This window comes from Lissotriton vulgaris, chromosome 8 (genome assembly GCF_964263255.1).
Source record: "Lissotriton vulgaris chromosome 8, aLisVul1.2, whole genome shotgun sequence".
NCBI lineage: Eukaryota > Metazoa > Chordata > Amphibia > Caudata > Salamandridae > Lissotriton > Lissotriton vulgaris.
Genome location: NC_141696.1, coordinates 1,103,378,132 through 1,103,450,220, shown reverse-complemented (window position 1 = coordinate 1,103,450,220; position 72,089 = coordinate 1,103,378,132).

Sequence of the window (72,089 nt, the reverse complement as noted above, 5' to 3'; positions counted from 1 at the left end):
TGCCAAGATTTTGTGTATAAATACTGACCTCTCCGTAGGAGGGGCTTGCTTTCTCAGCTCAGCTGGCTTCTTGCTCATTTTGGCTTAGGCTTTGCTTCATTCTATGTGTTAGGTACGAGATCGTCACGGGTGCAGCCTGGGGCGTCCAAGGAAAGTCAGGGGGAGGGTTCTTGCTTTCACATCATATTTTGGCACTGCAGGCCACATTCCTTTGAGGTCTGGTGAAGGAGGGGCTGTCTCGCTCCTTTTTGCTCTTTAGACACAGAGATGCACAGAGCAGCAACAGAGAGAAAGGCTTTTTAGATTTAGATGCTAAACTATAAGTTTATTCTTTGACTAATTAATTAGGTCTGAAAAGATTTATTTGACTTATGCATTTATTTCTCTTAATGGGAGATTTTTGCAAACTATTTGATTTTGGATTAGCCTTGCAAGACTATTTTTTCTTAGAAACTCTTTAAGAGTTTTGAATGACATTTTGCGCCACCTTTTCTTTCCTATATATAATGTTTATATGCAGACTGTAATATGTTCTGTATTAATGCTATTTTCCTGTTTTCCAAATTCTGTAACCTGATTGATATTTTACTAATGAATAAAGGGTCAGAGAAAAATTAACTTTTGACTAGAAAATAAAACCCTTTAAATACTCAACAATTCTCTTTATTGGCTTAAATAATAATTGCATTTTTGACTGTTCATCTTTATTTAAAGTCTTCTGAAGGTAATACATGGTGTGAAGGGCCCAACACCTTTTGAGCAGTAAATTAGAGGTAGCATGAAGGTTTTGCATTGAGAAACTACCAGAAGAAATTACCGCTCCATCCCTGGCATATAGAAGCCAATTGTGTGCCAGCACAGGGGAAAGCACATGGATGCATCGTATTATTGTAATAACAGTGCATCCCTGTGCTTTTAAGATGATGCAGCTTGGCGCAGCAAAATGGGTTGCAGCGCAGCACGTCGTCATTTTGTAGTAAATTAGGCCCCTAATGTGCATATGCTGTGCGACGTGACTGTCTATTGGCTACTGGCTCTAGCAGCAATGTCATTTTTAGGTCTCACCTACGCAGAAAAAGACCATTTGGAATTAACTCGCTTTTCGCCCTAAAAACGTGCACGTGTTTCATTGCTTTCAATCGCAGCACATGCATGTTTGGTGATTCCCTTGCTGGAGTGAGCTTGCCACCATATGTTTGTAATTAACTTTCAAACATATGGCGCCCCTGCTTGCTCCCACAAGGGAAATGCTCTGCTAGTCTTTTTTTTAAAACCTTTTTTTTTACTTTGTAACTGAGAGCAATGCCGCTTCACGGACACCGCACTCGGTTTATTGATATATTTTTTAACTTTAGCACTGAGTGCAGCGCCCACTTCAAGGACACCGCACTCAGTGCTGAAGTTAAGAAATATATAAAGAAACTGAGTGCGGTGTATGTGAAGCAGTGCCGCGCTCAGTTTTAAACTTAAGCATTTGCAATGCAATCGGACCAGATTACATTGCAAATGCTTGTTTTTCTTACTTACATGACAGTGGATTGTAATTTATGTTTATGTAACTCATTATAACATTGACTTTGTTTAGCAAATGCTACAGAGTATCGTGCATTAAATAAATTACACAGTGCCTCTGCAACAGGCACAGCGGGGGCGTCAGGGCTGCAAAACGATTCACTGCAATTTACTACTGTAACTTCTGGAATCAGTACAGAGTCTGCCCTTTCATCCAGTCCCACTTTTCACAGGACCGTTGAGTGGAAAGCAAGACTGGGGCAGAAACAACATACTGGATGACAACATGGTTCGTAAGCACAATCTCTACGATTCACCGCAAGACAAGGAATCAAACACATAACCATGACCGAGAGCAGAAATAACAACACTATGCATGTAAAAGGAACCCAGAACTTTACCTTTAAGCGCCTCCTGTTTCATCTCAACACTGGAGGGCGCCTCCTCGTTCTGCTCACAACTGTTGCGTGCCGGGATGACCAGGTCAATAATGTCTTCTGGCTCCGAATCAATCAACAATTGTTCCACCAGCAATCTTGGCACAGCGCTCCCATTCAAGGTCAGGTCAACTTGGAAGGATTTTAAGGTTTCCTCAAAAAACAAAAGGACGCTCTGTTCCTCGTGTGACAGGAATTTCAAGTGGAAATCCTTCTAAAGTGTGAAAAACACACATTTAGCACTGCATAGAAATGAAAAGGTAAACACTTACTTAACTCGCAGTGACTGACTCGCACCTGCTTCAGAACAAACATTGCTGGGAGCAGTGGCTGGGTGGAAAAGTACTGAAAACAAGAGGTCTACGCCTTGTTACATCGGGATGTGTTCTCCTCAGCACAGAAGAAAAATGTAGCAAAGGAGCAGCCAGGCATGACATTTTTTTATTAAGCGGCTGTGGGTGGAGCATTATTACACAATACCTTAGATACAGCTGCATGCCAGGAGCGCTGAGCAGCAGGTAAACGGCTTGAGCGGCCTTACATAATGCTGCTCTCCAGCATGACGATGCTTGGGTATGTAAGGTATGCAGAGGTACAGCACGTTCACAGGGACAGGTATATTGTACCTTGAAGTATGGCATGCGGCACACAGTCCTTACATCCAAAACTGGTTCTGTACATTACTCATTTAGGGGCCGATTCCGATTCGGGAAAAAAAGCATCCATCCAAATCGTATCTGGAGCCCTCTCCGTACGAATCATACACATCCGTCCGAATCGCGTAGTACGATTCGTATCTCGTCAATCCGTCTGAATTGTCATTAACCAAACGAATTGCAAGGGTGAAACCCTCATAGTGTACTGTACGATTTGTGAACATGTTGTATGACCCGGACCGGGGTATGAGTACGGGATTCGTACGGTCCACATCAAGTAAGGCCGATTCGTACAGACAACCACACAATCACATACACACCGTACGGTGCGTACACCCCATGATCGCAGGGGTACGCACCGTACCCCTGCGATCATGGGGTGTACACACCGTACCCCATGATCGCAGGGTGTACGCCCTGCGATCAAGGGATACGGTGCATACACCCCATGATCGCAGGTGTACGCACCGTACCCCTGCTGACATGGGGTGTACGCACCGTACCCGTACCCGGGGGGCGATCCGTACCTGTTTCGAGGCGAACTCTGCTTCTCTGGCCGTTTTGGGCTCACGTAAAAAAGCATCATATGGTGCATACCGGACACGAATAGTACTTGCTTAGTCAGGAAAACCTGCTTCGAACAGTAAGGATTTCAGGTACAGCGGGTTCCGAGGGAGAATCGTGTGGAGATTAGAGTCGTACGGTTTTTGTACGATTTGTACGGGGTCCTGCTCCTGGTACGAATCGTACTTTATCGTACGTACGGGGACGTTGCAGGGTACGATTCGTATTAGAAAAACGCTCCATACGGCTATTCGAAGTGGTTTTTCCCAAATAGGAATCGGCCCCTTAGTGTGTAAATATAACTAAGAGAGAATATTCCTCACAAGGTCCCTTGCAGTTTCCTCATACCAACATTGACTATAACATTCACATCTTCGTAAGAACTTGGCCCAGCACGCTCTACACCGCTCTACCCAGTGGGTGAATAAAAGGCCCATCATGAGAACGCAATCCATTATGAAAAAGCATCATAGGAATACGCAGGACCTGATTACAAGCTGCACGGGAGGTGTGCCCAATTTACAAGGTCTAGAATTGCTATTTCCAGCTGGTAATGATCGGAGCCCTGCTCCTTGCATTTAATCCTGCGTGATATGGGGAATGACACGTGGACCTGGATTTAGCACCAACAGCATGCATATTCCCTTTACAGGCTGGGCAGCCGTCCCTTTTCCTCTCTACTTTACTACCTTTCAGCAGGAAGGAAAAGAGAGAGGCAGGAATAGCAACTGGAGCCCTCTCCGTACGAATCATACACATCCGTCCGAATCACGTAGTACGATTCGTATCTCATCAATCCGTCTGAATTGTCATTAACCAAACGAATTGCAAGGGTGAAACCCTCATAGTGTACTGTACGATTCGTAAACATGTTGTATGACCCGGACCGGGGTATGAGGACGGGATTCGTACGGTCCACATCAAGTAAGGCCGATTCGTACAGACAACCACACAATCACATACACACCGTACGGTGTGTACACCCCATGATCGCAGGGGTACGCACCGTACCCCTGCGATCATGGGGTGTACACACCGTACCCCATGATCGCAGGGTGTACGCCCTGCGATCAAGGGATACGGTGCATACACCCCATGATCGCAGGTGTACGCACCGTACCCCTGCTGACATGGGGTGTACGCACTGTACCCGTACCCGGGGGGCGATCCGTACCTGTTTCGAGGCGAACTCTGCTTCTCTGGCCGTTTTGGGCTCACGTAAAAAAAGCGTCATACGGTGCATACCGGACACGAATAGTACTTGCTTAGTCAGGAAAACCTGCTTCGAACAGTAAGGATTTCAGGTACAGCGGGTTCCGAGGGAGAATCGTGTGGAGATTAGAGTCGTACGGTTTTTGTACGATTTGTACGGGGTCCTGCTCCTGGTACGAATCGTACTTTATCGTACGTACGGGGACGTTGCAGGGTACGATTCGTATTAGAAAAACGCTCCATACGGCTATTCGAAGTGGTTTTTCCCAAATAGGAATCGGCCCCTTAGTGTGTAAATATAACTAAGAGAGAATATTCCTCACAAGGTCCCTTGCAGTTTCGTCATACCAACATTGACTATAACATTCACATCTTCGTAAGAACTTGGCCCAGCACGCTCTACACCGGTCTACCCAGTGGTTGAATAAAAGGCCCATCATGAGAACGCAATCCATTATGAAAAAGCATCATAGGAATACGCAGGACCTGATTACAAGCTGCACAGGAGGTGTGCCCAATTTACAAGGTCTAGAATTGCTATTTCCAGCTGGTAATGATCGCACCCCTGCTCCTTGCATTTAATCCTGCGTGATATGGGGAATGACACGTGGACCTGGATTTAGCACCAACAGCATGCATATTCCCTTTACAGGCTGGGCAGCCGTCCCTTTTCCTCTCTACTTTACTACCTTTCAGCAGGAAGGAAAAGAGAGAGGCAGGAATAGCAACTGGTCCGAAGGCAGGCAGAAAACCACTGGGATGGTGGTGACAGTCGCAGGGGATGTGGGGGAGCCTTCCATGCCCCCACATGCGAGAACGGAGCCAAGGATATCTCTTCACCATCCTGTAATCGTGACTTTAGTGTTAGTATCTCACATCTTTTCCGAGAAGCATTCCTTGGGTCATGAGGTATCTAATTACTGCAGACACCCTTTCTCTCCCAAAAAGAAAGCTATTTTCCTTCTTAGAAGGCCACACCTAAAAGCCCATTACGAGTTTTTTAATCTAATTTTTAAGAACTGGATAAACGCTGTTCTTTGCCCTCATCAAACCTTTTTAGGGCTCTTAAATCTTTTTGTATATCAGGCTCTTACATTTTTATTGTCTTTTTTTATTTTTTTGATGAAGGCTGAAGTTGTTGGTTGTGTGGTGGGGGACGGGGAACCATTTACTAGGGAGGTCCATTTTATTACTTCCTGCCCTGCACTCAATATCGCTACTCAATTTTGAGCCTAGCGCCTTTGCAGTGGGAACTAGGCGGGGCTACTAGCACTTCCCGGACCATTAAATACAAAGAGCATCGCAGATGTGCCACTGGCGCGCCTAAGGCAAGCCCATTTGCGCTCGTCCGCGCCCGGAACGCAGCCAGCAATGCCGCCAATTTTGCCCCAGCCCAGTCACAGAAACTAGTCTATGGTAAAGAAGCTCTATTTTCCCCGACGTCTAACGTTTTGCAGTGATACACTGCTATGCTCCGTCTAGGCTAGTTCCAGGACACAATGTTTGAAATGTAAATTTAAATGGCACTCCCTGCTTGACATTTCAGGAGAAATTCTGTGTGCCCATAAGCAGCCCCAATCCAAGAGCTGTAAGGGGTATCTACTGCACGGTCTTAGGTAGTTAAAAGCTGGTTAAAATCAGGTCAGATCGTTTTCCAAACTTAAAACAATATCCTTGGTGCAACAACATCAACTGTTGCATGGCTAAGCACCTATAAGGCCCCGAAGGCAAAATCTATTGGCTATGCCAAAGCTTGTTTTTTATTACTGGTGACTAGAAATATCACTGCTCAACTGTAATAAGGAAATTAGTGATGGGCTTTTTCACAGGGATTGCAGGTATTATTCTATGGTAATAATACATTTGGAGAAAATCCATCAAAAAAATCACTGAGTTCATGTAAACTGAGATTTTCAGAAATAAGAAGACAGATTTAACAGATCAAACTGATTGACCGACCCTCCGTTTATGTCTGTCCTCAGGGGCGGCCTTAGGCATGTGAAAGCTGTGCACCTGCACAGGGCCACCATGAGCCTAGAGCCGCCCCAGCTGTCCTAGTTCATCCAGATATCTGAGGTGGTTAACAAAACTTGCTCAAAAATCAGAGTTTCTTTTTACCCTCATAAATCATTGACACCCTGCTTTGATACTGTCTAGATATTATTAAAACTGCAAGAATTTGATATTCTCTGACTTCTACACTACTTCGGGTACCAAATACTTATGCAGGTCTTCGTTTACTGTTTATAGCTCTAACGATGTAGATCAACTCATTCTGTATTTAACATCTTCCGATTATCTGGATGCTTGTGTTATATTCTGAAAAAATGGGGTTCGTTATTTGACTTTCTATTGAGTTTACCATTCAAATGTAGCTGTTATAAATGTATTTTACAATTATTTTACATCAACCGCTGCACTAATGGCAGTTTTAAAGTCCTCTTCACAAAGTATGCATGCTCGGCGGAATTATAGGTTACAACATCAGATTTATATTTTTAGTCGAAATGCTTATCCAATTTTACACCATCCTTTTCTTCTCACAATCGTGACACAGACAATACGTCTAAATAACTTCCCAAAGATCGGCTGCTAAAAGAAGCTTCAAGGAAAAGATGTAAGCGCTAAACACATACATGGCAATTTGCCTCCATCCTGAACACATTTCAGGCACCATTCCGTTACCGACTTTGCCATCTTGCTCATTGTTGAGTCGAATAAAAGAACTCATTCTAAACTAAAAAACGGTGGTAATTATAATTGGCTGGATAGAGTGTTAAGTCAGCCAAAGTGGTTGCTTTGTGCCTCGATAAGCCATTTAAATTCTAAGCTTTCTATTTTAGCAGTACTTCATTTAAGCCAGACTGGAATATCTTTAAAGAAGTAACGGTACTACTATTTGGCAATCTCCTTCCTTTTAAGAGCACGAGCAATTTGCCCAGTGAAGGGCCTTGATGAGTTCGGTAAATGTGGTTGTATTTTGCACACACACCTACCGAATACATTTGTATTTTGCGATGCGACCTATGAACTAATAGGTTGGTTCACAAAATACTGGAATGCAGTGGGTCGAAATTTGAACCATCTCATGAATATTAACTAGGTAGGTCACAATTGCATCCCCTCTAATTTGCTGCCATCACATGGATGGTGGTTTGCTGGAGCCATGTCTGTGATTAATTTAAATAAAGCAATCCATTTTTTTTTAAATGCGGCCTGTTGCTTTTAAAAACAGAAAAGAAACCTTTCCCAAAACTTTTCTAGGAATTTGAATTAATTTATTTAGTTTCATAAGTTATTTAAAACCACTGCAATACAATGATGAAGATAGTGAACATTAAAAGCATTACAAAATGGGAAAGCCATAGTCCTGAACATGCCCAAATGCAAGGATTACAAATGCTAATAAAGTGCAAATATTAAGTGCCTTGGTATAACTCAGTGCTTATTTTCGTGTTTACGTTTGTCTTGAGCTCTGCGACCGGCCCCAGTCGCCCAACTGCCTCTCATACTGCCTGATTCATCATTCTCCCGTTTTGCAAGCCCCTAATAGCGATTCATAGCGAATCCTAATTAAGGACTCGCAAAACGGGATTCATGTAGAAATTGCATGAAAAATTTGCGATTAGCTAATCGCAAATAAGGAATAACTCGCCATTCATTCCTATGGGCCAAAAGGCAACTCAGAAAAATGCATTTAAAAGCATTTTTCTGAGTTTTCGCAATTTACCACGAGGTTTGAACTCGCGGTAAATTGCGGCCAGAAATTGCGAATTTGCAAAACAAAATTGGATGATGAATTGCATTTAAGGAATCTCAAATAGAGATTCCCTAAATGTAATTCCTCGCAAAATTGCGAGATCGCAATTAGCGATTTTTGCATTTGGGATGATGAATCCCAAATGCAAAAATCGCACTTGCAAAGGGCCAGATTCTCAGAATCCGGCCCTTTGCGAGCCGATTTCGGCTTCATGAATAAGGCTGTAAGTTCCTTGTCTAAGGCCCACATGCATCATTGTGACATTTTGCACTTCCTAATTTGCGAAAAATAAGGAATCGCAAATTAAGAAGTTCAAAATGCTATGCATCATTATTTTCGGTATTCATTTGTGATTCGGTAAAAATCGCAATTTTTACCGAATCCCAAATGAATACCGAATTCTTAAGTTAATTTTCGCAATTCCTATTGATTCCTATGGGCCAAAAGGCCCATAGGAGTCAATGGGAATTGCGAGTGGCACTTAGAAAATTTCATGGGTGCAGGGGGGGGGGTCCAAAGGACCCCCCCATGCACCCCTGAAATGTATTTTTCGCATCATGTTTCACACACACATGTCCTAAGGACATGTGTGTGTGAAACATGAATGTTGAAAAAAAAACATTTTAAGCATTTTAAACACTTTTTCCAAATTTACCGAGTTGTTCAACCACTCGGTAAATTTGGAACCCTAATTGCGAATTTCCACTTGTCAAAGTAATGATGCATTGCTTTTAAGAAGTCGCACATCTGCGACTTCTTAAAAGCACCCGCAATTTTAGAACTCGCAACAATGTTACGAATTCTAAAATTGCTTCATGCATCCCAAAAAGCACTTTTGCATTCGCAAACGGCCGATTTTAAGTAATCGCACCGTTTGCGACTACAAAAATGCTTGATGCATGTGGGCCTTACTTTCCTTCAATTCCCCTTGAGTTCCACATGATTGATCTTTGGAACAAAATCCCAGGTAAAGTGCTTATGCGTTACGATTTAGACCAAATTTGAGGAACCTTTTGGTGAGTAGTATTTGTTGTAAGACTCCAGTCTCAGTTCCTTCCTCCGGGACAGGGACAGAAAATCTAGTGTAATGCTGAGTGCTCCGACTGCTATTGTGTCGTTGAGAAGGTGAGTAAGAGTGTTCCTGTGATCTGGTCTTGTCCAGGGTTCATGCTGGCTTCCCTTTAAACTAATCCAGGATCACCTTTTGAACTATTCGAGGGCGAAGTCGGAGCAACATTGGCGAGCATCCATGATTGTTTCTATATATCGCCCGCAGCGAGCAAGGATGTAGGGGTCCTTTTGAGTAAAGCATATTGAAGAAGCTTCTAGGCAGGTACTTGCTTTTTCGCTTAGGAATAGTTCCCTAAGAAGGGTTCTTCTTTCATTTGCTATAGCTGGACAACAGCACAGAAGGTCCAACCATGATTCTCGTTTGTAGGCACATAGACAGCATGCTCCCCTGTTTTTTGGTTCGCCAAAACCGTGCTAAATTCCGCTATAGGCAAGGTCAGCAGTCAAATCTATAGGATCTCTCTTCTAGTTTTTGGGCTGCGAGACGCAAGTAGGTAAGACCGAAGTTTGGATACCAGTTATGATGCATTGAGCGAGCCAGGAATGGAGATGTTTTTATTGTTTCCTGGTCTTGCCGGAATGAAATAAATTGCACTTGCTTATTAATACCCTTTTTCCAGGTGGCATTTGCTTATTAACACCCTTTTTTTCAGGTGGCATATGAGATAAGAGGCAAGGCAAGAGCTGTTTTATTTATTTCTGTAACAGCGAGGGCTCTCGCTAGCTGAGTGTGTCATGGGGATCCAGCTTTTTCAAATGTATCTTTGAGACAACTCTTTAGAGATTGCTCCGGGGCTTTCAGAATTCAAAAGTAAAAAGTAATCTCATGGACCACAGTAAGCAGTGGTCTCATGGACCATTGTCTAGTCTTAAAAACATTTTTTTTTAACACTCACAGTAGAAGGGGTTCCTTGACCACCCTGTCCTGTTTTGTGACTGCAATCGTGATCACACTCCATAGATACATACCTTAGGAAATCATAAATTGGAAAGGATGACCTAAACACGCCCCTTCCATTTTGCGTTCAATATGTATTCAGAACCCTATTTTATGAATCAGTAAGAAGTTACACAATCACAATTTAGATTTTGTAGAGACCCAAAAGCTATTTTGAAACTGGAAAGGCTTGGCTTTTGTGTTATAGAAATTCACTGAAAAAAACAAAGGTTAAAGTGATGTTATATTTAGATATGTTAAAAAAATGTAACTTCACTAAAAAAAGCTAAAGATAAAGTGACGTTACATTTAGGTGTTGAAAAGAGAGTAAAACTAATGTTGAAAAAACAATAAACCCTTGAAATACACCGCCAAACTCTGCTTATGATTATGACCTCACATATTTCATCACTTGTGACATTATTGATGACATCACTGACAATATTCCAAATGACATCAATGATGACATCACTGATAACACCATAGTCATCAATCAACTATAATTTAAATCAAGGAATTAACTACACTTTAAACACTAAACAGACAAAATCAAAAAGTCCAACTCCTAACATAAAATATTTTACTAGGGTGTGAAGTAGTAAACTAAAAAATAAATATTTCTACTCCAAATGTAAATCAATTCTAAAGAAGTGCTGGATATTAAACCCCAAAAAACTATTACCCCTCCAATACAAATGAACTCTACTAAATTAATAACACTAAGCAAGAAACTTTACATTTTATAACTAAAGCACAACATAACTTAAATAAAAAAATACACAATTCATAAATATATAAACGTATAATTAAAATAATAAAATATAAATAATTTAAGAAACATATTTCAATTTAAATAATTATTAAATAACTTAAAATGTATTTCTAAAAAACACCTTTTATATTTTTAGAGAAATGTGTAGTATATTATATAGATGGGTCACTCACCTTAGTAACACAAAAGTAAAACATATTTTAATAATGTAGCTTAATCATAACTTTAAAAAGGTATTAAATAAATAATAAAACATATTTCATAATAATCACCTAAATATTACAAATAAATCACATATAACTACATGAACAAAATAAAATGCAATACATTTCGAAAGACATATAAGTAAAGTAGCAAACTACATTTTAAATATTTGAAAGATCTTACTTTATACAGGGCAAATACACCAGATAAAACAATAATAATACAACAAAATAAATAAATAAAAGTAGACTAATTAAATGAAAATACACAATAATATTAATAAATATTAAACATCAACAAGAACCCTATTTATTTAACATTTCTTTTTTTAATCTTTAATTTTTTCAAATATTTACATTAAAAATTACATTTAATACCATTTTAAAAATGAATTAAAATTGCCAACTAATATTACCTATACACATAACACCCACATAAAAAAACTGTACTTCATTTTTTTTCACAAATTAAATTGTATTGCAAAATAAAAAGAACTGCACATAATATACCAAATAAATTCTTAAATATGTTTAAAAAAAATATTTTAAAAATAAGTAAAAATTCATAACAACATTTAAAATAACTTTACACCTATATTCTCTTGTAACCCAACATCCTACCCATATATTTATACAATTTAATTAATTTAAGAAAATCTATAATTTGTTTTTTAAATGTATCCACATTTTTTTTACAATTTTAAATTATTACACACCATTATCACCTATAGCACCAACATACCACTCCTAAATTACTTCAAACATTTTTCAAATAATACTCATTTTATAAAGTTTAATACATTTTTTTATAAATTAAAAAATCCATTCTCACCACTATCCACTAAAAGTCCTACACCCCATACATATTTATCCACAAATTCAATATAATTTTAATACATTCTTTAAAATAAATTAATATTATTACCCACATTTTTATATAACTCCGCACCCTTATGCTTTATTAACCAAACATCTTGCTCCTAAATCGTTACAAATTCTATAATTATATAATAATAATAAACAAACAAAAAATACTAATGTACTTTTTTTAAACATGTTTTAATTACTCCCCTCCCCATTCTCTACAAACCCAACATTCAGCTCCAAAAAAGATATCAATAAACACCAAACAAAACAATTCTATGATTTAAAATAATTAACACATTTAAAAATACGCACAAAAATGAATACATATTTGTATTATTTTACTATTAATACCAAATTCATAAAAATTATTAGAAACTATTTTGAATTTGATATAACATACTGTGATATTTTAAAATCCAAATATTTGTGTCACACCATTTTTTCCTATATATTTTCTCTGAATACCTTCACTCATCCCTCCTAGATACTTGTCCCTTTCATTGCTTCCACATTTTCTACCATTTTTCCTGGTGAATTGCTCATTATAACTCCCCTCTTCGGCTTGTTGATACCAAATCTTCCTCTTTAAATGTGTGTCTCTCCTCATAACACCCACCCACTCTGCTCTTTTTCCCATTCTGTTTCCTTTGATGCTCTGGCAGTTTCTCATCGGTACTGTCATGTATATTTTTGCTGAGTGTGACCAAAACAACATGATGCCCACCTGGCAAAGTGTCCTGACTTTAGCTCAACCACCACATTAGTGGTTGTTCTGAATACAGCGAGACGTCTGCCATGCAGGGGGTATTTTAAGAATACAGTGGGTGTTCCTCTGCTTGGGTGAATGGAGGTAATTTCCTATGCTGACCTACCGAGCTAAATGGTAAAAGAAGCCTACAAGGGATTTGATTCACAACAGTCTTTAAGTTGTTCAGAGATAAATCAGGGGGTTAGTCCTAATGGAACAAATGCCAAAGTGTCATTAGACAACGTCAAGTGAAAAGAAATCTTAATATCAAAAACACGGGAGAACCTAGTAGTTTGAAAAGTATATCTTATTTTATATATTTCTTGTTGAAAAATGGAGTACAAGTAAATTAAATCATTCAGCACAAAGTCATGGAGAGAAGTAAAATCAAATTGACCTAACAATACATGGCTGAACAACTATTCCAATTAAATTATAAGCAACAAATCTCTTGATGAAAATATGTATTGCTCCAGAATGACAACATTTCTTAGGAATAGAGGATGAGGTCGACGTTTCCGTCTGTTCGGCTTTAGTCCATCAGACCATCTTCAGGACGAGAGAAATTATGGCTGACAGAAAGACTCCTATATAAACTTAATACAAAATGTTACCTTAAGGTTGTAAACAAAATGACTACAGCAAGTGCGCATTAAACAAACTTTCTCTACAGAGGTTATGCCTTTATAGATTAGGTGGTTTGGCATTTTCGAGCTTTCTGTGAATTATTAACTTTCTATTGTGAACGCCTCGTAATTCTATTTAAACAGTTCCTCTTCAGCAAGCGCGCATTAAATAAGCTTCCTATACAGAGGATACACCTTAGTAGACTTTGTGTTTTGGCACATTCGAGCTTTTTGGAAAGTATCTTCTATTTTTAAGGAATGTACATTTGCACAGAGCGTTCTCTGTGAACCTGACGGTGTTTTGTTGCTTTTTCTATATCACAAAAGGGAGGTTTTGCACTAGTATGTATGTATGTATGTATGTATAACAGTTTTATATAGCGCGGCACTGTCACCCAAAGGGTATCTTGGCGCTTGACAGTACATACCTAGCACACACTCACAGCGATCACACTACTCTTGGGAATAAATACGTTTTCAGATTTCTATTAAAGGATGGAAGTTCGCTTTGGCTCCTCAATGGAAGCAGAAGAGAGTTCCAGAGACTAGCAGCGGAAAAACTGAAAGAGCGACCTCCCATTCTTGACCTCTGAAACCTGGGAACCGTTACCAGGCATGCAGAGGAAGAGCACAAGGTTCGAGGAGCAGAATACCAGGAAAACAGATTCTGCAGCAGAACAGGTCCCTGTCCATGCAAAGTTTTAAAAAGCAAACATGATGCCTTAAAAAGAATCCGTTGCTGGACAGGCAGCCAATGGAGATCAAGCAGCGCTGAAGTAGAGGAGGCAGTGCGTGGACGAGAGAGAGACAACTTGGCTGCCATGTCTAGTATATTTTTAACAGCCACTGTGCAGTTAGTTCATGTGATATATCCAGTGAGACATGAGCACGTCTGTTAAAGTCATCTTTACACCTCCAATATGCGGCTTCTATTTTGAATATGCCACCATTAAGGCCAGTCATCTTGAATTTTGTGTTTGAGTCTTTATTAAATTTGGTTGTTAAAGAATTGGGTCCTAGTGGCCGTAAGCTACCAGTAATAGCCGCTTTAGTTTGCCACACAGCACGCTAATCTATAGGTGTGTCTATGTTATGCAATACACAGATATCACATTGAGATTTGCTCCATTATGCCCTGATATAACTCGAAGTATTCGTGGCATTCTATTACATATTGTGTAAATACACACAGCGTTCTACAGCCATTCATCTGTATTCAGACAGACCTGATAGCAATACATCTGCAGCAGTAACCATAGATCCTGTGCATGGTATTAGGCAGGTGCTCACTACTATCAAAAAGTTAGTGGTACACATGTTACCACGTTAGTATAAAAAGGTGGTGGTGGCATCATTTGATTTCTTCTGGGTTGTGCATGAATTGGATATCTGCACTTTTTGACTTGTAAATCACATTTCTGTTCTATACACGGGTTCCTTAGTTCTTTGATGTTCCTTGATGTTCCTAATGCATTTTGTTTACAACCTTAAGGTAACATTATGTATTGTGTTTATACAGGAGTCTTTCTGTTAGCCATAATTTCTCTCGTCCTGAAGATGGTCTGATGGACTGCAGCCGAACATACCAAAACGTCGACCTCATCCTCTATTCCTGAGAAATGTTGTCATTCTGGAGCAATACATATCGTTGTCAAGATTTGTTGCTTATGATTTAATTGGAATAGTTGTTCAGTCATGTATTGTTAGGTCAATTTGATTTTACTTCTCTCCATGACTTTGTGCTGAATGATTTTATTTACTTGCACTCCATTTTTCAACAAGAAATATATAAAATAAGATACACTTTTCAAACTACTAGGTTCTCCCGCTTTTTTGATGTTAAGATTTCTTTTCACTTGATGTTGTCTAATGACACTTTGGCGTTTGTTCCGTTAGGACTAACCCTTTGAAATATCTCTGAACAACTTAAAGACTGTTGTGAATCAAATCTCTTGTAGGCTTCTTGTACCATGTGTATCGTTGCCCAAGCCTCCACGGGTATATTGGGTTCCCCAAACTATTGATTGACCTACCGAGCTGGCAATGTGTTTGACCATAGCATTTGAGACACCACTTTTTTGTAATCATACCGTACTTAGACAGATGATAAGTCACAACAGGATTCTGTAATAAAGTCCATGGATCGAGACATAAAAATACCTACAGAATGAGTAATACATGTTTCATAAATATTGTTCAATGAACACCTCTGGCATAAAATGCTCCATAAACCATCTGGGTGATCAGCACAGAGAAGCATTTTGCATTAGAAGAGCATTTAAAAGCACCAACAAACTTCAAACTACCCCTAAGTCTTCACAACCTGTAACCATATACCCTCAAGACCAGGATACCAATACTGACTTACACCTATTTTCCTTAAATTGAGTGGGAAAAGATAACACCTAACAGAACATAATCAATGCTCACACACTCCTACACTTTTCTCATATAAGATGTTCAGCCATTAGATTGTCCTTTAAACCCTTTTAAATATCATGTATGCACCATATGTCCATGTCCAACCTCTTGGCCAATAAATGTTAGTGTTGAGGTGTGCTCTGTCAAACTCTCTTGTTCTAGGAAAGTTCTCATGTTCCTCTATCTGTCATAAAGTTCCTGGTATTTTGAGCAAAAATAATCTTAATTAAGGTAATTTTTAATAGACTGACAATCTTAAATAAAAAAATAGAACTTATTTTTAAAGTTCTATGCAAGGCTAACCTATACGAAACAAATCATAAACAAACATGTCATGGTAAATTTAGACAACCAGGTAGCCAGGACATACATAAATCATGAAAGAGGAACAATATCAGATTCTCAGAATTAGGTAGGAGAGGAAATTACAAGTTGAGTAGATATGTTATTTCTGTCTCTATAAGCCAACAGTTTATCTTCTGCAAATGCAGAATGATCCTGCAACCTAGTAATTCACCAGTTTACATCATTTACCACTTTTTTCTTCATCAATTAATTTTACTTCAGATTTTCAAAAGGTGGGGAACCTCACTAATAAAACTCTGTCCTTCTCCAAAATACACTCTACTCTCTATGGGGCATATTATCAAGGGGGTTTATCTCCGCTTTTTTGGCTTTAAAAGCCAAGAAAGCGGAGATACAATTATCTCCCTATTACCTAGCTGTCGCTAACACCAGTTAGCGACAGCTAGTAGGAGATAGCGACCATCTTGGGCCCCACTTTGCATGTCAGTGATATTTATCACTAATGACATGCAAAGTGGGCGTGCTAAGATGTTAGCGACTGGAAACAGTCACTAACATCGCTATCTCCTATTACCAACTTTTGGAGATATTCGCGCTAAGCGCGAATATCACCAAAAGCTAACACCTGCCCTGAGCAGTTCTTAGCCATGCTATCCAATGGGAGGTTGATAACATGGCTAAGAGCATTAGCTCGGTAATGCATGAATATCGCTGACTTTTCAGTGATATTCATGCATTGCGGACGATTTTTACCGCATTTGCGATAAACCTTGGTAATACCAAGGTTTATCTGCGATAAAAATCGCCGCAGGTCGGCGATAAATTTTTGTCTCTAACCAAGCAATAGCGATAATTATCGCTATTGCTTGGTAATATGCCCCTATGTTTTGTTCAGCAGTCCCATCTCTCCATTGGTCTCAAGTTCTACTATATGCATTCACTCTGAATCTTCAGTTTGAGCATGCAGAGCTTATACTGAAACTACCAATTTGACTCAAAAGAGCATAGTTTCTGGTTTTTACTTCCTCCGGCCTAATAAGCAAAAGTTTAATTAAATTCTGTCTCTAGGGACTCTCCACTGACTTTTTCTAGGGGTTTGTAAGTAGAGTGGAGCAGCTTGGTTGTTCTAGAGCATTTGCCTTAAGATAAATGCTTGAAATCTTATTAAAATTATTGTCAACATTTTTATTTTTGATGTGCTTCAAAGGATTTGAGCCCAGTGATCCTTTTTCCATTTGCGATTTTTTACATTATGGCCCTCATTAAGATGTTGGGGTGACTTGCATCTGCATGACACCATAGCAGATTCGGGACCAACCGAGCTCTGGTCAACAGTCCTGACCTCATTATTAGGATGCCACTGCGCATGGTGCAGTCAAGCACTCCCAATTCTCTATGGGAGCTTGTATTGTGGTCGTAAATCAGCCATAGCACAAGCTCAGATAAAGAATAGATGTATTTGTTAATCCCTGCACCATGTGGCAGGTACCCGCATGCGGTGCAGGGATTAACAGGGGTCACCATAGGTGGCCCCAGGCCTCCAACTGGAAGCCAATGTGTCAAGGGGGCCCTGCTAGGGGCCCTCACAGTTGCTTCTGACAGGCATTTCATGTCAGAAAGACTGGCATGAGAAGTCTGTCGGAAACCGACATCATAAACCCCACAGCATAAATGCCATAGATAGGGAATTATGAGCGGCCTCCAACTAAGGAGCCCGTCGGAAGCCAATCGGTCCAACTGGCCAGTTTCAAATCAGTCAGCCTTCATCGTAATAAGGGTTCTGGATTTGAAACCAACAATGTACGTTGGAAAGGCCTCTAACTGCGGTCGGAAGGTTTCCGATGTACATCGTAAAGAGGGTCAATTTTTTTTCTGAATTTGTACACTAGGGATACACTGGTCTGCTTTGAAAGATTTTATATATCCTCTCTGAGATCCATCTACTATTGTGCATATAACATCTAGACTATTGCATAGTTTTTCCAACCGCAAACCTGTAATTCACTCTATGGTTCCCCTTGGGACCTTCTCTCTGTTTCAAATGTTTTAGAAAGATATCCACTTAAACCTCTGTCATCAGTTTGTTTGCATTTATTTTTTCTTCAAATGTTCTGTTTTTAGTGGCAGCCACCTTAAGAAGTACAGGTGGAGAACTGCAGACTCTTTTGAAGCAAAATCCTAATTTTAATTTTTTCCTGAACATATGCATGTTTTGTACTAGTCCATTTCATCCTAAGGTTCCTTCTAATTTCTATTTGTTGCAGTTGTTAGTATTCTCAGTTTTCTGTTCATATCTGGTTTTGAGGTTCTACGATTTCGGATTTCGGCCCGTATCTAGCTGCCATTTTGTGTCCTGTCGCCATTTTGTGTTGCCTTCACTCATGCAGCACGGCGAACGATGTGCTTTTGCTTTTCCAACTGCTACGTGTCCTTTCAGTTAAAAAGTAACTCCATTGTCCTTGTTCATGAAACCCAATGTCAGGGTCTGGCTGATTTTGTTAATCCATGCCTGGTTCGATTGATCCCTGTCTCGGCCGACTATTTGCCTTCTCCTATTTTTTCCTTATACTATCTTATCCGATTGGCCTTCGCTATTCTCTCCTTGTATGCTCCTATTACACAACCATCCTTTGAGACAGACGAATATGTCCTGCCACCTGCAAGAGGGGATTGTGGACACCATCACTGATTAATTTGTCGGGAGGGGTAGCACACTGGGTCCGAGAAAGGGGCGTATTTGAGACACCTGATAGCTTGTTTTTCAACTTTTCTCATTGGTTCGTTTTGTATGTGCAAAGAGTGGGAAATTTTAAATGTGTTTTCCATTAAAAAATTGTGTGCCACGGATTGAAGTGGCAGTCTCCTTAGAATCCACCCTGTGTGTAACTTCTGGGACAACTGTGCTTAGCTGCAGCTAATAAATCTGGCTTCCACGCTCAACGGAGTGTCTCGTGTCTCTGTTAGTTACAAGGCAGGTGAATCCGGGGATTTAGGCGTGCCCTGCGCCACCCGACCCATAAGGCCCGGTTCTCCAACTGGCGCCCACGTGGGGCGCTTTCAGTGGTAGTGGTTCAGCCCAAGGGTCGTGAGAAGCCCCGCAAGAAAATTCCGGAGGATTTGCGAGCCACGTCAAGCGACCCCTGTATGTCGAAGTGGACCGAAGGTCTTTTACACCGTGGCTACTCCTTTCCAACGGCTGCTGAAGACTGCTGCCCTGACTACCGCCCTGCCTTGGACCCTCTGGTGATGATTGGTATCGCGAGACGTTAGACGGACCTCCGTTGGCATGAGAAGACCATTTAGTTAAGTATTTGTGGGTAGCGCCCACTTCTTTGTTTTGTTTTTGATTTTTGTTATTCGTCTGTTGCAATAGTCGAATCCGAGGGGTGAGTACTTTTGTACTGCGTATTTTGCTTTCACTCCTTGAAGTTAGTAAACGGATCAGTGTGCTTAAAATGCCTGGTCTGAGTGGATTTAGGAAATTGTGTTGTTTTTGTTTTACTAGGGATTCCCGGCTTGAGGAGTCATGTCCGATTCCTCCGGTTGGAACTCCCACTTATGAGCTTTATTCTAAGCATTGGGTTGGTCCCATTGCCTGAAACGACGCATGGATCCGATACGCGAAGAAAGATGGTTCTTGCGGTGGCCACAAAATGGTAGCTTTGAGCCTGACATATTAGATAATTTAGAAGCAATTCTGTTTAAAAGAAAAGCCCGGCAGGCAATGTTTGACTCTTTCCACCTTTGGCATAAGGAAGCCAGAGAGAAATTAAACAGGCAAAAAGAGATAGGAAAATGAAAGATATGACGGTTATACAGGCTGCCCAACAATTTAAAGACGACGAGACTGATCGTGTGATTGAGGTCTCGGATAGACAGCATTGGATGGCAATTGATAGGTGCTATCCTGTGTTACCACCACAACGCAAAGATCCTGCCTGATGAAGATCCTTAAATGTTTCATTTGTTGAAATGACCTAAGCCTTATGCGCCAGGTGCTAATGTACCTGTATTATTTTCACCTGTGCAGCAACCTGTTGTTCAGCCAGCAGCTCCGGCTCCTGCACCATTGCCTCTTCCAGTATTACCGCCTGCACCTCCTCTGCCACAAACTTCTGTACCTCAGTCTCCTTTGCATTTTGTGTCTCTTGCAACGAGTAGTCCTTCTCTTCCTTTGCTTAATACTGCGTCTCCAGTTTTGCTCCCTTCTTCTTCTCCGATTCGTAATTGGTTAGTTGATACTGTTTCTGGTCTTTTCTCCCCACTCTTTGGCCCGTTCAACAGGTCTCCTGCTTTTTCCCGAAGGCAATCCTGTAGCCAACTCCCAGATTCTGAGGAACGAGTTGTATTGACTCCCTTGCTCATAAATGGATGATGAATGGTTCGCTGTATAGTGCATCCGATATACTGAGTACCTTTCTCCAGTGGAATGCGCCTACGCAGAAATACGTTTTCAATGCTATGTGTGAAGCACTTACTAAAGGATGAAAGGAGATGGAGTTGGATTTAACTTCTCAGGGTCTATTGGATATACAGGATAGGTTTGATAAAGGACTTATTGTGGGTCCTGACGTTAAGGGTGCTATACAGACACTTGTTACTTTCAGGTCCTTATCTTCTTCCCTGACTATTCCTGAACCTGATGGTGCCGTTCGACAGAAAACGAAGAATTATCCTATGAGAGAAGTTCCTCCAGTATGGAGGGAAGCAGTTCCGCAGGCGGGCGCTATTCAATGTGTCCCTGCTCATTTTCAGCGTGTATGGGTACATGTCCCTTGGAAACGAGCTGAAGTTTTAGCACTTAAGCAGTCTTTGCCGGACCCTCGTAAAAATCCTGCTGGTTATTATAAAGAGCTGTCTCAGACTGTTGATGCATGTATTATGAATTTGGCTGATGTTGATTTGCTGATGGGGAATGTAGTTCCACAAGCATTGTGGGCTCGGATTCGTAGGGAGGATCATGAGCAGGCCTTGGGTGGTACTTGGGCTGATATAGTTGCTGCAGATACAGCACAAGTGGGCGGTGCTAAACCAGATGATTTGATTACACAGTGGCCTGGTAGAATAATACCTTTAATGAAGACGATGATGCCTGCCTTACGTGTTAACTGGGATAAGTTAGCTGCGTGTAAGCAGAAGAAAGATGAGAGTGTTTCTGATTTCTTTACTCGGTTTGAGGATACATTTATTGACCATAGTGGTCAGGATTTGAGTACTGAAGGTGGACAGCGATTATTTGTGGATACATTTGTCTTCAATCTGCTTCCTGAATTGTCCCATAAGTTGAAAGATTCAGAAAGTTCTTGGGCTGTTTCTTCGTCTGCCCAAATATTATCTACTGCTTAGTATTATGAGAATAGGGACAAGGAGGAAAAGATAAGGCTGAGAAGAAGCCTAAGGATTTAAAGACGAAAGTTCTTCTTCAACAGGCTTTTCCTCCTCGTTCTGGCCACGTCAGTTCCAACAACCTATCCAGTCTCAGAGGTTGCTGCAGAAACCTGAGCCTTTTGTTCCACGACCTTTCCTTGGTTCTAATCAGTGCGCCTATTGTAAAGAGGAAGGCCATTTTAAGAATAGTTGCCCGGTTTTATTGCAGCATAATGGTGGATTTCAGGGACCGAGAGGCCGTGGTAGTTTTCAATCAGCACCTAGGGGTAGAGGGCGAGGTGCGTTGCCTCACGGGCAGCGTTTCTTTCCCCCTCAGAATTCTTTGAGTTATTTTGATCAGCAGAATACTCAGTCTGCACAATATAACAATGATGATTATTGTGTTGAAGGTGAAGTTCAGGATTTTCATTCTACTTAGGACAGCCATGGACAAAGTAAGGGAGTCATATCAGTTCCAGTGGATCAGAATGGGCCTTATGATGAGGTAGTTGCTTTGGGTGTTGCAGAGCCATTTCTTTTGGATACTGGTGCAATGAGCAGTTCTATGATCCATTCAAAACTCCCTGGGGCACCTTTGTCTGGCTTAATGAACGTTTCTGTAGGATTTTCTGGCGCCCCAGTTGCTAACCCAGTTTCTTGTCCTTTGCCTCTTTCGATTGGTCCTTACGATCTGGAAGCTCCACTTATTTTAACGACTGGTTGCGGAGAGAATTTGTTGGGTTTGGATTTGTTAAAACGTCTTCATGCAAAATTGTATTGTTCCCCCTCTGGTGTGCGTATTACTTTGGGTAAGAAATTGGTTTCTCCTATATATTTATCGAAGGATAGTTTTCCACCTGAGTTGCAATCTCTTCCTGCTTCACTTTGGGCTACAGGTCCGAACGATGTTGGTTTGTTGCAGATTTCTCCTTATGTCGTTACTATTAAGCCTAATGTTAAGTTGCCACGTATTCCACAGTACAAGATTTCTGATGATGGTGAGCGAGCCTTGATGGCTATTATCTATGATCTGGTCCAGAAGGGTGTGGTCGAAGAGACGAGAGGCAATGTTTGTAATAGTCCTGTTCTCCCCGTTCCTAAATGCAGCGATCATTTTCAACCACCTGTGTATCGTTTTGTGATTGATCTTCGGGAGGTCAACAAGATTGTTGTCCCCCAGTTTCCTGTTGTCCCGGATATCACTGCTTTGCTTACTATGATACCCGCTTCGGTGGCATGGTTTTCTGTTATCGATATGAAGAATGCTTTCTTCAGTATTCCTATTGCTGAGGAAAGTAAAGATATTTTTGGCTTCTCTCTCGGAGGCCAAAGTTTCCAGTTCAAGCGTGCTCCTCAAGGTTATTGTGAAAGTCCCTCTATTTACAGTCAGGCTTTGAAATCTCAGCTTGACGCGTTCATTTTGCCTCCAGGTGCTACTTTGATCCAATATGTTGACGATTTGCTAATTGCTGCTGATTTGGAGGATGTTTGTAAAGATGTGACGGTTTCTTTGTTACGCCATTTGTCTGACTTGCATCATAAAGTGTCCCCTTCTAAGTTGCAATATTGCCGCCAAGAGGTTACCTATGTAGGTCATCTCTTGTCGAAGGAGGGAAGACGATTGACCCCAGAACGAATTCAAGCGATTGCACAAATGTCTGAGCCAACCACACAGAGAGAGGTATGTGCCTTTCTGGGCATCACCTCATATTGTAGACAATGGATTCCAAATTTTTCTTTGTCAGCTAAACCTTTGCTGGCGCTTACGTTGAAAGATACGCCACAACCTCTCCCTTGGACCGAAGAATGCCAAAAGAGTTTTTGTGATTTACGTACTGCTTTGTGTTCTGCACCTGTGTTAGGTACTCAAGATTACAGTAAGCCTTTCACACTCTATGTTCATGACAGAGAAGGGTGTGCGTTGTCAATTTTAATGCAACAATTTGGAGACAAACAACGGCCATGTGCCTATTTTTCGGCTACGTTGGATCTAGTAGCCAAGGCATTGCCTAGTTGTCTCAGAGCTAAAGCAGCAGCAGCAATTTCTATTAGTCAGTCTGCTGGATTGGTATTGGACAACACCCTTGTTGTTATGGTACCACATACAGTAGATACTCTTTTGAATAGGACTAAAACACAACATCTCAAGCGGGCTCGCTTGTCTGTATATGAGCTAACGCTTTTGGCTAGCCATATACATATCAAGCGGTGTAATACGCGGTACACAGACAAAATATCGAGTTTTAAATATCGATATACAATAATATCGAAGTTTAAATATCGATGGGACAAAATATCGAAGGTAAGTAATATCGACAGTCTTAATATCGATATTAGTATGATATCAGTAATATCGAAGTTTTAAATATCAATGTCAATAATATTGAAATAAATAACTTCGATGTTACTAATATCAATTTTTAAATAAATTTAGTGTATATTATATTGTATTTATTATGTTTTATTATTTATTTTTAATGTAATTTAATTAAATATTGTCTTTTACTACTGTAGCGAGTTGTGGGTTTATAGGGGAATAGGGTGGGAAGTAATTTAGTTATGTTAAATTAATTATTAATTAGTAGGAATTATTAATTAAATAATTGAGAAATAATTTTTAATTAATGTTAATTAATTGATTAATTGATAAATATGTTCTGTAGCGGGTTATGGGTTTATAGGGGAATAGGGTGGGAAGTAATTTAATAATATTTAATTAATTAATATATGTTTGTACATATTTTAATTAATAATTAATTGGTAATTAATTTATATTAATTAGTTAATTAATTAATATAATTTTGTACATATTTTTAATTATTAATTAGTTGGTAATTAATTAATATTAATTAGTTAATTACATTAGTTATAGTAATATTTTTTATATATAATTTTTTGTTATTCCTAATTAATGAATTGGGAAAAATATTATTAATTATTAAATTAAATTAATTACAGCTAATGTGCTAATATATTTACTTTATTGTTATTGTTAATTAATAATTAATTGGTAATTAAATAATATTAATTAATTTTGGGTAAAGGAGTATTTTTAGGGTTCAGGGTCAGTTTTCAGTTTTTGGGTAAAGGGGTATTTTTAGGGTTCAGGGTCAGTTTTCAGTTCTTGGGTAAAGGGGTATTTTTAGGGTTCTGGGTCAGTTTTCAGTTTTTGGGTAAAGGGGTATTTTTAGGGTTCAGGGTCAGTTTTCAGTTTTTGGGTAAAGGGGTATGTTTAGGGTTCAGGGTCAGTTTTCAGTTCTTGGGTAAAGGGGTATTTTTAGGGTTCAGGGTCAGTTTTCAGTTTTTGGGTAAAGGGGTATTTTTAGGGTTCAGGGTCAGTTTTCAGTTTTTGGGTAAAGGGGTATTTTTAGGGATAAGGGTCAGTTTTCAGTTCATGGGTAAAGGGGTATTTTTAGGGTTCAGGGTCAGTTTTCAGTTTTTGGGTAAAGGGGTATTTTTAGTGTTCAGGGTCAGTTTTCAGTTTTTGGGTAAAGGGGTATTTTTAGGGTTCAGGGTCAGTTTTGGGTTTTTGAGGTACAGGGATATTTTTAGGGTTCAGGGTCAGTTTTGGGTTTTTGGGGTACAGGCGTACAGGGTAAAAACAAAAACATATTACATTAAATCAATTAAATAACATTAAAAAAAATAAAATTACTTTAAATTATTAAGTGTTTTATTTATTTTAAATGTATATGTATTCGTTTTAATTTTGTTTTAATATTTTTATTTAATATTTGTAAAATTATATGTATTTTAAAATTATTTTTACATTATTATTAATACATTTAAAAAAACGATATTTTTAATTCCGATATTTTTGTACTACGATATATTTTTTTGGATATTTTTGTACTTACCTTTATGAAGATAGGATTCCGATATTTTTGATGTCGATATTTTTGTTCCGATATTTTTGTAGTTCGATATTCTGTCTGTCGATATTATGTCAGACATTCGTAATACGCTGAACCCAGCAACATTGTTGCCCATACCGGATGAGAAAGACATTCAAGAACAGCATGATTGTTTTCTCCGAACAGAGGAGGAAACAAAAGGTAGAATAGATCTAAAAGATACACCACTTGTGGATCCAGACGGGATCCTATGGGTAGATGGATCTTGTTTTAAGCTTCCAAATGTTGAGACAACTGCAGCTTATGCTGTTACTACTTTGCTTACGGTAGTAGAGACAGCACGTAATGCACAGAATTCAGCCCAAGCAGCTGAATTAATTGCTTTGGTGAGAGCATGTGTCTTGGCAAAAGGAAGGAGAGTAAACATCTACACTGATAGCCAATATGCTTTCGTGTGGCTCATAGTTTCAGTCGTTTGTGGAAGGAAAGAGGATTTTTTACTTCCCATGGGACTAAAATACAGCATGGCCAGTTGGTGATTGATCTTCTCGACTCACTTGCTTTGCCTACACAAATAGCAATAATCAAGTGTAGCGCTCACAAAAAGATTACTGATGATGTGGGTCATGGGAATGCTTTTGCAGACGAAGTAGCAAAAGAAACAGCGAGAGATGTTACGAGTCGTATGTATGTTGCGGGCCCTGCAAGATGGGTCAGAGAAGGAGGAATGTGTGAGGACACAATAGAAAGTGTGAGAACGATTCAAGAAGAGGCTATTGAGAAAGAGCTGAGTAAGTGGAGAGAGAGTACGGGAATGCTGGACGCGACTGGGTGTTGGACGGAATTGTCAGAGCTTCAACGATGGCTGTTACCAGATGCCTATGTACTACCTGTAGTTACTATGGCGCATGGTCCAGCCCATATTAGTGCAAAGGGCATCTGTAAAATCTTGGCTCCAGTATGGCACAATAAAGGAATTACTAAATGTGCAGAAAACGTGGTGAAGCACTGCATTGTCTGTTTAATGCATAATCCAGGAAAGGGAACCCCAACTCCAGCAGGTCATTTTGCTCCCTCTACGTATCCTTTTGAGGTATTGCAAATTGATTACATTCATATGGATCGTTGTAATAACCTCAAGTATGTTCTGGTGGTGGTTTGTGCTTTTTCCAGATGGATAGAGGCCTACCCCCTAAAGGACAATACTACCTTGTCTACTGCCAAAGTTCTCTTGAAGGAGTTTTTCCAGAGGTTTGGTTTGCCGCGCATTGTCTGGTCTGACAATGGGAGTGAATTAGTTGGCCAGATTATGCAGAAAGTATGTGCAGGTCTTGGTATTAAACAGAAATTCCATGTGGCAAACCACCCTCAGTCAGCAGGATTGGTAGAGTGTTATAATGGTACTCTCAAGCTCAAATAGGCAAAGATTCAGGCGAGCACAGGTCTCGCCTGGCCTGATGCCCTACCATTAGCACTTCTGTCTACGAGAACTACTGTGCATTCCCGTTTAGGTCTGAGTCCATATGAGGTCGTTTTTGGGCGGCCAGCAAATGTCTGGGGAGTCCCTCGACCTAAAAATTATATTCCATACCCAATGCTAACTGATTACTTGCATGACCTCACCACTAAATTACGTGTTCTTCATCAACAGGTTTAAAACGCTTTGCCAGAGGCCTCTGCAGACCCAGGTCATTTCATCCAACCTGGCGAATGGGTCTACGTGAAAAACTTTTAGTGAAAAAAGAATTTGGAACCTCGTTGGGGCCCACCGCGTCAAGTGCTATTGACTACACGGTCGGCAGTGAAGGTTTTCGGGAAAAAGAACTGGGTCCATGGCGTGCACTGTAAGAGGGTACCTTTGCCTTTGCCTTTTGACCAGTGGATTCGTGAGGGCATAGGTGATAATGAAAGTGAAAAAGTACCTAGATTTGTACCGTTTAGTAGTGCACGCCTGGACCACACGAACTCTGAGAAAGAAGACGACGACGTGTTACAGGAGGTCGACCCAACACATCTGCGGTTGAACACGGTGAATCCAGAAGCCTTGTTTAAGGACCAGACGATCCCTAATAAGACTCGATATAATTTACGACCGAGAATGGCCAAAGACAATTGAACTTTTCCTCTTTAAGACTTTTCTGATTATACCTTTTTGTTTTGAAAAACATTTTAATGTGTTTTCTTCCACTATCCATCAATTTGCAGTGTCACAGTAGGAGTCTTAAGCTGTGACCTGAGTAGTGACCTAGGGTCTGCAGGACTTGCATTGTCATAGGACGGCTAACAATCACACCTAAGTGATCTAGGAAGATTATCGTGAGCAACGCTTTTAGAGTAATGGATATTAAAGTGGAAATTAATGATCAGACTGTAAATATGAAAGAAAGACTTAAGAAATTAATGGTTAGTCCATGTGCAATAACCCTATGTGTTCTGATATTTCTATGTACTTTATTAGCGTGTGGAAGTTGGGTTGTTTATGTTCTGCAACCATCATCTGTCCCTACATCTGTCTTTTTATCTTTTCCTACTACTGCCTCCCCACATCAGTTTTATACACTTTCAGAACACGAACAGATTAGGAGGACCGAATACTTCAACAATTTGTTTATTCAGTTATTGCATCAACACCAACTAGTGATGAATACTACTGATTGTTGGGTTTGTGGGCTCATGCCTCATAATACAGAGAGCGGCATGCCGTATTTAGTCTTTCCATTCTCCTATGAAGGTACCGCCTGGGCTTATTTGACTAGCCTTACAGAAAAGGCTAAACGAAGGAGCTCTCCGCCAATTTGGACTGTACCTCATCGAGGTAATTTCTGTTTACAAATTAATGGTCAGAATGTTAAGAATCAGCAGGAGAAGAGTATCTGTTCCCATACTTATGTCTATACACCTCAGATTCCCTCACCGTTAGTGCCATCACAAGGCACATATTTTATCTGTCAAGATAGAGCTTATACATGGCTTCCTACTTATTTTTCAGGAACCTGTTATGTGGCTTTTCTTCTTCCCCCAACGTATAATGTTCCTTAAGGTCATTACAAGAAAAAACATGGTAGGGGAGTTTTTGATCAGAAAGACACAGCAGGACAGGAGGCAGCTGACTTTATTAAAGGGTTGCTTCCTTTTTGGGGCCCAATGGCCAATAGCAGAGACATCAGACACTTAGCTCGGGTTGTCGAGGCTACCATAAATGAAACTTCTGGAGCTTTGAGTAATGTGACAGCCGAACTTCAGGCGGACCGTCTTATAACGTTACAAAAGAGGATTGTTTTAGATAATATCCTTGCAGATCGTGGTGGAGTCTGTAAATTGATCGGGTCTAGTTGCTGTGTTTATATTCTTGATAATGCCCCTACAGTATACCAAGCTATCTCTAAGTTACATACCATCTCCGAGTCTATACATCCGAGTCTATACATCTATACATACGTCCGTGATGGGATGGTTTTGGGGACTACTGTCCACATGGGGATGGAAGATACTAACTGTCCTCGGAATGATCTTGGCTATCATCTTCTCTTGTTGCCTTTGTTTGTAGTGTGGACCTGCAATATGTGGTCTTTGTGCCACTATGTGTTTCCCAAAGCCTGCGTCACAAAAAACAGAGAATATTAGAATGATGCTACAGCAACAGCTCGATGACCTCATGGCCATTGACATCGACTCAGATTGACTTGAGTCCCTGGTGTATTGCCTGAGTAATGGCAAAAGGAGGGTCTGAGGTTCTACGATTTCGGATTTCGTCCCGTATCTAGCCGTCATTTTGTGTCCTGTCGCCTTTTTGTGTTGCCCTCACTCAGGCAGCACGTCGAAGGATGAGCTTTTCCTTTTCCAGCTGCTACGTGTCCCTTCAGTTAAAAAGTAACTCCATTGTCCTTGTTCATGAAACCCGATGTCAGGGTCTGGCTGAGTTTGTTAATCCATGTCTGGTTCGATTGATCCCTGTCTCTGCCGACTATTTGCCCTCTCCTATTATTTCCTTATACTATCTTATCCGATTGGCCTTCGCTATTCTCTCCTTGTATGCTCCTATTACACAACCATCCTTTGAGACACACAAGTATGTCCTGCCACCTGCAAGAGGGGATTGTGGACGCCATCACTGATTAATTTGTCGGGAGGGGTAGCACACTGGGTCCGAGAAAGGGGCGTATTTGAGACACCTGATAGCTTCTTTTTCAACTTTTCTCATTGGTTCGTTTTGTATGTGCAAAGAGTGGGATATTGTAAATGTGTTTCCTATAAAAGATTGTGCGCTACGGTTTGAAGTGGCAGTCTCCTTAGAATCCACCCTGTGTGTAACTTCTGGGACAACTGTGATTAGCTGCAGCTAATAAATCTGGCTTCCACGCTCAACGGAGTGTCTCGTGTCTCTGTTAGTTACAAGGCAGGTGAATCCGGGGAATTAGGCTTGCCCTGCGCCGCCCGGCCAATAAGGCACGGTTCTCCAAAGTGGAAGACTCTTTGTTACATTCTTTGTATGTCAATAGAGCAACAGTCTTAACTTTTTGACTTCTCTGGATCCACATTTAATTACTAATGGAAGCAGAGGACCCCGACCTAAGCAATTATTATGTTTAGAAATGCAAAAAAATATAAAAAAAATAAAAGAACAAATATGTATCAAATTTACAAATTATTAATATTTTATTCCATTCACAAATCCCAAAAAAGCATGCTCTCATCTTGTTGGAGGATACCAGTGGATCAGTTGCTGCACTAATCGCCCATACTAGAATCAGGTTGGTGTATCTGAGCTGCTCCCAAACTAAGGATGCAAACTTGGGGGCTGATTACGATTGCGGGCGGACTTGAGTCCGCCCGCCATCGTAGCAGGATCAGGACTGTCCACCTGTAAGGCTGCGGTCTCACAACCCTAATTACGATGCGACTGCCTCAGTGGCGATCGCAATCAGCAATTTAACATTGCTGCGGGGAGGACTGTAAAGAACAGGGGATATTACAGAGAGATCAGAGCATTGCTACATTGGTGGCCATTCCTAAAGAAGGGAAACCTAGAGAGCTGTGCACCTCTTACAGGCCAATATCATTGTTAAAAGCCGAGCCCAAAATCATCGCGAAGGTGCTTGCTAACAGGATCAAGCCGATCATCACCACTCTGGTCCATCCGGACCAATCGGGTTTTATGCAACAGTGAAATACCACGCTCAACTTACGACGCCTCCATGGAGTCCTAGGACGCTGCCACCCGATCCAGGAAGATGCGGTTGTGGTCTTGCTGGATGCAGCGATGGCATTCAATACGCTCGAATGGCCCTATATGATAGCGGTCCTCAAGAAACTGGCTTCGGTCCTAATTTTATTGGGTGGGTGAGCCTCCTCTATACTGAGCCCTTAGCCCAGGTGGTGGTGAACAATAACATTTTGGAGGTTTTTACTCTGGAGAGGGGGACGCGGCAAGTCTGCCCCCATTCACCCTTACTTTTTGCCCTCTCCCTAGAGCCGCTTGTGGCCTGAATACGACAAGATCTTTCTCTGCGGGGGCTCAGATGGGCACATGGGTGGGACCACAGGATTTCGCTCTACGCGGACGACATCCTCTTATACCTTGCGTCCCCTTTCAAGTCCCTCAGAGTTGCCTTAGACATCTTTACCAGTTTTGGGAGGAACTCAGGTTATAGCATTAACTGGGGGAAGTCACTCTTTTACGTCCTCCATGGTGCCCCCCGATAATTCTGCGCAATTGTCCGATCAAAGTGGCCACAAAGGAATTCATGTATCTGGGAATTTTCATATCCAGAGATATGGCGACGTGATACGAGAGGAAGTTCCTACCACCTTTGCAAAGGATAAAACGGATGCCAAAGCTTGGAAAAGGCTACCGCTGTCCCTGCTGGGTCGGGCAGCGCTTTTCAAGATGATGGCGCTGCCACGTTTCTTATATGCCCTGCAAAACGATCCAGACTTAGTCCCACAGAAGTATTTTGCGGAACTCGAGGCCACCCAAAGAGACCTTTTATGGGTCGGTGTGCCTCGGATATCACTCCAGAAACTTACACTGGGATCGTATGACAGGGGAATAGCACTTCCGGACATTCGGAAATACTACTGAGCAGCACACCTTTCTGCTATAATCAGGGCACATATTGTGGTGGAGATGATCCTGGTTATGGGATGGACAAGTGGCTCCTCCCGGGTGGGAACTATGAGGCTGCACTCTATTCCAAACCCAGTAGGTATCCCCTGACTGGGCCCACAAGGCACTCTGTCCAACTCTGGCATATTGTTAACCGTAAACTGGGATGGGCTGACATACTTACATTGGCTACCCCGCTTTGGGTCTCCGAAAAGCTGGGTACATTGGGTCGCACCAAAGGGTTTCGTAACTGAGATCTGATAGGGATCTCTCATATAAAAGACTTATGGGGACCTAATGGGGTGATTACATTCGCATCGCTTCAGCACACATACGATTTAGCACACACAGAGCACTTTCGATATATGCAGGTCAGGCACTCCCTCCAGGCAAACATCCCACCCGGGACGCAACTCCTGGAATCCTTCCCCCTGGAGGACAGACTACTGGACGGCCATGTTCTGGAAAAGGCTATCTCCCTCACATATAAAAAAAACCCCAGACCCTCTGCTTGCACTAAGGAGAAAGTGGGAGGCAGACGGTCTTGAGATCGACGACGAAGAGTGGAGAAAAGCACTCTTCTCTACCAAAGAAGTAGCAATATCAGCCACATTGAGATTGATACAATTGACAGTATGACACTAAGTCTATCTCTCTTGCACCAGATTGGTGTCGATGGGCCAGAGTGAGGATGGGCTCTGTAGACGACGGTGTGGGGAAGTGGGGACGTTCCTTCATACACTGTGGGAGTGCCCTTTAATACAAACGTACTGGAAGAAGGTGCACAACTGTATGCGTGTTGTCTGGGAGGTTGAGTTGCGGCCCGAAGTTAAGAGGTGCCTTTTAAACATCTGGGAACCCACAGATCTGTCAGGGAAAGGCAGACTATGGTTGACACTGGGACTAGCAAAAGCAAAGTGGAATTTTGCATGCCTATGGGGAGCGGTAACACCTCCAACGCTCAGTGCATGGAAGAAGGACATGGACTGGTGCATGCTCCAGAAAAAAACACTCTATGTGGCCCAGGGTTGTCCCCGGAAATGGGTGGCAGTTTCGTGTCAAATTGGAATGAATACCGTGGCAATTTGTGTGAACCTCCGCTTGTCCCCTCCCTTAATGAACCATTAATGCTTTAACTGACTCATGTATTGATAACATCTTGTGGAGAAGTGTGGCTCACTGATTAGAGCAGCAGACTCTTAAGCAGAGATCAGGCCTGGAACCAGGGTTCAAGTCCCGACCGGCAGGGTCCTGGGCTCAATGTCCGTGGACTTGATAATTCTCGCCTCAGCGCCTACTCTAATCATGGGTCCCACGCTGCAACTCTGGGCAATAGCTTGCTTAATCCCCAAAACAGCCCCTACAACACTGGGATGCCTGGCTTCACCTTGGGGGTGCCCAGGAGGGACTTTTCACAGGGAGAGCCAGGAAGGGTTCCACAGCATTATACAGCGCCGGGACGCCCCGTTGGGCCAGCTGTGCGCTTTACAAAATACACTACATTTACATTTACATTTGTATGCTATGACACCAGCGGAAATATATTTGACTACCATTCTGTAAAAGCAATGCTGTAACAAATGCAATCACTAGGTGTACCAACCTCCAAGTTTACTTTTGCAATAAAAAGATTAAAAAAGAAGAAAAAAAACATTGCGGCGGGTGCTGCTGGCTGCAGCACCCGGAGCAAGGTTAAATGGCCATGTGGTACATTTCCCTGCTCAATGTGGCAGGCACCACGTGGTGCCTGCTACCATGTGCATGGAAATGTAGGGTGTACCATGGGTACCCCCAGTGCACAGCAGGCTCCCCCAACACAGAGGGGGCCAACATCGGGCCCTCAAATCCAGCCTCCGCCAGACTTTCCATGGCAGTTCCACCACCATCGAAAGGCTCTCTGACACCGGCATTATTATCGGGAGGGCGGTGCCTGCTAGGAGCCACCACCATATCCCTGGTCTTTTCGGCTCTGGCAGGCAATCGTAACAATTACCTATAGCGGAAGCATGGCGGGTGGTCTTTGCACCCACCACACTTGCGGAACGATTCCCCCCGCCATCCGTCAGTAGGCATTCAGATGGCGAAGGGTCCTTCCGCCAGCATAATGAGCCCTATGTTTTTAAATCTCTATTTTCAGATTCTTTCACATGTACAGAGTATTTTGAAATTTAAAACTTCTGATTTTGGTCATAGACTTTAAAAATGTGCTAAAAAAAATTCTAAACGGTCATGGACCCCCTAAGTAGGTGTCACACACTCCCATTGGCCGGCAAACCTATGTTAAGAACCATTGTAACTCAGATTTAAAGATGATAGGGTCAATTATAATGCTGATTGGAAAGCATTTAGACTGAATCGGTCTCCGAATCTTTTCCGACCGATTAGGATTTGGGGAGTCCGAGCGATCTATTATGATGCATCCGGATGCTTCCAAATACGATTCAGTTGGAGTCCCATTAACTTCAATAGGAGCCTGTCTACCGACCGAATATACAGGCTCCTATTGAAGAAATGGTTAGTTGGGGAAAATGCTGCACCCTGTGGCGGGCACACCATGGTGCCTGCCACACTGTGCATGCTTGCAAAGAGGGGTCCCTTGGTTACTCCCACAGGCCCAATTCGGAAGACCCCAGGTGAAGGGGGGCTGCTACAGGCCCCCAAAGTCAGATCCCCAGCCGATCCGAGTCAGAACAACAGATTCAGGAAGCCTGTCTGAACTTGACATCATAATTGCTCAGTTGGAAAGCTTTCGAGTCATTTTGAAACATGGCCCATACACACACACAATGCAGCTCAGAAAGACTCTGACTTTCCGAATGCCGTCTCGTTCTGATTTGGAACCGATTCAGAAAGTCCGAACATCATAATCAGTTGTTCAGAAAGGTTTCCCAATCGATCAGAAACAAGGCTTCTGAATCTAAGTTGTCAGAACTAAATTCGATTGGGCAGATGCCTTTGTGAAAGGCATCGTAATTGACTCCTTAGTTGAAGTGGACTTCAGTTTTTAGCAAAACTGCAACACATTTTATGAAATTTGGTCCATTAGGAAGATGAGAAAATCATTTCCATGTTCTCTCACCAGATGAGTTTGTATGGCTATTACCGAAGCATATTCAATAGCACAAAATCATCTTGTAGATGATGTCTTGACTAGATCACACCCACCATTTGCAATTTTCCTTCTGCCATCTGCACAGGAATTGACATCACTGGATTTACAATCATCCATCTGCATAGGAAGTGGCACACTGGATTTTCCATCATCCATTTGCACAGGAAGTGACATCACTGGTGTCCGACCAAAACCATCTTTAAAATAAGAAGTCAAGCAAGAAGACTTAATTTTCCATTTCCCATCTGCACAGGAAGTGACATCACTGGATTCCCCATCTTTCAACTGTAGAGAAAATGACATCCAGGTACCATGCACTCCTTCCTCCTCTCAGGACCAATTTTATAGCAGCTGCAGCATGGTCGCCCAGTGTACGCACAACAAGTATACCACTGGTGTGCAGCTGGATCACCAAAGGCAAGCCCATCTGTGCTAGTTGATGCGTGGACCCCACCCAATACCAGGAATCTTGGTTCTCACCCTATCCACCGATAACCTGCTGTGCACCTCCATGGTCTTAATCATAGCTGCTGATCACCACACAACCATACTGCACAATACAGAAGGAGCATCATATGCACCTCCTACAAGTTCTCATGCACTCTCCCATGCCCTGCCCTCAACACTCCCATACCAACAGCTCCCATCAACCCACTTACTCACACTCATACAGACAAAACACCAGCATCAAAGCACTCCACACTTGCATGCATGCTTCTCAATACCCACTCGCTTATTAAACACACCACAGAGATATAGGACCTGACTATGATCCGGAACCTCTTTTTCTCAAGGAAACATCGTTAAACCCAACCTCGGCACCAGACATCACTACAACCATCCCCGCTGGCTGCAAGGTCATTACACAAGACTTTCAGCACCAGCCTGGAGTCGTTATCATATTGAAAGGTACCATCAGCTGCACCACCTGTAAGGACACACTCACCAATAGATGGAACACCTCACATTCAGAATACGCATCACAGCTACCTTCTCCTTGAACAGAACCCTTGTATACAGACCACCAGGACCCCACACCAATTTCATCAATGACATCACAGACTTAGTTGCACCCCTCATTATCAATCGTAGCACCTTCATGCTCCCTGGGGACCCCAACTTTCGTCTGAAAGACTGCACTAGCCCAAACTCTACAGCCCTTAAAGAAAACCTCTGAAACCTTCACCTCAACCAGCATGCTACTGATCTCACCCGCTCCACCGAACAACTACTGTACCCACCCTACTCTACAATCAGCAACATTAAAGTAAATAAACCAACAACTATGACCAGAATATACAATATCTGTGCTATCACAGACCTACCACCACCTGAACCGCCAGCTGCAGCTGGAAAAGCATCTCAGAAAAGGAGTGGTACTCCACTCTCTCCGAGCACAGTCTTCAGCACAAAACTCAGTGACTTGCTGAAAGCCATGGAAAACCTCAACAGCTGGATCACCACATCCAAAAACACTCTGGCTCCCCTCAAGCACAACCCAATGGAAGGAGCCTGACCACAGGCCAGCTGGTCAGAGACAAACTGAGGCTAATGAAATCCCACTGCATGTGACTGGAGTAGAAATGAAGGAAATGACAAGAAAAAGCAGTTACGGACATCTTCAAATTAGCCCTAAGATGCTGCCATCACCAAATGCGGAACGAAAAGTACACAGTCCTTGCAGCTAGCATTGATGCAAGTACTAACAACAGCAAGGGAATATTCAAAATGATCAAATATTTCACAGCACTTCCTGTCACCTCCAGCAACATCAACCCCTCACAGGTCCTTTGCAACAAATTCTCTGAATTCTTCTATAACAAAATCACTTCTATACAAGGCACCTTATACCTAAACTTTACCCCATCACCATCGTAATTCGACTTTCCATCACAGGCGAAGAATGAATCCTGACCTCGTAGCCCGGGGCCACCATTGTCTAAATCACTGCTACCATGAAGACCATTCACTCAGGAGCTCCCTCAGAACCTTGCCCGCACCACCCATCTACCAAAGACTTCCTACCAATCAGAGAAGGACTAAAACTCATCCTCATTGCCCACATCAACTCCGTCACATTCCTTAACACTTGGAGCATGCAACCATCATACCCCTGCTCAAGAAACTATCTGTTGACCCACCCACAATTTCAAATTACACACCCATCTCCCTCCTATCATCCCCATCAATGGTCTTAGAGAAACTAAACCATTGATGCCCCACCCACCAGCCCAGACACCACCAGCACCTCAATGCCAGGCAGTCCAGATTCAGGCCTAACCATATTACAGAACAGCACTCATCACTGTCCCAAACAACATCTGCATGATCCTTGACAGAGGAGACATGACAGCTAACCCTCTTACCAAACTCCTCTACAGCATTTGACACAGTCTCCCAACCCAACCTCATCAGTCACATGACTGCATCCAAGACCCCTCTCTCAGCTAGATCTGCTACTTCCTAATGGATTGAACACAAGCTGTAATGTTGGCACCTTATTCCTTAGAATGCCACAAAATATTTGCCTCTATGTCCGAAGTCGCTAACTGGATAAATTGTGTCAAGCTCAAACCAACATGGCAGAAGTATTTATCTTCATCAATAAGAAGTCATCATGCGAATCTAACTGCTGGGTAGTCACATTCACACCCAGGACTCACGCTGGGGACCTTGGAGTTATCATTGACGGCAAACTGGACATCACGCACAAGTCTATGCCATAACTACTCTCTTCTCTCACACCCTGAAGATGCTAAGGAAGATCTTCAGATGGCTCCAAAGCAACATTAGAAAACCTGTCACTGACATCATAGCCACCCCAAGTTAGACTATGGGACCATACTCTCTACACCAGTATAGCCAAGCAACTTACTAGAAGACTACAAACCATCGAGAAATTGGAAGCCAGACTCATTCTCACCTCCCACATAGGACTTCACATCACACCACACCTCAGGGAACTACACTGGCTCCCAATACACAAACACACTCAAGTCACACACACATTCAAGGTACTACACAATTCAGACATTTCCACTCTGCAGAACTTGAACTCCTACTCCTACATGCATACCCAGAATCAGATTAGGAGGACAGGCGATCTCTTACATTGCTCCTAAAGTGTGGAACGACCTCTCACTCCCCATCCAAGCCTTCAACCCTTTTCTTGAATCCGACAAGAAGCTGGAGACTGGGGTTTTGAATTAACCAAACTACCAGAGGCAGTCTAGTCACAGTCTCCTGGTCAGTGTCAGCATACTCTTGTGGGTGGTAGTGCGCTTTGCAAATGCACATAATAAAACGGGTCATATGTATCAAGCCTTTTTTGATTTGCAAAGGCCGAAATTCGCCGAATTTCGGTATTTGCGAATCGCAAAAGGCTAAATAGCATGAATTGAAATTTATCAAACAATCGCATCTTAAGGAATCGCAAATACTTGCGATTCCTTAATTTGCCATAGCATTTAAGGAATCGCAATTTTGCGATTCCTTAAACGTTATGTATGAAGCATTTTACTGTTGCGAATTCAGCTTAAGGAATCGCACTTTACCACCAACTTCCAGTTGGTGGTAAATTGCGATTTCTGTTCAAAATACACTAATTTGTATTTTTGATTGTGGCATGTGACGCACATACATGCCCATAGGGCATGTATGTGCGTCATATGCACACACATATCATTTACAGGGGTGCAGCAGGGTGTCCTTGAGACACCCCTGCACCCTTGCAATAATTCTCAAATTGCGATTAGCAAATTGCGAATTCGCAATTTGAGAATTATTTGGAAATCAGCCAGGAGGCCCATAGGAATGCATTGGAAATTATTTCTTAATTGCGAATTCGCAAAATGCGAATTCGCAATTAAGGAAGATTAAGGAATCGCTAATTAAAAGCGATTTTCTTCATACATACCATTTTGCGATTCCTAAATAGCGATTCCTTAAAAATCGCTATTTAGGAATCGCAAAACGGAACTATGATACTTAGGGCCCAACATCTACAGGGGCAGTTTCTACTTCATAGGCTGAGTTTCTTTAGATGACATTTGTTGTGCAGCAATGTGGACTTTTCAAATACATTTGTAAATCTTTATAAATAAACAGTTGGAGGTCCTCTTTCCGATGGATTTGGTCTTGTTGTGGTATTGCTGTCTTAAATGCAATTCAAAATGAAAACTGTTTTCCATTTTTACTAAGTTATCATGGTATTGTAACTGACTGGCAGTTGGCTAATGTGTGGGAATTTAGGGGCATATTATCAAGGGGGTTTATCTCCGCTTTTTTGGCTTTAAAAGCCAAGAAAGCGGAGATAAAATTATCTCCCTATTACCTAGTTGTCGCTAACACCAGTTAGTGACAGCTAGTGGGAGATAGCGACCATCTTGGGCCCCACTTTGCATGTCAGTGATATTTATCACTAATGACATGCAAAGTGGGCGTGCCAAGATGTTAGCGACTGGAAACAGTCGCTAACATCGCTATCTCCTAGTACCAACTTTTGGAGATATTCGCGCTAAGCGCGAATATCTCCTAAAGCTAACACCTGCCCCTGAGCAGTTCATAGCCATGTTATCCAATGGGAGGTGGATTACATGGCTAAGAGCATTAGCTCGGTAATGCATGAATATCGCTGACTTTTCAGCGATATTCATGCATTGCGGCCGATTTTTATCGCATTTGCAATAAACCTTGGTAATACCAAGGTTTATCTGCGATAAAAATCGCCGCAGCTCAGCGGTAAATTTTTGTCTCTAACCAAGCAATAGCGATAATTATCGCTATTGCTTGGTAATATGCCCCTTAGTGTTTTACTCTATCAACTTAGTATATCCTCAATTGTTAGAACTGGAAGGCAGATGACATGGCAACATTTCAGTTATTTACAGGTAATCTTCATTACATATACTTACTTGTAATTTTCATTACATCGAGGGCCAGATGAACGACCATTGGATTTAGCATCTAACAATTTGCGACAAATAGCGAGTCACAAATTATGAGGTGCTAATCCAATGTAGACCAGTGTCTCAGACACTGTTTGTGATTCTCAATGGGGTCGCAAATTGCTAGGCTCATGACTATTAATGAGCCACTCACAATTTGCGAGCCCATTGGGGATGAACGGCCCTCCCAGGGATGGTGGCCTGCTGGGCTCAGCAGAACACAATGTCTGGGACTACTTTTCAATAAAGCCGGATTTAAAAAAAAAATGCAGCCTGTTTCCCTTAAAGGAAAATGAGATGTATTTAAAAAACAAAAATTAAACATTTTTGTTTCACTTTTTGAGGGCAGGTAGTGGTCCCTGGAACCACTGCCTGCCCTTAAGAAATATTTTTAGAGCTAGTCACAGAGGGGTAGGGGTCTCCTGGGGACCCCTTCCCATTTGCAACTCCATTACCACCCTCTTGAAGAGGATGGTAATTTGCGAGCGTTTTGAGACCGCAATTGCGGTCACAAAACATTCATAGATGGTTAGGGACTCGCTATTAGGAAGGGAAAGCCCCACCCTAATAGCGAGTCAAAAAACACTATTTTGCGAGTCTTTATTTTTTGAGAGTCAAAAAACAGTGTTTCTACATTGACCATGTAGGTTTTTGCATGTGCAAACTGGTCGCAAACCCATTTGTGCATGAAAAAACTGGTCGTACATCTGGCCCCAGGTCTTTATTTAAACCTTCATCCCCACCTTCCATCGGCGTGCACCTCTTGTTACTGGATGTTGTAGAGGGATAGACAAGAAGTTACAGCCAGAAGGTGGAGCATAAAAAGGGGGTATTTTTTGGGGGTAACAAGTGTCAGAGTGTGGGCTTCCATTCCTTTGTTAGGATGTGAAAGTCAAGAATTATGTAATTAATTTTACTGGTAAGTAATACAAACATGAATAAACACTTCTCACATACTTGAAACTCCCTGCGTCCAATTACAAATCTATGCAACTGTTCTGTTAAACTTTCAAATAGTGTTCACATTTTTTATCTACGAACTTTTTCAAACTATCATACAAAATGTGGAACTTTTTCATTATATTGTAAAATGTTGTAACAGCCACCAGCATAGTTTTCTGAACTCCTAAAGATATTGCAGAGTTTTTAATTAGGATTTTCAGTGTTTCCGAAGCACTATTTCTTTTTTATGTTGAAAATGTTCATACTCAAATGGACTGGCTCTAAGAAAATGCAAGGAAGAGATCAATTTTGAATAAAGCTACATTCGTTACTACTGCAGCTTTGCTAAAGCTATGTTCAATGTAGCTTAAGGTTAAGTTAAATAGATACAATGGCTTACATTGATTCTCTGATTCTGCAAATGTACAAAAGGTGTGAAATCTAAATTTGAGCTTTCTTGAGTTATGCACAAAATATATGGCAAAATAACGATTAACACATAAGGGTCTTTATACATACTTTACCCTGAATGACGTTCATATAAAAATACATTCTGCTAGTTTGAATAACAAACATATTAAGGACTAAACATTTCCTTGCATTAATCAAACAATAGAATCACAAATGCACTTTGAGTGACAGTGGGTTCTTCTCACCCTCGTAAGGCCCTCGATATTTTTTGATTAAGGAAAACTATTTGTTTTTTAAATCTCTGCACTGTGTGAAAGTTTCATGAATATGCCCCTTGATATATTCTATATTGTTTTCGATTGTTCAGGCTCATGTATAACAAATCTGAAAACACAGGTAGAACCTTAATATAGCTATATATATATTATTTACTACATCTTGAAACGTATAGATCCTTTTCTTTCCCTCCTAATAAACAACAGGCACACAATGTCTACTTTACAATACCACTTTAATTCTTGTGGTAAAATAGAATATTATCCAAACAAAATAGATACATCAGGAGAAATCATTCCATTTTATAGGGATGTCCATTGGCAAAGATCAGGTCAACTAAGCGTTTCTTATAGCCATGTGACCATCTGCATGTGTACCTCTGTCATAACACTGAAAAAATGTACTCTCTTATAGCAGCACATAGAAAGGCTGATTACACATTTTCACCACAATCTCAGACAGAAGCTATTCTCTGCTAAAGATTTTCCAAAATCCTATGAACTGCTGCGAAATTTCAAACTACTCAGATGACCTGTTACCTGCCATTATGTTTGAGTTACGTACGTAGTGCATTGTGTGAATGTGTTTCTCTCCATTTGTTTTTCTCTCTGTATTGTCTGAGGTGTCAAATTGTAGTTTAAACGTTATTTTCTGGCACTATTTTAATTGTTCATTATAGCATGGTTATAATCTAAATACTATCAGCACCCAGGGGACTTTATGAGTTAATAGAGTTGTCATATAATATTTTAATATAGCACACATGAGAGTATTAGTTTGATAAGCAGACATTATCAAAATTAATAGTGAAAAGGTTAAAAAAAAATATTTCGTATTTTTTTCAATTTCGGTGAAAAGTTTACTCTGCTTTATTGGGATCACTGACAAAATATCGACCTACAAAATATCGACCTACAGGAATATCGAGTCAAAAATATCGAGGGCAAGAATATCGACATCCTATCTACAACATGGTAAATACAAAAATATCGAAAAAATAATATAGATGTTAAAAATATCGATGTTAAAAATATCGTTTTTTTTATAAAATATAAATGTAAAATAAAGTAAATAATACTAATAAATAAAATCTACATAGTTAAAAGTATCTAATAATGTTTAAAAATAATAAATAATACATATATAATAATAAGACATTATTTAAATATATACAGTAAATATATAATATATATGTACTGAAAAATAAGTTGTTATAATTATTTTACTAATTTATGAATTAATAAATTATATTCTAAATTACAAATACATTTACAAACATAAAACAATAACATTAATAAAAATTATATATACTTGTAATATTTTTTAAATTAATTATATAAAACATTGGATAGTGTAAGGGTAAAAATTACTATTCCCACTCCAGAGAGGGCAACAGTAGGGAAAGCGTTGGATAGCGAAGGGGTAAAAATTACTATTCCCACTCCAGAGAGTGCAACAGTAGGGAAAGCTTTGGATAGCGTAGGGGTAAAAATTACTATTCCCACTCCAGAGAGTGCAACAGTAGGGAAAGTGTTGGATAGCGTAGGGGTAAAAATTACTATTCCCACTCCAGAGAGTGCAACAGTAGGGAAAGCGTTGGATAGCGTAGGGGTGAAAATTACTATTCCCACTCCAGAGAGTGCAACAGTAGGGAAAGCGTTGGATAGCGTAGGGGTAAAAATTACTATTCCCACTCCAGAGAGTGCAACAGTAGGGAAAGCGTTGGATAGTGTAGGGGTAAAAATTACTATTCCCACTCCACAGAGTGCAACAGTAGGGAAAGCGTTGGATAGCGTAGGGGTAAAAATTACTATTCCCACTCCAGAGAGTGCAACAGTAGGGAAAGCGTTGGATAGCGTAGGGGTAAAAATTACTATTCCCACTCCAGAGAGTGCAACAGTAGGGAAAGCGTTGGATAGCGTAGGGGTATAAATTACTATTCCCACTCCAGAGAGTGCAACAGTAGGGAAAGCGTTGGATAGCGTAGGGGTAAAAATTACTATTCCCACTCCAGAGAGTGCAACAGTAGGGAAAGTGTTGGATAGCGTAGGGGTAAAAATTACTATTCCCACTCCAGAGAGTGCAACAGTAGGGAAAGCGTTGGATAGCGTAGGGGTAAAAATTACTATACCCACTCCAGAGAGGGCAACAGTAGGGAAAGCGTTGGATAGTGTACAGGTAAAAATTACTATTCCCACTCCAGAGAGTGCAACAGTAGGGAAAGTGTTGGATAGCGTAGGGGTTAAAATACCATACTTATAAATAAAATAAAAAATTTTAATAATAAAAATATAAACAATTAAATAAATATAAACCATATACAATACCTATACATAATTATAAAAAAATGATTAGCTAAATAGATTTAACAAATAATAAATATAAAAAAATACAATTTTATAATATTTTATTAACAATTAATAATTAATTAACAATTATATTATTAACAATACAATTATTTTTAATACATTATTACTTAATGAAATTTAAATTACTTCCCACCATATTTCCCTATAAACCCACTACCCGCAACAGAACACATTAATCCATTTATGAATTAATTAAAATTATTTACAAATTAATTAAAATTAATTACCTATTAATTAAAATTAATTACCAATTAATTAAAATTATTTTATAATTCCTACTAATTAATATTTAATTAAACATAATTAAATTACTTCCCACCCTATTCCCCTATAAACCCACAACCCGCTTCAGCGCCAGGATGCCCGTAGGGTTGCAGCGCGCTTTAGAAATGACATAAATAAATAGAACATATATATCAATTAATCAATTAATTAACATGAAATACCAATTAATTAAAAATAATCACCAAATAATTATAATGTTTTAATACATCCTACTAATTAATAATCAATTTACCATACATAAATTACTTCCCACCCTATTCCCCTATAAACCCACAACCCGCTACAGAACATATATATCAATTAATCAGTTAATTAAAATTAATTTCCAATTAATTAAAAAAATGTACCTATTAATTATAATTTATTAATAAATCCTACTAATTAATAATCAATTTACCATAATTAAATTACTTCCCACCCTATTCCCCTATAAACCCACAACCCGCTCCGGTATTAAAACATATAATTTGCTTATAAATACATTTATTATTATATAAAATTAAAACACATATAATATTAATTATTTTAAATACTTAAGTTAAACATATAACACATACATAATAAAACACTATAAAATAATACAAATATCGATATTAGTGGCATCGAAATTAGTGACATCGATATATATGCTATCGATATTACTAACTTCGATATTACTTACATCGATATAAAGAATTTCGATATTACTTACCTTAGGGTCGATATTCTGTCCAACGATATTCTTGACATCGATATTCTGCTCCTTCGAAATTTCATACACGATATTATGGTAGGTCGATATTTAATACTGGATATTTTGACTGTGTACCGCTTTATTGATATTATGTATGAGTCTGTGCAAGGTGTAAATTATTGCTTGTGTTCTGGTTCAGGGAGAACCTTGTCTGGCAGTTGGGCTGGACAGTTCCCATTTGAGAAGGGGCAAGACTGGTTCGAATATGGCTGTGTCCAAATTGTGGTGGCATAGTGAGCACAACAAGACAGATAAGTATACGACCCCAGTGATTACCAATGGCTGAGATTAATTAAAGCATTTCATACATCACCTTGTTTTTGCTGCCCAAGGTGTAAATTGTGTGGCACATGTTCATCATTCCAAGGACCTTATTACGTGAAAAAACAAGGGAAACTGGAACAGCAATGACTGTCATGACTTTGCAAATAATAGCGACATGTCTTGAGGTTGCTCATTTATTAAACTTAATAAACGTTATGAAGCCTGCTTGTCTATGAGGTGTTAATATGTGAATATGAATGTGAATTGCTGTATGAACATTTCTCCACCAGGTGCTACCTATTGAGCGAAACTGCACATTTCCCCAGTAGAAATATGCAATATATATGCAATATATATCCAAGACGGTGGATATAATTTTAGCTAAGATGTGACTTACATCAATATAAATGAATTTTGATGAATTAGGTATCACTAATTATTAATTTATATGACAATAAATGATAATCTCGATGCATATCTACTTTTCTTGATTCACATTACCTTAAATATCCAAATTATAGTGTATGTCCCTCAAATACATTTCACCTTTGGACTTTCCAATGTGGCAGATATCATTTATGCTAAGAAGTGCTTAACACCGATATAAATTATTCTAAACATACTTTCTGTGGTAACTTTTATAGTGAAAAGATGGTAAAACATTATTTTTCATATTGCTCTTAAGCAATTTGGTAAGACATATATCTTTTGAACGGTACACACCAAGAGTTTCCTTGATAAATATGGAAAAAAGTAGAATATATTCCACATTCCATTATGGCGGATTCCAATCCCCGCTTCCGGATTACAGAAATACACCGGATACTGTTTCCGGAAATGGCTTAAAATTTGTTTGGAACTTCCAGTTTCATCTGTAAATTAAAACAAGTATGTTTGTGCAATGACTCGTTGCCATCATAGCTAGTATGCAGCATTGCATAATTATGGTGTTAAAATGAAGAACACTTTTATTTGACAATATTAAATTGCTTAGACCTACATATTTTTTCCATTACTGACCTATTCTTTTCAATCCATTTAAGAAGCTTCTTCTTTTGACATGATAATGAATACTCTTTTTTGACGATAATATAGCTCAAATATATAGGAACGTTTGGTTCTCAAATTGTTTTAAAGTATGACTGAAAACTCCCGGAAATGTAGCATTCTATATATGTGAGCATGCGCAGAACTTTTTTAAATGTCCTCTTTTATTACCAATATCCATGAGACATGATCTACAGCTAAACTATGGTGTTCTATTTTATACTTCTCTTTCTATATCATTTCCACAACAGATGAATTTCTGGTATTACTATCGTTATTTACATTGTTCATTTTAATCAATCAATCAATCAAGGAATTTGTAGAGTGCACTACTCACCCGTTAGGGTCTCAAGGCGCTGAGGGGGGTCGCTACTGCTCGAACAACCAGGTCTTGAGTTGCTTCCTGAAGGCGAGATGGTCCTGTGTCAGCTAGAGGTGGGTGGGGAGGGAGTTCCATGTCTTAGCTGCCAGGTAGGCGAAGGATCTTCCTCCGGCGTTGGTTTTGCAAATACGTGGGATGGTGGCGAGGGCGAGGCTGGCGGAGCGGAGCTGGCGGGTAGGCATGTAGAATGCGAGGCGGTTGTTGAGGTACCTGGGGCCCGCATCGTGGAGAGCCTTGTGTGCGTGGGTGAGGAGTCGAAATGTGATTCTCTTGCTGATGGGGAGCCAGTGCAGGCTCTTCAGATGGGCAGGAGGGCCTGGGTGACTGTCTTCCTGGTTGCGGTGGGGATCCATCTGAAGATTTTTTGGAGCATGCGCAGGGTGTTGAAACAGGACGATGAGGCGGCGTTGACTTGCTTGGTCATCATGTGGGAGGAGTCCAGGATGAAGCCCAGTTTTGCGTGCATTGTCCGTTGGCTTGGGTGTGGTGCCCAGGGCAGGTGGCCACCAGGAGTCGTCCCAGGCGGAGGGCGAGGGTCTGAGGATGAGGACTTCCGTTTTGTCAGAGTTCAGCTTCAGACTGCTGAGCTTCATTCATTCCGCGACGTCCTTCATTCCTTCTTGGAGGCTGGGTCTGGTGGTGTCGGGATCGTTGGTGAGGGAGAGTATCAACTGTGTGTCGTCGGCGTAGGAGATGATGTTGAGGTTGTGTTTGCGTGCGATGGCTGCGAGGGGGCTCATGTAGAAGTTGAAGAGGGTGGGGCTGAGCGAGGATCCTTGTGGGACATCGCAGATGACTTTGGTAGCTGCTGCCCAAAACGGGGGGAGGCAGACTCTCTGGGTTCTACCGGCGAGGAACGAGATGATCCATTCTAAGGCCGCGCCTTGGATTCCGGTGTCGCTGAGGCGTTGTATCAGGGTGCGGTGGCATACCGTGTTGAAGGCTGCTGAGAGGTCCAGGAGGATGAGTGCAGGGGTTTCCCCATTGTCGAGCATAGACCTGATGTCCTCGGTGGCTGCGATGAGGGCGGTCTCAGTGCTGTGGTTGGCTCGGAAACCGGACTGTGACGGGTCGAGGGATCGTTCGTCTCGAGGAAGGCGGAGAGTTGTTTGTTGACCGTCTTCTCGATGACTTTGGCTGGAAACAGGAGGAGCGAGATGGGTCGGAAGTTCTTGAGGTCCGTGGGGTCCGGTGTGGTTTTTTTTAGGAGGGCGCTGAGTTTGGCATGCTTCCAGCTCTCTGGGAAGGTGGCTGATGCGAAGGAGCTGAGTTGGGGTGCGTTTACTGGTTGGTGATAGTATTAAAACTATTAATGCAGTGTCTTTGTCTCTATTCAAGTACCTGCTATATATAGATATTAACATACATATTATTTCTTCAATATATGGCTAGATGGACTTCCTCCAGTAGCCCTGAACTAGCCGATTGATTTACTCATCCAATATGCCTTATTGATTATAATAGACAAGTCTGACACAAATGAGCGCACAAATGTGTCTTTTTCTCAAAACTCTGGATTTTACAAGAGGCCAATTGATTTATAACCATTGTAAGTATTACAAAATTCATGAAAGTAATACTCCTTGTCATTTGGATGCCATTTCTATATATTGTGTGTAACTTTAATCTTATTTCCACTATTGAAGAGACCTATCTTGAGAATCTGAGTTCACTCTCGATCTTTTTTACCAGTGAGTTACCCAAAATGCGTCTGCACTGTGAGTATTTGGTGTAATCTGCTTGATAATACATAAATATACACATGTATTGTTTGCAATAACTTCAGCTCCTTTCTAACTATTTTGATATTGTCTAAACGTATTCACGCTTACTAAAATTGATTTATTTCACCTATTCTGAGTGTTTTATCGCTTTATTAACATAGCATAACACATAACATGACATAAAATAAAATAACAAGTGTGTTACTATTATAGTATACATTAGTAAGTTATGTTTAATGTTGTTGTTATTTTAGAGGCATCAAGAAATTTCACAAGATCTACCTTTGTACTGAAGATGGTCCCATTGACTTGATGCAACGGAGACCAAAACATCGACGCCTAACTCATCCTTCCTTTTAGTTATTGCTAATTGATTTATCCTGAGTTTCGAATCCTATATATAGGATGGACTCATTACCTTACCTAATGGGAATGGGTAATTATACATTGATCACTAGGATATTTTTCATATGACTGATTTATGTCTTCTATTTTAAATGTATGTTTGAGTTTTCAATTGTTTCTGTACCCCCATATTTATGTTCTTTGAAATGTAAATGCACTTATCTTTTTTATACACCTGGTCGTTGTAGGTGATTTGCTGATCGACTTTGTTGAATTTGATATGACTTATTCCATTTGGTGTCATTAGATGTCACTTCATCCAAAATAAGGTTACTCAAAATCATATTGGTTGAATGAATCTCCTTTACCTATTTGACTTCATTACCCAAGTCCACAATGGTTGATTGGGTTGCCCATTTATTGTTACATACCAATGGGCAGAGCTGAGAAGCTGCATTATTTATACCACAAACTGTCATAAATGTAATAATTCCCATTACAATGAGAAAAGGGTTGAGAAATTGTAGGGGAAAGAAAAGGAAAAAAAGAGATTCAAAATAAATGAATAGTAGTTATGTCTAAATGTATTATCAATCAATCAATCAAAAAATACTTTTATTTGATTTCATTAAAATCATAAAAGGGTGGACGTACCACCATGTTTCATAAAACCAAAAATCGACATTTTAAAGCTGGAAGTTGAATGGAGACAGGAATTATAAGGGGGGGTGAAAAGACAAAAGGGGTTTTGAGCTAAATCATGTCAACAGGTGGTAAATTAAGAAATTAAAACATTTTTATGCTTCCTTTTTCCAAGAGTTTAAAAAATAATGAAGCCATTCTAGACAGTTAGCTGCTGATACATAAAAAAAATTATATGATCACAGCAGATAAATAGCGGTGTACAATTGTTTTCAAGCTGCTTATGTTAAATTGCTACTTTTGTCCAGTTCTTTTGCAGCCATTTTCCAAAAGCTTATGGCTTTACTGGATAATTGAATGGACGTGCCTCGGAGGCATTTTATAACTGCCGCTCTGCATGTCCTTATTTGTGCGTTTCTTAGTGCCTCTCGCAAAACAGATTTCCTGGTTACTAGTAGTGCAGGGCAGATACATTGAAGATGCAACAAGGACTCGTCACCCTGTCTACATAGCCGGCATGCTTTAATTGGCCATGTGTGTTTCCATTTGGGGGTCTTACGGCCACATGCATCATTGTTGCCGTTTGCGATTTCTTAATTGCGAAAATTAAGGAATCGCAATTAAGAAATCGCAAAAGGCTCTGCATCAAGAAATCACAATTTTTTTTGCGATTTCTAAAAATTCCTAAATTTCGATTCACAATTTGCGAATCGCAATTAAGGAATCCCTTCCCATTGATTCCTATGGGCCAAGAGGCCTATAGGAATCAATGGGAAGTCATTCTCAATTTGCGATTAGCAATTTGCGAATCGCAAATTGAGAATGCAATTTCAAGGGTGCAGGGGGGTCCAAAGGACCCCCTTGCACCCCTGAAATATAACTTTAAGTGCATTTTTCACATACACATGCCCCAAAGGCATGTGAGTGTGTAAAATGAAACTTTCGAAAATGCACTTTTGTGCATTTTTGAAAGTTTTCGCAAATTACCATGAAGGTCAACTTCATGGTAATTTACCTCTCTCTATTTGCGAATTCGCAAATTTAAAATGTTCATGCATTGCATTTAAGAAATCTCAAATTGCGATTTCTTAAATGCAATCGCAATTTTAGAAATCGCAACATGATTGCGATTTCTAAAATTGCGAAAAACATGATGCATCCCAATTTTGTCAATTGCATTCGCAAACGGCCTAAAATTGTGATTCGCACCGTTTGCGAATGTAATTGACAATGATGCATGTGCCCGTATATGTATTAATACATATAGAAAATAAATTATGTTATGGGCTTAAATGATTCCTTATTGTTAATGCATTTTGAATATATGATGTGATATATTTTTATTCATAATCATGTTCAAGACATTATCACTATACAAACCACAGGGGTGAATGTTTAATTGAAACACATCATTTGCATGTAATCACAATAGTGAAATATAGACATCATTTGTTTAGAAAGTGATTGTTTTTAATTTCTTTTTTTATTTACTCAAAAGAGTGCACATTGCACTGCTGGATTTATTTTACAAAATCTAATGCATAATGTCCCGGTTACAGTGAAAGCTACAGAAAGTGACCAGTGCTGATCAAAATGCTGCTTACCTTCTGTTCTTGCAGTGGCAGCTGGGAATCTTTGAAATTGGTAGGGTGTAATAACCGTCCTGAAATGCATTGAGTAAGTGAAGTGACGGATCCCGACCTCTGTTAAGAAGGGTTCAGGAGGGTCTCCTCCTGAGAACATTTTGAGACAAATGGGGTATATAATGTGTTTTGAAGCACAATTTTCTCTAAAATGTCATAACCTTTGAATTGACACTCTTCAAATATTCAGGTGCTTTCACTGTGTGCCAAATCAATGAAACCTCATGTCCCAGGAGTTAGCTGCATGTTTTCAAAATGTGTTGTGGGAGTCCTAATATCCCACAGCACATACTACCTATAGTGTACCAGGACCGCTCTTGGGTATGTGTGCCACCGTCATCCAAAAAGTACATACAATATGCCAGAGACAGAATTTAGCCATTAGTGCTATCTATATTCTATGGGGGAAAGTTATGTGAAAAACGACCTCTAATGTATGGAGGCCAACATTTTATCATGGTTGACCCAGTCTCATATGCTACAGTTGTACTGCCTTATAACAAGTATTACCTCCAACATGCCACCACAGCATTGGGCCATGGGTACCTCCATCACAAGAGTTTCCTCCAGTACGTCAGCAGTAGCTTTTTTAGATGGTGCCAGTGTGCCAATAATAACAGCATCTCACATGACAGTGCCACCATTTTGCCATGGACGCCAGTATGAGACAGGAATTATGTTCAGTATGCCAGGGCATGCTTTTAGGCATGATACCTCATGCTCACTCACTTTCACTTACATTGACTCACTCATTCTCATTTTCAATTGGTCACACTCTCGCCCTTCACCTGCCTCACTCGTTAATTCTCACTGAGTCTCTTGCACAAACTCATTCTTATTTATTCTTACTCAGTCTGACTCTCTCATTCTCACACAGTTAAAAGTACTCCCTCTAATTCTCAGTAACACTCCCTCATTCTTACTATTCATTCTCGCCTATTCAAGCTCACCCACCTACAGTTATTCTTTCTCTTACTCACTCGCATCCATTCTGACTCACTCGTTCAAAGTGACACTCATTCTCTCTCATTTTTACTCATTCTCACTATGTATCACTCACTTTCAGTCCCTTTCTCATACACACATGCTCGCATATGCAGACACATACAGTTTAAAATACACACACACATTCTCCCGATCAGACTATCATCTGTGTGTACACATACAACATACTTTTAAAATCATTGTATTTTATTTGCCCTAGGTCCAAATGAGGTGTCATCCAGGTCTTGGCACTCCACTATTTATTATTGCAATAGCAAATATAAGATGAATATTCACAATAAGTAGAATAAAAAATGGGGAGCGAGCAGAGGAGAGTGGAGCTAAAATGCCCATAAGGGAGAGCTGCCCATTCTTGGCACTGAGTGTGCAACCTCTGAGGTCAGGGATTGCAAAAGGTTTGCCAGGGGTTGCAAGGAGCAAGCCACGGGTCGCTGCTGTAACCTCTGGCAGCCCCTAAATGACGTCCAGGTAAGTGAAGTGAGCTTGAGAAAAGAAAGAGAGTAAGAGAAGAAAAGGTAGAAGGAGAGCAAACATGCAGAAGTAAATAAGGATTATGATGGAAATGGAATGCAGGACAAAATAAATAAAGTTTAAGAGGGAAAAGGGGAGAAAGTAGGATAGAAATGAAAATGAAAACAGAAAGAAAGGTGGATCAGGAAAGATGCCAGTAAAGGTACCAAAGAAAGTTGGAAAGATAAAAGCAAAGAATGTAGAACAGACAGGTGGAATAAAAATGGAGTGGTGAAAGTCATAAGGAAATAACATGGTAGCAAAGATAGTCGAAACGATAGACGTAATGAAATACAGAGAGAAAGGAAAACATGAAACGATATAAAGGAAAGTTGTAAAAGGAATGGAGATTAGGAAACACAGCAAGAATGAATGGAGAAAGGAAAGAACTATGGGAAGGAAGAGTAAGAAATATTGAAAGAAGAAATGAAAAGTGGAAAAAGAAAGAACAGTTGAAAGAAAAAAAGAAATGAGTGGCAAATAATATTCCGAATGCGGGATAAAGAAGAAAGACACAATCAAAGACAGAAGCTCTAACAGGGAGTGCCGCGATCACTTTCTGTGCATGCCTGACTTCTATTGCTCCATCATTGCCACTGGAAATATGATTCAAGGTAGTTTTTTTTTTCTTGATACTCGGTTGAAGAAACAGATTGCCGTAGACTCAAATTATTTCAAGTCCCAGGCCCTTATTTATGAAGCCTTGCGTCAGTTTTTTGCCGAGGGTGCGTCACTTTTTGTGACGCACCAGCGGCGTACAAAATGGGCCTTGTTGCGCCATATTTAAAAAGTGACGCATCTAGGTAGATGTGTCACTTTTTAAACCCCTGCGCCACATTATACCTGCATCAGGTATAATGTATGCAGAGGGGGCATTCCCCCACAAAAAGCCTCGTAATAGTGACGCAGTAAAATCTATGAGATTTCACTGCGTCACTGTTAGGATGCTGTTGCGTCAAAATCTTGCGCCTGCCTCACAGCAGGCGTAAGACTGACGCAAGCCCTTTCACATGGGGCTTTCCCCATGTGAAAGGACGCATTGCTGGAGTTGCATGACTTTTGTGACACACTCCAGCAATGCGTCAATTTTGCGCTTACAGATGCGTCGGAAATACTGACGTATCTGTAAGTCCTTGCGACATGATGCGTCATACATTAAATATGACGCATCAATGGTGTCGCAAGGAGTGCGCAGTGAAAAGTGACGCACCGCTGTTTTCACGCAGCGATGCGTCACTTTTCGTAAATGAGGCCCCCAGTGCTTGCAGAAGAGGTAGCGTAGGTGAGTTCTAAAAGGGTGAGACAGCTGAATGACTGAATCTATCCACAGAGTGCGTGCATCGCATGAGACACAGAGACAATGATTCTGAGAGATGGATATTAGCTATAGGTCAAATGGTATAAGAGCAGAAACTAGAAAGATACTCTGCAATAGAAATGTGCAAGTCGTGTACAGACAAATATTTTGCTAATTTGCAACTATGCGAAATGTCAGTGCAGAGATGTGACCAGACCTTTTTAAACTAAGGATTACTCTTTGAAGTGTGTTTATCAATTTGATGGTGAGGCCTGCATAGATTTCACTGCAGCAATCAAAGCAGGATGAGGTCACCCTAAGAATGCCAAGGATGATAGTGAGTCTGTGGTGAGATGACTCTCTTAGGTTGACAGTAGTTGTACACGATTTTAATCGCATTGTTGATTTTGCAGATGAACGGCAGATGAGCCCCAATTACAGACCGCCATTGAGGGTACAGGACTGGGTCCATGGTGGAAGGCCAGTCAAACCGTGCATCGTAGGGTTTCTGAGTGTGGTTTTTGTTCCTGCGAGACACATCTTTATTTGTAAATGTGAGAGGCATTCATTTATAGTGTGTGTCTTTTCCAGGTCCTTCCGCGTCAAGCCTTGGATTTAGACATTGCTGATGCATAGGTGGTAGCCAGTATTACAAGTTAGTTAGGATGCTTGCAAGGGGTACCATGTAGGTGTTGGATAGAGCTGGAGATAGGCCAGATCGTCAGGGAATGCCACAATCAATTTTCTCCTAAACAAAGAACCCCTATTTCTCATATTGGGTGCGGCTTGTTAGCCATGGTTTGGCTAACTGGAGCGCTGATTCCTCATGTCAGTAGGTGGTTTCAAGACAGTGAAGGAGAATATTCAGCTTCACTGTTTTAAAGTGTGCAGAGTAATGGAAGAGGATTCATGCAAAATCCCGTCCTGGTTTCCAGCCATAAGCAGTACTTCTTTTGTGTTAAATAAAGTGGATTTGTTCTCCCCATGAGGGCAGATTTACAAGCCCCTTGCGCCTCTTTTGCGCCACCGTTGCGTCACTTTTGTGACGCAGCGGCGGCGCAAAAGATGCACCATGGTGCGGGCTATTTACAACGTGAAGGATCTGGGAGATGCGTCACGTTGTAAAGCCCTGCACCTTAAGGAGGCGTTCTGGTGCAGGGGGGGCGTTCCGGCGAAATAACGCCTCCTAAAAGATTTCACTCAGTCACTTGTAGGCCAATGCTACGTCAAAACCCTGCACCTGCTTGAAGCAGGCAAAAGGCTTGAAGCAGCATTAGTAGAATGGGCTCCCCAGAGCATTGCTGGAGCTGCGTCACGCAAGCGACGCAACTCCAGCAATGCGATACCTTTACGGCACAGATGCGTGACGCATCTGTGCCGTTTTTGCCCCATGGTGCGCCGCATTGTAAATGCGGCGCATCATGGGTAGCGGAGGCATGGCGCACAATTACTGGCGCATCCCTGCTAATTTGCAAGGATGCGCCAGTAATTGTAAATATGCCCTGAAAATCACTGATGATGTAGCATAATTCTGAATGGGGAGACTGTTGGGAATTGACAAATCTTTCAAGGAAGTATGCAATTGAAGGCAGGCCAAAAAACAGTCTGTAGTTTGTCACGGCCTCTGGGCAACCAGTCATTTTTGAATAGCTCCGTTAGGATCGTATTCTTTATTTTCTGGACAAATTCATCTAAAATTGGATATGTATTGAGATTCATTTTGATGACTGGAGTGACGGGTGGCTGGGATAATGTCAGGATTTTAGACTATCACGTGACTGAAGAAAATGCAGATGATTATTTTAGGCTGTTGATAATCTTTGTGATCATATCCTCTAAAAGAGGAGGGACATGTCCAATATGGTTCACATGGGCAAAGGATCTGTTGAGGAGTGGGAATATTAGTGAGACATTCTGTTGTGAGGAAGGCCCCCAACTGATCACGCAACTGTTGGAATGATGTCACCTGAGGTGCTTCTGAAAATGTAATCACACTTTCCTGATAAACTCAGATGAGTTACTGGAACTGTTCTTTGATTCAGCAATGCAAGACTCCAAATAAGTTTTGAAGATGGGCAACAGGATGTTGCAAACTGTTCATTCAGCAGATAGGGGTGATTGCTTTCATTATCTTTGTTTTATTTAGCAGATTTCATTCGAATTCATTGTAGAGCCAATAGTTTTTCATTCCACCTGTAAGCCATGAAAACCTAGCCAAATGTACACATGATGGCACTAAGATTGGATCAGCTAAGAAATCCACCAATGAAAATGTTTCTATTGCTAAATCCATGACAAATCTATTGGCCGAACAGCAGTGTTGCATTGTCAACTCCCTGGATTTATGTGATAGATTAGATTAAGGATAAAATCCTTCTCATTCATTCAACATTTGCTCCTTAACCTTTTGCCTCCATCTCCCTTCAAGAGATGACAATCTTTGCCAGCAATTACAATTACTGCTCTCCTAGAGACCCATGCCCCATGTTCATTCTCAAAATGAGCTCACATTCCATCACACGCCATTCTTTTGAAATCGTTATTCACTCTATTGCTACAATTACTCGCACCCTCCATAAAGAAAACGTGAACAGCCAACTATCTAATTATTTAGAATGCAGTCACATTCTGGTGCTTCCCAATATGGGTTTCGTCCCTCGCCTAGCACTAAAACCATTCTGTTGAAGGTACCTTGATGTATGAAATCCATTCTGTACAAAGGCGGGAAGCTGCCCTAGGCCTACTGGACCAACACCATCTCACATAGCACAATATTGTGAAGACTGTCAGATATTATTATAGGAGGATCAGCAATTTTATTGTTAACAAACGTTCTGTCCAACCAAGTCCAATTTATTTGCCTTCCACTTTTGTCCTCTGCAGAAACCCCAATCCGGCAAGGGTCACCACAGGGATTGTCACCCAGCCCTAAACTCCTTAAAATATCCATGATCCAATTGGACTCTCTTATCAGAAGATTTGGCTTTTATCACCCTAGGCAGATGAGGCCCATCTGATTGTGTTTCTTAAAGACAATCATGGTACAAGGGAGGGAACGCTTACTAAAAATGCCTTGCTGCACTATCCACCTGGACAAAAAACAGTTGTCTGAAGCTGAATTCAGACAAAAAAAACAAATGAACATTCTGGGCAAAGAAGGGCAATAATGGACCCAAGACTGTTGGCTTCTGGAACTCTGTGCTCATCCTACTCCACCTGTGGTGGTTAGAAATCTTGAAGTCAATTTTGACCTACATCTCTCTTTAAAGCAGCATATACTATCTGTAGTTGCCTATTGTTTTGAATTAATCAAAACCCTAAGAAAAATATTGGCGAATTTACCTCCCCTAGTGTTACAAATGATTATCCATGCTCTCATTACCTCTGGATTAGAGTACGCCAGCTCCCTCTGTAGAGGCCTGCCTCACAATCTTATTCACAAACTTCAAGTTGTGCAAAATTCTGCTGCTCTACTTCTGTTTACTTTACCTTAAACAGAGCACCTTACTTCTGAATTGCCAGAGGTGTACTGGCTGCCCATAGAAAAGCACTTCAAATTTAATGTCCTCTCCGTGACGTGACCTACAGAGGAATACATAAAAAAGGTCCCAGCAGCTTTCAAAAGCTAATTACTCCCTATACACCTGCCAACGCTCTGAGATGTTCCTTAAACCCCCCACTTACAACTTCCCAAATACCATCAGAGCTGGAAGAGAGGCTCTTCTTTTACAATCCTGGTTGCTTAACTTTAGAACCAACTCCCATGTTTTTGGCTTTTGGATATTAAGATCTACTGCTCTTAACAATACAGCGCCTAGAAGCTCATTTCATTGAGTATTAGCAGTGCTCAATACATTTTCATGACTTTAAATTACATTAAAGATTTGAATTTCTTTTTCATAACTGTATACATGGTCCTTAACTTGTGGCTGTTAGAGTGGGGATACATGGGTCTAAATATAGGGGGGGGGGGGGGGGTTCTATAAAAAAAGGAAGATTTAGCTTGAATATCCTCAATGATGATTAAAGGAAGCATTACAGGGGAAGGGGGCAAGACAGAAGATATTTCTTAAAGGATCAACACTAGAGTCAATAACTCACATATTGGCTGCTTGAATTTGTATCATAAATTTTCAATTTTTCTGTAAGTTAATAATGAGAAAGATGCACTTGATATAAAATAGAATCAAGTTTGCTCTCCCTGTTGATCCAAGTCGTTAACTCAGATAAAAAGCAAAATGGAATGTGGGTTTCCAAACAGACAAGTACAAAGTGTAGAATAGTGGGTAAGATTCATTATTGATCTAGGTATTTATAATACGTTTCTACGTCAGGTACAAATCAAGGTTTCATCATTAAAATCCCCTCAAAAACGGATAGACTGTGGCAAGATAGCTGATGCTGAGGATGCACAGCCCACTTTATATAGAAGGGTTTCTGTGATAAATGCAGAGGAGTGATTGGGTGTGGCACAGGAGAACCAGAAGAAAGAGGGTCTAAGCTCTGATGCGGGATTGCACAAACCCGTAAAGATGTGCCACGTTTACAATAAAAAATAATGGACCGAATAGACCTAACAAGCAATTGCCTGGCCATTTCTCTGAAAACCTCACCTTGAAGGAAATAACCTAATCAATGCCCTCCAGGCAGATCTAGACCTGAAAAAGAGACTAGATCTAAAATAATATGTGTTTTTGACCTACATTTATTGGTGGAAAGCGATGGAGCTGGTACTCTGCTTTCAGCAGATGTTTTGGTGATGCACAATAGCAACTCGCATGGTCGTCATCTCCAACAAATGAGTAAGTTAGAACAATTTAAGTCTGTCATAGCCTGAGTAAGTTAGTTTTTATAGTTTGAAAAAGGCCTATAACTAGACATACAAAACAATAGGGTATAAATATCTAGAAACCCACTCTACACAAAGTATCACTGACTACACAAATATATATTTATTCGGGATTTATTTTTTTTGTTTTTGTGAAAAATATATTTTTTTGATTATTATAGATAAATATTTTTAAGATGCATTTTGATACATTTCAAAATCAATTGGAATTTTTCCTTCAAATATACAAGGACATACATATAACTGGACATAATAAAAGAAAGAGAAACATGATGCAGGCAAAGCGGTAGATGCACTACACGCATTTCGGCTTTTGAGCCTTCATCAGGTGACCCGTCTTTGGCTTAAAACAGCTCGAGATGTGTAGAAAAGCTGATTCAAAATTCTAAATATATAATTCTTCAGTCTTGTGTACCAAACGTCGTTATAGGTAATGCGTGGATTCAAATTTTTGATAGAAATATGGTCTCCTTCGACATAGTTGATAGTGACTTAAAATTCTGTTGGATATGTATCTGATAATGATAATCAGATAGCCACAGGGATATCAGCGCTGTAAAAATGGCTCTGAGGTTGTGAGCATCTAAGAATAGATCGGGGCCAGATCGATGTCCGCGATGAGATTTTGCGATAGTTCTGATGGAGATCACGAGATGTCGGTCTGCATTTAGCACCAGACGCCGTGATGGTCAGACGTTTACAGAGGCTTATCTCCATCAGAACTATCGCAAAATCTCATTGCGGACATCGATCAGGCCCCGATCTATTCTTAGACGCAATATAGCGCCATGCGAAAAGAGTAACCTGAAGACGAACACCCCCCCATCACCCCCCCAAACAACCCGTTGCAATACCCCCACCCCGCACCTCTGCTTACGACTATAGAGCCACCCCAGCTCACAGTGTGCCTGTCGCCCCCACCTCTATACTAAGCTACAAGAAGTAAATCTGAGGAGGAGAGAGACCCTCCGATAGCCTCGCAACCCCCATTCCATCTGCAATAAACAGTACATCAAAACTCAAACCACCACAATAGTAAACCCCCTAGTGTCCCCAGAAACTAGACAGTTGGTGCTCATTCCTGCTCCATAGTTCCTCCCTCCGCTCCGCCAGATTGTCTCTCTGGTTTTTTTTGGGCCGGCAGAGTGTCCAACCAGTCGGCCACCACCTCAGGCTTATCAAAGAAGTGGACCCGTTCGTCATACTCGATCCTCAACTTGGCCGGGTAAAGCATGGCGTATTTGAGACCCATATCACGAAGTCTCCTCTTCACCCCAGAAAACTTAGCCTCTGTTTTTGGACCGTCTGTGTGAAATCCGGGTAGAAACTGATTGATGAGTTCTCGAATTTCAAGGGCCCACCCGCTCGAGAGGCCTGGAGGATAGCGTCCCTGTCCTGAAAGTTGATTATCCGCGCTATCATAGGCCTCGGCTGGGCACCCACTTTCAGTCTGCTGCCTGGGACCCTGTGCGCTCGCTCCACAGTAAAGAACTTGCTCAGTCCCTTGGGCGCTAGCTGGTTGACGATAAGGTCCTCAACAAAGAGGTCAGCCGCATGATCTTCCACCTTTTCCGGAACTCCAATTATACGGACATTATTCCGCCGGGCCCTCCCTTCAAAATCCTCCAGGCGACGGACAGCAATGTCATTCGAGGCCTTCAGGTTACGGACCTCGGTCTGCAGGTCGACGACGTCATCCGTTAAATTTGATGTCTTTATGTTCAACAATTTGACATTTTCATTAGTCTTTGTAAGGTCTGTTCAAATCAAATTCACATCGATCGCCACTGTATCTAATTTATGGCCGAGGGTCTCCATTTGCTTCCCGAGGGAAGACCTGATACCATCGATGGCAGCCATCACGTCTTGTACAGTTGGTTCAGTTACCGGAGCCGATGAGTCCTTCGCCTCCTCCAGTGACCTCCTGGTCAACTGGGCGACCCCTTAACCTGGGCATATCGATCCATGACATTGGTTTGAGTATATCCACCCCGTCTGATGGTTTTCGACTTCTGCTTGTCCCCCTCTGGTTTGCTAGCCATTTCAAGAAAATCCCCAGTTGCTGTCCAAATCAAGAGCTGGGGGGAAACAAGTGTCCAGTCCAACAAGCAGTAGACAAGACCTAGCTGATAGGGAAGTCGACCAATGTGACTTATCCACTCAGAGTCCAGAAAGCGAAAGTACAAAATGGCCCTCGGGCAAAGCACGGGAATTAGCCAGAAAAAGACGGCTCTCACTCTAGGCCAAAGTCGGACACCTCGTATGTTGTTCAGTATGGTCAAGCACCAACAGGGGTACGAGCTTTCGCTTCAATGAGGCGTCCCCAGCCTGGGATCCGAACCAAGTGCCAAAAACGAAAATGAAAGTGAAGCCAGACCGGCCGCCTCCACGATCTTGGGCCGATGTTGTTAAATTACACCCCAGGCACCATGCCAACCCAAGTGCCAGGCATCCTAGAGAAGAAGGCCTCAAACTTTCCAGCATCACAACTCCGGCCTCCGGGTTCGGATCGGGATGCAAATTTCAGCTTTTGCTTCTCCCGTGGTTTATCTGCACGGAGATGTCGACAGCAAACAGGATAAATGACAGGATATATTTGGGAGGTTACGAGGGTCTCGGGAGCTCTGTGCTCACGTGGCCATCTTGGTTGCGCACGAAGCTCCTCCTCCCTCCTTCACATATTTTCGACTACTTCTAGATGTTTTTAAGAGCTTCCCTTTCCTAATGCTGAATACTACAACAACAGATTTTTCAGCATTTGGGAATACTCCATTTAGCATCAAGCAAATCATGCCATCTGCCCTGGGGTATCTTCATTTACCTGCTAAAGTGGTAAATACCTAGAGGGTTAATTTCCTAAGGTATTGTTTTGGTCCACATGCCTCAAGGGGAGCAATGCATGCAAAGCAAAACAAAGAAGCAAAAGACAATGCGTCGATTTACTGATTATTATACTAGCTTGCAGTTTCAGCTCAAAACTCTAGGCAAAGCACCATGCAAACATTAGTAAAAATAGCTCCCTAAATGTTGTAGGCATCTTTATTATCAACACCCACTCCACCAATGGGACATTCGTTTTTTCAATAATCCCTGAATGATCCCTGAATAATCTATCACCCCCATCCTATCTCTAAACAGGACTATTCCACTGGCAATTCTGTGGGTCTGCCTAACTACCTTACTAATTACATGACTACATCTACGCTCACTGGACCAGCACAAAGAAACCCACTGCACTACACTTGAACCAGCTACACATTCATGTTGTGGATTAAAGCACTACTTCCAAGCGCCTGTGTAATGTTTACCAAGTACTGTATAGAGGTGATCCCCCTTTAATAAAGGTTAGGGTGCATCAAGTATCTACCTGGTGACATGCTGTGCTCTGTGCCATCAAACTGGGTCAGGATATTAGGAAACCCAAAAGTGTGATGAGAAATTGCCTCTTCTTGTTCCTGCCTCACCACACTAAGCACCTGCCACCAGTTCTTACAGCCCCCCTGAGACATACCTGTAAAAGGTTGAAAACATTGTTAATGAGTTAATAAATGTATGTGAGATCACCCACAAACTCTTGCAGTGACAGGAGTGGAAGGGTACAGTTTAAAATTCTAAACATGAGCCTAAAGCATTGATAATAAATAAAAATAAAAACGGTGTGGTGTTTGTGGAAGGATCATAAGGTGTTTTTCCTTTGGTCCTGCTTACATAGTTAAACGTTGTTTCCCTCTTTTCTTCACCTATTTTAGTACAAAGTGTTTGATTGAATTAGAGGCGGGAGGGGGTTTGGATAATAATTAAAATGTGTGCCCTTTTGTCAATTGCTGTGGACTTATTAAGGATAAAAGCACTATTGAATAATTACCTATTGTGCTTTCTCGCTGGTAGCTTTGGTCACAAATAGAACACGAGGTAAGCGGAGGAACCAGAAAGCTGAACATGCTGTTTGAAAGGAAATCTTGATTCATGTGAAGCAGCAGGACGGCGGCATAAAACCATTACAAGCAAAATGGCTTGCTAATTCCTGTTAGCCTTTCAAAATATCCCCTGATGATGACATGCGGGCTTTAAACATGCTGTCATGTTCTTGCAAATGTTTATTAACGGAATACTAAGTAAGCACGCGTTCAACTCAGCGAGCAGTGCAGTCAAGTGGGATATGCAAAGAACTGTTCATCCAAGTGCTATTAAATCATAATCACGGTTCTGAAAAGCTACTTCTGTCATTTATGTGTTGTCAGATTGTGACAAAGTTGTTGAATTAAACATCCATTGGTGTATGCACTGAATTAAAATGTTTGGAGTACACATGTTGCAGTGACCCTGTAATGGTTTGATTAAATTGGGCCTGGGCGAAATTTCAATTCACGCAGACATTCTCGCGTAACTTGTAGAAATTCTCATTAAGCGTATTACGCGAAATTCCTAAAGGTACGTCATTATGCTACATCACGTAAGCACTGGAACATCGTGCACGACCAGAAAACGAGCAGCTGTCATTCGCAGTAGTTGTGTTTTTTGCGCTGTTTTTTAAGCTTGAAATGCATCCTCCCATACAAAATGAATCAGACACAGTTCATGCAAAGTAATGAACTAAAAGCTGGATTTCCATTTTTTTGTATAAAAAAATAGTTTGCATAATTTTCCCCGTAAGTTTGAGTAATTACGCAAAATCAAAATATATGAATTTCGCACACCCCTAATATAAAAAAGTTTGTTTCCTCTATAAAATGTATGCAGTTTGCTGCTTGTGATATGCAAAATTATACTGATGTCATTCGATTGTGATAGCATAGGAAAAGAGATGAAAACATATTTAACCTTTCATCCTATGTCACCTTATCTTATTTTATTCTTATGCTATGTTATTTGATGGTAATATTGTGGTACGTTATAATTCTACAAAAAATGAAATATTGATTAATTATCAAATTAATAGTGCAAGTTAAGGCTGTTGAGCAAAAATAGGCAAATGTGCATTTCCTAAACGTAGACTACCTGGTTGATTTTTAAGATTATGTGGTTGTATAAAATTAGCTCTAGTTTTGCAAAGGGAAATAACAAGATATCCCAGCTGTGCCTCTTTAAGAGTGAATAACGTAACATCTAATAACTACTAGACAAAAATATGTCTAAATAGCAACTTTTGATTCATGTGAATCTAGTATCAGAAAATAAGTCAATATGAAATTGTTTTAACTATGCCTAGTATGATGTATTAAAGTACATGTATTTCTCTATTTTTTTTAGATAAAGAGTATACGTGAGTTGTAATTATCACTGATGAAGTGACAAGGTAGTTGTGAAACATGTGTAGGCCATCTGTGCTAATTGAATATTGGATGACTTAAGGAAAGCAAATTTAATAAAGTCATTGGGAAGTCTTGAGACCCTCATTTCATTGGCATGGTGTTATGACTTGTAATAAACTAAATGTTTCATTAAACACTTGCCAGGCCAACTGCTTTCACAGAGTATTTCACTTGGGCAAGTCAGGATCGTGTGCACAAATTAGGGTGGTGTTTGGGCAAGTACAAACATCAATATTTTTGATGGTTGTTTTCTTAAATACTTTAAAATAGAAGGATTGAAGAAAGCTCTTTCAAATAGTTCAATTGAAAGGACATAGTTCAGAACAACAGCAGGAACCTCAACTCCTAGTTATCACATCTCAACAATTTAATCGAAATGAGTGGTCAGATGCTTCACTGAACTCTATTCTACTTAAGAAATTGGTTAAGTTTAGGTCAATTAATATGAATAAATCAAAAGTATCTTGGCACCGTTCCATTTTTTATGATTCACAAGCAAGTATTCAAAGAATCCATGATAGCAAACACAAATTTCTTTATTTGAGTCAATGGATACAGCCGCTGCTGACACGTGTTTCACTCCAACAAATCTTCTGGCGATCCTTCTCAAGGCCAATAGTTTAATTCAATAAAGCTGTGCTCCATGTCAGAAATGAAGACTAAGGGCCTAATTTAGATTTCAGCGGATGGGTTACTCCATCACAACAATGAAGGCTATCCCGTCTGCCAAAATATAAATCCCATAATATCCTATGGCATTTATTCTTTGGATGAAGGTTATTTCTTTATATCTCCTTAAAGATATTTGATGGTCCACATTCGGTAACGGTTATGCATGTATGTCTGGTTCCTACTCTTAGATGTCAGAGGTGTCACATATCTGGATTGCATCCAAATTCGATTGCAGAGGCTGTTGTACACCAGTTAAATCCTATACATTATCTCATGTGTTTTGTTTTTGCAAAGGTAGACTTCAGGACACATACATTGCATTTGAATAATGATGCTTTAAATTTTTGTTTTTTCAGAAGTCAGACCAACTGTGATTTAGTTTGGTGCTACTGTGAAGATCTGAATACAATCATGGTTAAATGTAAATTAAAACTAATTGTTAAAAACAATTGTATAACTTTTTTGAAGTCAAATGCTCTTTTAATTAATTTTAATGTTTTTTATTTTTTGATTAACAATTAGCTTTCAGTTTCTGCTAATCACACTCAGAGCCATATTTTTTTACTTTTTATGACTCTAATGATTCAGCTCAAATTTTGTTTTTAAAGTGTATTATGTACCTTTACAATTAAACTTTGCTTTCTTACGTATTTATTTATCTTTCTGAAGAAAAGCTTACACATTCAGAAGCCACATGCACTGTCCCTCAAAATTATAGGTCATGGAAGAAAGCCTCTTGGAAACTAGTTAGCTCTTCTTATTACTTTGTAAGAATTTTATGGTTTATCGGCAATGTTTTCGTAATGGTATTACATACCTGTGCAAATAAGCTTTACTTTCTTGCTTACTTATCTAGTTATCTTCCTGTTGAAAAGGATATACTTTGAAAAGCCACAAGGACTGTACCTCAAAAATCATAGGTTACAGAAGAATGCTCCTAGAAGTTAGTGCCAACCAGAAGGAAAAAGCCACAAATGAAAACATTTCAAACTGATTAATTTAGCTGGGTCATTTCTTCTTAGAGCCCTTGCTTGATTATATTTTGGGGGTCAGATTGCCAGAATCTAATGAGAATCTCCAGGCTTAAGCTGACAGGTCTGAAGTAGCCAATCAGAAGCTGGACCATTCACCCTACAAGAGTGGTGATGATACAAATAGAAGATGACGAGAATAAACAGAACACAAGGATTTGAACCCAGGAGCAAAGAACCCAATGGTTCATGTGAGCAGAGGAAGGACTTGCAATGGCCACACGTCCTTACTGTCCTCCATACTACAGCAACAAGGAAGTAAGCACCTGGCAGGAAAGAGCAGCCTGAAAGGAGGTCATCTTGGAAAAGCAAAGACCACTATGATACTGTCCAACCTCTATGAAACATATTGCATTGTCACCTACTGAATTTCTCAATATAACAGGAAGCAAGATCACCGCTACAAAACAAAACGTTCACTACCACTGAAGCATATTTATTAACACCTCAAAGGCAGAAACAACCACCACTCCATCGACATTTAACATCAACGTTATGGAATGACGTAGCCTAAAGGTTTTGAGTTTGAATTTACTTGCTGATTTGCAGGTACTTACATATGCCCTGTTTTCCACTTCGCGAAAATCTCATTGTCAATGGTGTCTTTTGAAAAGAACAAGAAGTAGGAAAGGTAATGACCACAAGTCAAAAGATGTGGCATTTCAGCCATTCTATTAAAGCCTGGGTGGTTATAAGCAAATTGTAAAATTACAACAGATTTTCTCAACATTGCTGCAAAACAATTCTTTAAAAAGATGAAGGTGAACCCGTGTCGACTGCAAGTCTTACTTGAACAGTACAAAAGCATTTGTGGCACAGGATGAAGGTAAGGCACCCTCACCCGAATTTTCAGGTCTCGCCCACGCCGTGCGCATGCGCTGCATAGGCAAAATGACCTATTCCTATCGCTTTGGTTTTTCACCCAAACATGTGCACATGTTCCATTGCCTTCAATGGCAACGCGTGCACGTGAGGCGATTCACTTGCGGGAGTGTGCGCCGCCAAAGGGCAAAATTATCGCTCCTGCAAGTGAATCGCGCCCCCTCTCCTCCTCCCTGCTGCTGCGCGCGCCTCCCCCTTCTGCCATGCGCTTGTTCCAATTTACTGTGGGAGGAAGAGACAGCACAGGCAGCGGCCGGGAAAATGCTGGGAGAAGATAATGAGCATTTTCCTGGCCGCTGCTTGTTCTCAATGTGGGCGTCTCACCAGTGCTCACAGTAGCTGCCCACAGAACTCCACCCCCTCAGAGGCAGGTTGTGTGAGCCTGCGGTCGCTCACTCACTCTGGGGCGTATGGCCCCTTTTAAGAGCCAGGTATGCAGCCTTCCCCACAGAGTCACGAAGCCAGCGGTGTTGGACCGCGCGAGTAGATACAGAGATAATTGCTGGGGCTGCTGGTAAGTGGGTGGCAGGAGCCCCCAGTGCAGATGGAGCCGTGTCTGTCTCTAACGAGGGCCACACCACCTGGAGGAAATCCCAGAAGGTCCCCGGTGCGCGCTCTAAATCTATCTATCTGTTCTCACACAGAGCCTGGCAAAGCTCGCGCCCCCTCACAGCTGAGATTCTACATGTATAATGTGTCTCCGGGTTTGCGAATACCAAGGAAATCACAGCCCCGCACGAGCTGCTTGCACCTGCTCAGGGAGAGCCTTAAATTGCTGAGAATGTGTGCGTGGTTGAGAGTGCTCCTGCAAGGAAACATGCAGCTTTGCAATGTCATACGCTCATGAATGTTCGGGAATCTCATTGCGTAGCCCAGACTCCCCTCACCCCCAAATTACACTGTTGCTGTTGGTGTTCACTTCCCATGTAACTTTATTTATTTGTTTGATTATTTATTTATTTATTTATTTATTTGTGTGTGCATGAATTACGGAGTATTGTTAAGCGCAACACGTCAATTTTGATACTTCAGGTTGTTTAATTCTGAGTGTGGTGTTGTCTGCCACGCATCAAAGTAAAATGCTATGCAGTGTTGATATTAATTTGAACCTATATGTGGACGGTAACTGATGCCCAGAATTTAAGACAGAGGATGTGGGGTGACACAACATGGCTGTTGCAACACAAAGATAATATCTCTCATGGAAGCAGCTTATTGAAATAGGTGCACAATCCTGATATACTTCATATCGTTTGACACGCAAGCTACCCTAAAAAAATATTAAACTTAACAACATCTATATTTGCCAACTCCTGTTCTATATTATTTGGGAGGGAGGGGTGGGGGCAGACCACAAACAGATTCTGTGTGTAAAAGGCCGCTTTATTGGAACAGGTGCACATAACAATAAAAAACTCCTCGGCCAATGCCTTACAAAACTATACCGCGCTAAATAAACATTTACCTAACCCCGCCCCACTCCCCTGCTTCTAACATTTTTCAAAACCCGCCCCCACCCGAGCATTACAGCATTACAAAATTACCAACACTATAATTCAATGCATAAACATATAAGCCTATAAATCTAGAACATCTGTTACACCAAAACTCCCCTGCCTGCCCCTTCACCACTTACGATCACCCAACCTCTGTAAGTACCTCAATAATCAACCAGCCTAAACAATCCCTGTTGAGGACCCCAGCTTTAAACTAAACAACAAAAACTCTGCCAACTCTGGCAAACTTCCACTAAACCCCGCACTGCACCTGCTCCAAGCGACAATACAGAAAACCTACCCTGCGCACCGGAACCAAAATAGAGACCAATAAAAGGAAAAAGAAGGAGTAAGAAAAGAAAACAGAGATAAAATATATAATAAAAATTGCTGAAAATCTCTTAATAGAGGGAGGGAGGGACAAAAAATTCCCTGACTAAATGCTCCCAGCCACCAGGTCACCAAAGACAAAATGGTGGCTGGGAGCAGTAGCCCAACGCTTTTATACGTTGGGCTACATTTGGGCTGTAAACAAGGAGCCCAAACACAAAATGCCTGCCAGTGATCAGAAAACCCCGCCCCCCCCGCCCCTCGCAAGCCGCCCGGGGGGGACCTCCCTGCGGTCGTTCCTCCCCCCAAGCCCCCCTTGGGAGGGAGGGGTGGGGGGGAAGCAGACCACAAACAGATTCTGTGTGTAAAAGGCCGCTTTATTGGAACAGGTGCACATAACAAGAAAAAACTCCTCGGGCAATGCCTTACAAAACTATACTGCACTGAATAAACATTTACCTAACCCCGCCCCCCTCCATTGGCCCTAACATTATTCGAAACCCGCCCCACCCGAGCATTACAAAATTACCAACACTATAATTCAATGCATAAACATATAAGCCTAAAAATATAAAACATCTGTTACACCAAAACTCCCCTGCCTGCCCCTTCACCACTTACGATCACCCAACCTCTGTAGGTACCCCAATGATCAACCAGCCTAAACAATCCCTGTCGGGGACCCCAGCTTTAAACTAAACAACAAAAACTCTGCCAACCCTGGCAAACTTCCTCTAAACCCCGCCATCCATAAAGACGGGGGGGATACTACCCCCCCTTCTGCCCCCCAAATAACCAAATCCTTTATGCTTCTCTCAAACGCTCCTGTACCTTCAGACACCTAGATAGAACTTCTCTGCCTCCAAAAAATACTTTCCATACCCATCCTGGATAAGTAGACCCCATTGCCACTGAAAAACTCCATTGACTCAAACCGAATGTCCCTATAACACACTCCCCTGAAGCCTAAACTCCTACAAAATCTAGGAACCTCCAGGTTAACCTTCTTACGCGCCCTAACAATCGCCCTGGGATTCCGAGCTCCCCTCCAAAACCTAGGCAGACAAGCTCCGACCACAAAACATGGCAACCAGACCCAGTTTTCGCAGAAGAGCCAAGACCCCTTTCCACAGCCCTTAACAGAACAACACCTTACACTCCACAAAGGTCATATTTTCTCAAATGGATTAAAAGGAAAACCGGGTCTGGCCCCCATTAACCACTTGTTCCAAGCAGGCACCAACTCCTTCCACAACATCCTTCCCTACCCTTTAAAAACAATTGTTAAATAAGCGCTCATTGCAACCCAACATTCCCTGAAATAACACTGGCAGCTTGAACTGGAGCCCGTTTAACGAAAGAGTGCCCCACTATCCAAATGTTCAATTCCGGGGAGCGAAGGCCCGCCACTGAACCTGTAACGAGAAAAACAATTTGAGAATCATGAAAAGGATGACGCAAGCGCCTCTTCTGCAGTACTCCGCACATAGCGTTGGTAACAGTTGGAAAACCAGCGCCCCAGCCGCATAATGTCCCCTCTGGACCAGCCCCGATTGCAAGCCTCTTATGCTGCCCTGATTCCAAAAGAATGTGTCCCAAACTGAGACCCCTTAAAACCAATGTGCCTCAATGCTTTACGCAGCACCATGCGTATTTTCTAGTCTGTCACATGGCCCCCATCCGCATGTCGAAGAACCCTTACACCAACAGCCCCTCCAGACCTGAACTGCTAACGTCTGGCCCAATGTAAAGGGCACATCGACACCGGGGAGCTGCTTCCAGCCATACACCCTCACCACTACCTCTCGGACCGTTATAGCGCTAGCCAGCCACATATGAACCATGTCTAAGAAAAGAAAACCTCCTGCCAGGTGATGCCTAGGTGTCACCTAGAACCTAAGAGCTCGGATACCCTAAAGGCCCCAAAAGACAACAACCCTGTTCATAAAACAAACAACCTTCAAAAACCATCCCTGCAAAATACAGGCAATGCCTCTAAACTGTATAACATCCTCTGATCACCTCCCAGACTCCTCCCGCTGACAAGCACCAGATGCCATAAATTCTCTCCAGGCCAGAGCAAGAACTGCGCATGTAGAAGCTGACAATGAACCTACCACCAGCTGTATGACCCTGCGTTGCCTACATATCACAGATGTCCCGGCATTGAGGTCAGTATCCTATCCACCTCCTTGGCCAGCACACAGAATCTCCCCCACTGCGAATGAGACAAAGCAGCAGCAATTTCCCTATCCCCACCAGGGATAAGAAGTGCCCTGAACGCCATATCATGCCTAAGGCAGCCAAGAACAAACACCCGCAACCACTTCACGAACTGCTCTTCCCTAGCCAACTGTTTGTTGATAATTTTGCCCGCTGCCAAGTTGTCAATCCTGAACTAAACTTTCTTATGTGCCAATTCCTCACCCCACAGCGTCAATGCCACCAGCACCAGAAAAGGCTCTAAAAAGGCAATGCCCCTCCCACCATCTTTCCACCGCTCAGCCACTTACCCGCAAACCACCTGCCTTGCCAGTATATACCAAAACCATTGCTGCCTGCTGGGCCTAAAAATATTTGAACATCCCACTGAAAGTCATTGTCTCGAACCAATGGTATTCTGTCAAAGGAATGCAAACTTGACCTCCACATGCGCAGGTCCTCCTTCATACCAGCCAACAAGCGGTTATGTTGGTGAGGCAGCTGATGAGCTGACATTGCACGTCCCAATCTTCTGCAAAAGGTCCTCCCAGGTCTGACTACCTTGCATGCAAAATTGATATAGCCCCACAAAACCTGGATGTCCTTCGGTGTTACTTTATGTTTGCTCACATTTCTTCCAACAACACCAACATTTTCGGTTTCTTATCAACTGGCCACCGTGCTTGCATTCCTACTGAGTCAATTTCCATGCCTAAGAATGACATGGTCGTACATGGCCCCATTGTTCTTCTGGTGCCAAGGGCCAACCTCAGCTCCCCCAAGAGCTCACGGAAAGTGTCCGGTGCTACCTGGCACTCCATCAAGCCCGGGGAACCTACAAAAGAAGACGTCTAAGTAGTGTGTTACCAGCCTATGACCAGTGTGCTGTGTAAAATACCCCTGTAAAAAGGTGCTGAAACACTCAAACAAAGCACAAGACATTGAACAACCCATCGGTAATGCCCTATCCACATACCACCGTTCTTCAAACTGGAATCTAAAAAGACCCCAATCATCCGGATGTACGGGAAGCAAGACTTTCGCCATATCTGCAGCAGCACCCGCGTTCACAACCAATGACATAGCAACTTAAACTGGGGAATAGGACACTGAGGCTGCCTCCTCATCAATGAAATCATTTACTGACAACCCCTCAAGCCACGATAGGTGTTGTCTTAGTCTGTACTGACCCAATTCTTCTTTGGGAACCCCCCCAATCGAAGAAACAATCAAATCATCCACTGGGCAGTCATCAAAAGGACCTGCCATCCCTCCTTCACTGACTTCTTTGTCCAACTTGTCTTGCACCCCTGCCTAATGTTCAAATGCTGACTTCAAATTTTGCGCCCACCGCCTCAGCTGAGGCCCCTTGTAATACAAACAAAACACCTCTTCAAAACTCTCCAACAGCGCCTGTTCTGCTTCCAAACCCTCATATACCCTAGACCCTGACGCCAAAGCTGGTAATCTGACTGGTGTAAGAGCTTTTGGGCCCATACCCCTGAGATCCCTTACCTCCCCTACCACCCGGGGATTGTTGTGGTGGCCCAGATGTGAAAGCACTTGTCTGTTACCCCAGCTGGTTTTCTTGCGACCTGCCTCCCCAACACCTAACCAAGGGGTGTTTCCTTCCGCACTGAGAGCACTTGGGTATGAACTTACAATACTCCCTTGTACCCATGCCTTCATTAAACTCCCCTCATGCTCCTGATCCTGACTGTGTAGCTATTGTCCTACCCACCCCTCCCCGGGTAGGCTTTCCCTGAAAGGGCCGTTACCTACAGGTAACCACTTGCGGTAAGTATAGGCCATCCAGTTTACATTTGTCAACGGCACCTTAAGCCACTCGGCCAGCTCATTACCTCTCTTACTTAGACCCTTCTTTGGACCGCATCTCCCTGTGAAGTAGTTTCAACATTTCAACGTATTCCCCCCTCCACACGCACTCTTTCATGGCCAACAT